Below are 72,089 nucleotides of genomic sequence, written 5' to 3' on the forward strand. Positions count from 1 at the left end.
TTTCACATCTTCCCGTCCAACTTACGTGTAAGTGCTATTATTCATGGCTATTATTTTCCTCTTTTCTGCTGATTGAACACATCAATGATTTACATTACATTGTTGTAACTAGGCGAGGGTCAATCTGGATAGTCACGGCGAGCAAAGCTTGCTTGTGCTTTTCAAGGAAGCATTGCAGCAGTATCGGTGTTACCTGAGGAAATCACACTTTGATGGCAAGTCTATAAACGAATTTCTGGTGAAGTCTCCTGTGCTAAATTTAGAAGACATTGAATGGAAAAACCTTGTTATGCACTGGTCTCGTTCCCAAGATGAGGTACTGTCTATGAAATCACATGACAATTTGAACTTCTACTTTTCCGCATGTGCCTTACGGATCTTTTTTGTAGGAAATCTGCTCGAAGAAGAATTCCGGTTTGACAAGAACGACAGGATATCGCAAATATGATGCCCGCTGCTTTGCTCTTGTTAGTACCTATTGTCCTGTATCACTATACTTGCATACATACCTGGTTCATTATGTGATAGCAGTATGCATGATAGCTTGCTTATCAATTGTTCGCTCCAAAGTATTTGATTTGTATGAATGGTTACATTAGTGTAGAATATATCCAATGCCAATGTTTTTTAGCTCTGCATTGTTCTTGTAAGTACATGCTGTCCTTTATCAGTGTACTTATAATGACAGGTAGTTGTTCATGTACCATCACTCTGCAGCTTATTTTCCTTTGCCCTCCATTTTCTACACATCAGATCTATATTTACTCTTACCATAAGGTTGGTACTGAAGAAGTTTAGCTGTGCATTGCTCTTGGTTGTACCTTTTGCCTGTATCGCTGCACTTACATTTATAGCTACTTAGTTATGTAGCATCACTCTTCATTTTATCTTAAATATTCTCCATTTTTTCGTATATTATCACATCTATATTTACTCTTAACAAAATGTAGAATAAAGGTAATGCTTTTGAAGAAGATTCTGTGGTAAACTTCTTGAATTGCCCCCCCCCCATCAGCATGGACAAGGCCTTTATAGAGCCTGTCTTCACCAATAATGTAAGTTTGTCCATCTCAAGCCTTCAAACTTTGTTGTATATATTTGGTTAGGCATGACTGCAACAGCTGTTTATTTTTGGTGTTTGCATCAAATTGCTTGTTTAAAGTTTATTATATGTAGTTCATAAACAAAAGTTCGTCCTTTCTCAATTTAAGTTTTCAGTTGTACAACCAAGTTCCTTCTTCATACCATGTAAATTAAACTATACAGAGCAAGTGATCTTCTTTTGCACTGCATGTATGCTTCTGTTCTTCATCTGTAATCCAGTGGTGTGGTGAACCTACCCACTACAGCACAATGTCATATTCTGCAATGTCTTCAGTATGAAAATGTCATATCATTCTACTATTATTTAAACCATCTCTTTATTTGCCAATCTGAAATGGTATAAATTGACAGCACACTAACCATTGATACTTATGAGTTCTTGATCTGTAATCAAGTGGTGTCGTGAAGCTGCCAACTCCTTCACAATGTCATTTCCTACCATGTCTTGACCTGAACAATACCATATTGTGTTAATGCAAATTTAAACTGTGTCACTTTATTCGTCAGTAAGAAATGTGATGAATTGTCAGCACTGATACTTTTATGTGCAAAACCTGTCATCTGTCTGCTTGTTTATCTTTCAGAGTGAGGAAGATATAAGTGTTGAACAAGCACAGTCTCATCATCTTGCTCAGCTGCTTGCGCTGCAGCTTCCCAGCAGGGCTAACCTTTCTTGAACTCTATTGAAGTGCTGTCGGTTTTGTATATTATTTTGTCAGCGTCTTTATTTGCACTGGTGGCGATCTTTGATGCCCAGTGTATGTAATCTGCTGTCTACTTGTGCTTTATTATCATAGCGGCGAACTTTGATGCCCAGTGGATGTAATATGTTGTAATTTCGTTATTGTATAGTATAGGTTTTTTCTTATTCACGATGCTGCAGTTATTTTACTGTATATATATCCTGTCTTCGCAGTAAACCGGCCAAACCGTAAAATTACGGTACATAATCGGGCCGTCATGCAATCACGATGTAGGTTGGGCCTGAAACGTGTCGATCAGCTCACGGGCCGGCAGCAGCCCGAAATGAACCCCGGCCCATGATTGTGCGAATCAAATCACAGGCTTTTAACAGGCCGAAAAATTATCTCGGTCCTTGTTTGGCCCAATAAGATATCGGCTGCGAGCAGGCCGAATGCAAACTGGGCCGTAGTTAGGCCCAACTATATGGCGGGCTTTTAACAGGCTGAAATTAATATAGGGCCAAAATGTTAAACGGGCCCTTAACATGCCAAAACTAATATCAGGCCGAATTACTAAGTGGGCCTTTAGCAAGTGGGCCCAAAAGTATAGTGACCAGTTGACGGCTCGAATCTGATATGGGCCATAATTAGACCCAAAACCTCTTAAAGGGCCAGACCTGATCTGGGCCGTAATTTGGCCCAGAACGTGGTAGGCTTTTAATGGGCCGGATCTCATATGGGCCACTATTAGGCCCGGAGCATGGCAAGCCATTAATAGCCCGTATCAAATATGGGCCGGTATTTGGCCCAAAACATGGGAGCCAATTAACGGGCCGGCCTACTAGGGTCCTCAAAATCTTGTGGGCCTACAACTGGGCGGCCCATTAATGTCAGCAAAATCTCGTGGGCCTTTAGCTGGGTCGGCCCATTATGATCCGCAAGAATTTTGTGGGCCTTTACCTGGGCCAGCCTATTATGGCACACAAAAATCTTGTGGGCCTTTACCTGGGCCGGCCCATTATGGCCCGCAAAATCTTGTGGGCCTTTAGCTAGGCCAGCCCATTATGGTCCGCAAAATCTCGTGGGCCTTTAGCTGGGCCGGCCCATTATGGTCCGCAAAATCTTGTGGGCCTTTAGTTGGGCCGGCCCATTTAAACTTGTTGGGTCGTGCCACGTGTCGACGTATCATAGGCGCCTTCTGTCCAGTGAGTGGATGACATCTGTCCCGACGATGAGCCGACACATGTTTCCTCTAGCCAATGATGATTTTACACATGGAAAATCCCCATTGGTTGGGGCTGTTAATGGGTTATCGGATCCAAAACCCGACCCGATAGCTTAACGGCGTTCCGTTACGGTGGATGCCACGTGTCGGTCACCCTTGACGAAAGCACTTATGTGACGCGCGATTTATCGTCATGGAAGTGGACACTTCCGTGATGATAATTTTCGTAATGTCATGGAACACTTCTACGACAGCACAGGTATGACTATCTTGATTCTGTCATAAATTTGTCATGGATGTACATGCATGACAAAAAAAAGCGACCTACTGTGACAAACACGTATCATCACGGAAGTGTATTTTTTTTGTAGTGCTAGCAGGGATGGTACAATGAAAAAGTATGAGCACCGACAACTGGCATGAGTGTGTGAACATGAATGTAATGTCGGTGAGAAATACGTACTCCCCCAAGCTTAGGCTTTTGGCCTAAGTTAGTCTATGCCCATGGATCAAAGTTCTAGCCGGGGTCGTATGGAGATGCAGCGGCAATTGCCTGATGAGCTGCAGCTTGGAGGCAAGCTGCCTCCGTCCTCCTCTCGTGCTCATCTGCCTCCTCCCTGGTTATAACAGATCTCCCTTTTTCCTGAAAGTCAAAGGAAGCAGGAGCAGGACGTGATAGGTGCGTCGTCTGTCAAACATTAGTCGGTACTGGAGGGACTGATTGTTCCTCTCAACAAACTGATGACGAACCATAGCATTATAATCTAAATAAGCAGGAGGCAACTCAATATCATATGCACGTATGTGTATCTAAAGAAAATCAGCTAAATGGGTTGCATAAATTCCACCAAAGAAATCTCCATTAATTCAGTTATTATGCAACCTACGTGCAACAATGGCCCCCCAAGTTATATTGTCTATCTCCTAATAAACACTCTTGAGAACACTAAGATCTGGCACACACATGTGACATGCCTCATCCTTACCATTTATGCATCTACCTATAAAGAGAGCAAAATAATGTATAGCAGGAAAATGAATGCTCCCTATGGTAGCTTGCGTGATTTCCCTAGATTCCCCCACAGTGATACTAGCAAGAAAATATTTATATTCAGATTTACGAGGTTCACTAACATTACCCCACTGTGGGAGTTTACAGGCAGTACTAAAATCTTCTAAGTCCATGGTATAAGATTTATCATAAAGATCAAACAGGACAGTTTGAGAATTGCGTGATGATGTAAATTCAAACCTTCTCACAAAGGAATCAGTGAGGTAGTAGTACTGACGGCACTTATCTGCCTCGAAGATCTCAAGATCAGCGTTACGCACATATGCATCAAATGCCTCCTTGATTCCTGCTCGAACCATGAAGTCCTCTGACGGCCATTCACAAGGCCGCACTTGAGCCTCCCTCGGTAGTTCATTGTCTGGCTCGCGTATTGCAGGCCTGGGTCCTTGTTTCCTTGAGGAACCACCTTGGTACATTTTCCTAAACATATTTCTTCCTCTGAAAAATTTCTGAAATTTTTAGTAACTTAAAATAAAAGTGAACCAAACTCAATAAGATTGATAGAAACTACTCCTACAAGTGCCTAGAGGCTAAATCATGCATTAAAACTACTTTTGACCACATAATTTTGACATGCAGGCTCAAGAACAGGGTCACCTAAGCAGCAAAAATTTGCAATAAATAAAGCACAAGAACAAAAACTAATTGGACCATTGGAGGAGTCACATACCAAAGAACAATCCCCCAAAGCAGTTTTGTGAATGGAGCTTTGAGCAAGGAGATCGAAAATGGCAACAAGATGAGCAAGAACATGGGTTTGAGCTGGCTAGTGATTTTTTGGGAGGAAGGAGTGTGTGGTGGCTAGAATAAGTGGAGGGGGCCACCAGGGGCCCACGAAGCAGGGGGCGTGCCCATGGGGGGTGGGCGTGCCCTGGACCCTCGTGGCCAGGTGCTGGCTCCCCCTGATGTGTTCTCAGTGTCGGATATTCTCAAATATTCTAGAAAAACTCATATTTAATTTTCAGGGCATTTGGAGAACTTTTATTTTCACTGTATTTTTTATTGCATGAATAATTCAGAAAAAGACAGAAAATACTATTTTTTGCTTTATTTGACATAAATAACAGAAAGCAAAAGGAGGGTACAAAGAGTCGTGCTTTCTAACTTAATCCATCTCATGCTCATCAAAAGGAATCACCAACAAGGTTGATCAGGTCTTGTTAACAAACTCATTTCGAATAACATGAAACCGGAGAAATTTCGAATAACACCAGGTTACCTCTACGGGGATATGCACATCCCCAACAATAAGAATATCATATTTCTTCTTGACAGTAGGAAGAGGAAATTCAAAACCTCCAATAGTGATTGTTGAAAATTTTCCAATAGAATTTATACTGTGGACTTGAGATTGTTTCCTCGGAAAGTGCACCGTATGCTCATTACCATTAACATGAAAAGTGACATTGCCTTTATTGCAATCAATAATAGCCCCTGCAGTATTCAAAAAGGGTCTTCCGAGAATAATGGACATACTATCGTCCTCGAGAATATCAAGAATAACAAAGTCCGTTAAAATAGTAACATTTGCAACCACAACAGGCACATCCTCACAAATACCGACAGGTATAGCAGTTGATTTATCAGACATTTGCAAAGATATTTCCGTAGGTGTCAACTTATTCAAATCAAGTCTACGATATAAAGAGAGAGGCATAACACTAACACCGGCTCCAAGATCACATAAAGCAGTTTTAATATAGTTTCTTTTAATGGAGCATGGTATAGTTGGTACTCCTGGATCTCCAAGTTTCTTTGGTATTCCACCCTTAAAAGTATAATTAGCAAGCATGGTGGAAATTTCAGCTTCCGGTATCTTTCTCTTATTAGTAACAATTTCCTTCATGTATTTAGCTAAGGGTTCATTTTAAGCATATCAGTCAAACGCATACGCAAAAAGATAGGTCTAATCATTTCAGCAAAGCACTAAAAATCCTCATCAACCTTTTTCTTGGATGGTTTAGGAGGAAAAGGCATGGGTTTCTGAACCCATGGTTCTCTTTCTTTACCGTGCTTCCTAGCAACAAAGTCTCTCTTATCATAACGTTGATTCTTTGATTGTGGGTTATCAAGATCAACAACAGGTTCAATCTCGACATCATTATCATTGCTAGGTTGAGCATCAACATGAACATCATCATTAACATTATCACTAGGTTCATGTTCATTACCAGATTGTGTTTCAGCATCAGAAATAGAAATATCATTGGGATTCTTAGGTGTGTCAACAACAGGTTCACTAGAAGCATGCAAAGTCCTATCATTTTTCTTCTTCTTCCTTTTAGAAGGACTAGGTGCATCTATATTAGTTCTCTGAGAATCTTGCTCAATTCTCTTGGGATGGCCATCAGGATACAAAGGTTCCTGAGTCATTTTACCCCCTCTAGTCATAACTCTAACAGCATTATCATTCTTCTTATTATTTAATTCATTGAGCAAATCATTCTGAGCTTTAAGCACTTGTTCTACTTGAGTGGTAACCATAGAAGCATGTTTACTAATAAGTTTAAATTCACCTTTAACTCTAGACATATAGTCACTCAAGTGTTCAAGCATATCAGCATTGTGTTTCAATTGTCTACCAACATAAGCATTGAAATTTTCTTGTTTAACCATAAAGTCATCAAACTCATCCAAGCATTGGCTAGCAAACTTAGTAAACGGGATTTCGTATTTATCGAATCTATAGAGATAATTTACCTTTACTACCTGTGTCGGGTTATCAAGACCATGTATTTCTTCAATAGGCGGTAAATTCTTAACATATTCAGCTTTAGTACCTTTTTCTTTCATAGATTTCTTTGCCTCTTGCATATCTTCAGGACGAAATAGAATACCCCTTTTCTTCGGAGTTGGCTTAGGAGTTGGTTCAGGAAGTGTCCAATTATTTTCATTAGTCAACATATTATTCAATAGCAATTCAGATTGATCAACGGTTCTTTCCTTGAAAACACAACCAGCACAACTATCCAGGTAGTCTCTGGAAGCATCAGTTAGTCCATTATAAAAGATATCAAGTATTTCATTTTTCTTGAGAGGATGATCAGGCAAAGCATTAAGTAATTGGAGAAGCCTCCCCCAAGCTTGTGGGAGACTCTCTTCTTCAATTTGCACAAAATTATATATTTCCCTTAAAGCAGCTTGTTTCTTATGAGCGGGGAAATATTTAGCAGAGAAGTAATAAATCATATCCTGGGGACTACGCACACAACTAGGATCAAGAGAATTAAACCATGTTTTAGCATCACCCTTTAATGAGAACGGAAATAACTTAAGGATATAATAATAGCGAGTTTTCTCATCATTAGTGAATAGGGTGGCTATATCATTTAATTTAGTAAGATGTGCCACAACAATTTCAGATTCATAGCCATAAAAAGGATCAGATTCAACCAAAGTAATTATCTCAGGATCGACAGAGAAATCATAATCCTTATCAGTAATAAAGATAGGTGAAGTTGCAAAAGCAGGGTCATATTTCATTCTAGCATTCAAAGACTTTTCTTTAAGCTTAGCTAATAATTTCTTAAGATTAGATCTATCATTGCAAGCAAGAAAGACTCTAGCAATTTCTTCATCCATAACATAACCCTCAGGCACACAGGCAATTCATATCTAGGGGAGAATCTTCATCATCACTTTCATCAATATTATCACTTTCAATAATTTCATTCTCTCTAGCCCTAGCAAGTTGTTCATCCAGAAATTCACCTAGTGGCACAGTAGTATCAAGCATAGAAGTAGTTTCATCATAAGTATCATGCAAAGCAGATGTGGCATCATCAATAACATGTGACATATCAGAATAAATAGCAGGAATAGGTGTCGCAAGTTTACTCGAAACAGAAGGTGAATCAAGTGCAGAGCTAGATGGCAGTTCCTCACCTCCCCTCATAGTTGAGGGAAAAATCTTGGTTCTTTGATCTTTCAAGTTCTTCATAATGATAAGCAGATATAAATCCCAAGTGACTCAAAGAATAGAGCTATGCTCCCCGGCAACGATACCAGAAAATAGTCTTGATAACCCACAAGTATAGGGGATCGCAACAGTTTTCAAGGGTAGAGTATTCAACCCAAATTTATTTATTTGACACAAGGGGAGCCAAAGAATATTCTCAAGTATTAGTAGCTGAGTTGTCAATTCAACCACACCTAGAAACTTAATATCTGCAGCAAAGTGTTTAGTAGCAAAGTAATATGATAGTAGTGGTAACGGTAGCAAAAGTAATATTTTTGGTTTTATAGTGATTGTAAAAGTAGCAACGGAAAAGTAAATAAGCGAAGAACAATAGATGAAAAGCTCGTAGGCATTGGATCAATGATGGATAATTATGCCGTATGCGATCGATCATGCAACAGTTATAACATAGGGTGACACAGAACTAGCTCCAGTTCATCAATGTAATGTAGGCATGTATTCCGAATATAGTCATACGTGCTTATGGAAAACAACTTGCATGACATCTTTTGTCCTACCCTCCCGTGGCAGCGGGGTCCTATTGTAAACTAAGGGATATTAAGGCCTCCTTTTAATAGAGTACCGGACCAAAGCATTAACACATAGTGAATACAAGAACTCCTCAAACTATGGTCATCACCGGTAATGGTCCCGATTATTGTGACTTCGGGGTTAACGGATCATAACACATAATAGGTGACTAAAGACTTGCAAGATAGGCTCAAGAACTCACATATATATTCATGAAAACATAATAGGTTCAGATCTGAAATCATGGCACTCGGGCCCTAGTGACAAACATTAAGCATAGCAAAGTCATAGCAACATCAATCTCAGAACATAGTGGATACTAGGGATCAAACCCTAACAAAACTAACTCGATTACATGATGAATCTCATCCAACCCATCACCGTCCAGCAAGACTACGATGGAATTACTCACGCACGGCGGTGAGCATCATGAAATTGCTGATGGAGCAAGGTTGATGATGACGATGGTGACGGATTCCCCTCTCCGAAGCCCCGAACGGACTCTAGATCAGCCCTCCCGAGAGAGTTTAGGGCTTGGTGGCAGCTCCGTATTGTAAAATGCGATGCATCCTTCTCTCTGATTTTTTCTCCCTGAAAGTGAATATATGGAGTCAAGGTGGACGTCTGTAGAGCATCAGGGGGCTCACGAGGCAAGGGGCGCGCCCAGGGGGTAGGTGCGCCCCCACCCTCATGGACAGGATGTGGGCCCCCTGACGTGGATTCTTCTTCTAGTATTTTTTATATATTCCAAAAATAATCTCTGTTGATTTTCAGGTCATTCCGAGAACTTGTCTCCGTCGTATCTACTTTTCCAAACACTTTTGCCCTTGTTTTGGACTCTAACTTGCATGATTTGAATGGAACTAACCCGGACTGACGCTGTTTTCAGCAGAATTCCCATGGTGTTATTTTTGTGCAGAATGAAAGTTCTTGGAATGACCTGAAACTCCACGGAGATTGTTTTTGGAAATAATAAAAAAATACTAGCAAAGAATCTAGGCCATGGGGCCCACACCCTAGCCACGACGGTGGGGGGCGCGCCTGCCCCCCTAGGCGCGCCCCCTGCCTTGTGGGCCCCCTAGAACTCCACCGACGTCCATCTTGACTCCATATATTCGTGTTCGGGGAGAAAAAAATAAGGAAGAAGGATTCATTGCATTGTACGATACGGAGCCACCGCCAAGCCCTAAACTCTCTCGGGAGGGCTGATCTGGAGTCCGTTCGGGGCTCCGGAGAGGGGAATCCGTCGCCAGCATCATCATCAACCATCCTCCATCACCAATTTCATGATGCTCACCGCCGTGCGTGAGTAATTCCATCGTAGGCTTGATGGACGGTGATGGGTTGGATGAGATTTATCATGTAATCGAGTTAGTTTTGTTAGGGTTTGATCCCTAGTATCCACTATGTTCTGAGATTGATGTTGCTATTACTTGGCTATGCTTAATGCTTGTCACTAGTGCCCGAGTGCCATGATTTCAGATCTGAACCTATTATGGTTTCATGAATATATGTGAGTTCTTGATCCTATCTTGCAAGTCTATAGTCACCTACTATGTGTTATGATCCGGCAACCCCGAAGTGACAATAATCAGGACCACTCCTGGTGATGACCGTAGTTTGAGGAGTTCATGTATTCACTATGTGCTAATGCTTTGGTTCGGTACTCTATTAAAAGGAGGCCTTCATATCCCTTAGTTTCCGCTAGGACCCCGCTGCCACGGGAGGGTAGGACAAAAGATGTCATGCAAGTTCTTTTCCATAAGCACGTATGACTATATTCGGAATACATGCCTACATTACATTGATGAATTGGAGCTAGTTCTGTGTCACCCTAGGTTATGATTGTTACATGATCGATCGCATCCGGCATAATTTTCTATCACCGATCCATTGCCTACGAGCTTTCCATATATTGTTCTTCGCTTATTTACTTTTCCGTTGCTATTGTTATCATAACTACAAAACACCAAAAATATTACTTTTGCTACCGTTACCACCACTATCATATTACTTTGCTACTAAATATTTTGCTGCAGATATTAAGTTTCCAGGTGTGGTTGAATTGACAACTCAGCTGCTAATACTTGAGAATATTCTTTGGCTCCCCTTGTGTCGAATCAATAAATTTGGGTTGAATACTCTACCCTCGAAAACTGTTGCGATCCCCTATACTTGTGGGTTATCATCTACCTTGCCATGAGTTTGTCAAGGAGGTACGATATTGATCCAGGAGTGGATCACTGGACAGCCATCAAAGTTATCCTTAGAAGACTAAGGAGATATTTCTCAGTTATGTAGGTGATAAGGAGTTCGTCGTAAAGAGTTACATTGATGCAAGCTTTTACACCGATCCGGATGACTCCGAGTCTCAATCTGGATACATATTGAAAGTTGGAGCAATTAGCTATAGTAGCTCCATGCAGAGCATTGTAGACATAGAAAAATTGCATAATACATACGGCTCTGAATGTGGCAGACCTGTTGACTAAACTTATCTCACAAGCAAAACATGATCACTCTTTGGGTGTTAATCACATAGCGATGTGAACTAGATTATTGACTCTAGTAAACCCTTTGGGTATTAGTCACATAGAGATGTGAACTAATCACATAAATATGTGAACTATTGGTGTTAAATCACATGATGATGTGAACTAGATTATTGACTCTAGTGCAAGTGGGAGACTGAAGGAAATATGCCCTAGAGGTAATAATAAAGTTGTTATTTATATTTCCTTATATCATGATAAATGTTTGTTATTCATGTGCTAGAATTGTATTAACCGAAAACTTAGTACATGTGTGAATACATAGACAAACAGAGTGTCCCTAGTATGCCTCTACTAGACTAGCTCGTTAATCAAAGATGGTTAAGTTTCCTAACCATAGACTGTTGTCATTTGATAAACGGGGTTACATCATTAGGGAATGATGTGATGGACAAGACCCATCCGTTAGGTTAGCATAATGATCATCTAGTTTTATTGCTATTGCTTTCTTCATGACTTATACATGTTCCGCTGACTATGAGATTATCCAACTCTCGAATACCGGAGGAACACCTTTTGTGCTGATACGTCTCCAACGTATCTATATTTTTTGATTGCTCCATGCTATTATATTATCAACCTTGGATGTTTTATATGCATTAATATGCTATTTTATATGATTTTTGGGACTAACCTATTAACCTAGAGCCTAGTGCTAGTTTCTGTTTTTCCTCGTTTTAGAGTATCGCAGAAAAGGAAAATCAAACGGAGTCCAATTGACCTGAAACTTCACGAAACTTATTTTTGGACCAGAAGAAGCCCACGGAGTATCAGAGATGGACCAGGAGAGTCCCGGGACTGCCCATGAGGGTGGGGGCGCGCCCACCCCCTGGGCGCGCCCCCCTGCCTCGTGGACAACCCAGAGATCCACCGACATACTTCTTACTCCTATATATACCCATATACCCTAAAAACTTCGAGGAGCAGAATAGATCGGGAGTTCCGCCGCCAGAAGCCTCCGTAGCCACCGACAACCAATCTAGACCCGTTCCGGCACCCTACCGGAAGGGGGGAATCCCTCTCCGGTGGCCATCTTCAAAATCCTGGTGCTCTCCATGACGAGGAGGGAGTAGTTCTCCCTCGAGGCTGAGGGTATGTACCAGTAGCTATGTGTTTGATCTCTCTCTCTCTCTCGTGTTCTTGAGGTGGTACGATCTTGATGTATCGCGAGCTTTGCTATTATAGTTGGATCTTATGATGTTTCTCCCCCTCCACTCTCTTGTAATGGATTGAGTTTTCCCTTTGAAGTTATCTTATCGGATTGAGTCTTTAAGGATTTGAGAACACTTGATGTATGTCTTGCCGTGCTTATCTGTGGTGTAAATGGGATATCACGTGATCCACTTGATGTATGTTTTGGTGATCAACTTGCGGGTTCCGCCCATGAACCTATGCATAGGGTTTGGCACACGTTTTCGTCTTGACTCTCCGGTAGAAACTTTGGGGCACTCTTTGAAGTACTTTGTGTTGGTTTGAATAGATGAATCTGAGATTGTGTGATGCTTATCGTATAATCATACCCACGGATACTTGAGGTGACATTGGAGTATCTAGGTGACATTAGGGTTTCGGTTGATTTGTGTCTTAAGGTGTTATTCTAGTACGAACTCTATTATAGATTGAACGGAAAGAATAGCTTCATGTTATTTTACTACGGACTCTTGAATAGATCGATCAGAAAGGATAACTTTGAGGTGGTTTCGTACCCTACCATAATCTCTTCGTTTGTTCTCCGCTATTAGTGACTTTGGAGTGACTCTTTGTTGCATGTTGAGGGATAGTTATATGATCCAATTATGTTATTATTATTGAGAGAACTTGCACTAGTGAAAGTATGAACCCTAGGCCTTGTTTCAACGCATTGCAATATAGTTTGTGCTCACTTTTATTATGAGTTACCTTGCTGTTTTTATATTTTCATATTACAAAAACCTATATCTACCATCCATATTGCACTTGTATCACCATCTCTTCGCCGAACTAGTGCACCTATACAATTTACCATTGTATTGGGTGTGTTGGGGACACAAGAGACTGTTTGTTATTTGGTTGCAGGGTTACTTGAGAGAGACCATCTTCATCCTACGCCTCCTACGGATTGATAAACCTTAGGTCATCCACTTGAGGGAAATTTGCTACTGTCCTACAAACCTCTGCACTTGGAGGCCCAACAATGTCTACAAGGAGAAGGTTGTGTAGTAGACATCATGTGCTATCAAACGTCACAACATAACTGGGTGATTATTGATGTCTACTACACAACCTTCTTCTTGTAGACTTGTTGGGCCTCCAAGTGCAGAGGTTTGACGGACAGTAGCAAATTTCCCTCAAGTGGATGACCTAAGGTTTATCAATCCGTGGAGGCATAGGATGAAGATGGTCTCTCTCAAACAACCCTGCAACCCAATAACAAAGAGTATCTTGTGTCATCAACACACCCAATACAATGGTAAACTGTATAGGTGCAATAGTTCGGCGAAGAGATGGTGATACAAGTGTAATATGGATGGTAGATATAGGTTTTTGTAATCTGAAAAATATAAAAACAGCAAGGTAGCAAGTGGTAGAAGTGAGCGTAAACGGTATTGCAATGCTTGGAAACAAGGCCTAGGGTTCATACTTTCACTAGTGCAAGTTCTCTCAACAATAATAACATAATTGGATCATATAACAATCCCTCAGCATGCAACAAAGAGTCACTCCAAAGTCACTAATAGCGGAGAACAAACGAAGAGATTATTGTAGGGTACGAAACCACCTCAAAGTTATTCTTTCCGATCAATCCATTGGGCTATTCCTATAAGTGTCATAAAGAACCCTAGAGTTCATAGTAAAATAACACCTTAAGACACAAATCAACCAAAACCCTAATGTCACCTTGTGTGACGCCCGGATAGTTAGGCTACAGTAACCCCTCATTAATGATGCCACGTCACCTCTGTCACTGTAGTTAATCTCGGGTTAGTTAAAAAAACTGAATCAAAATTCAAATTCAAAATCAAGTCAAACAATTAAAAGTTTTCGGATATTGAAACTAAAATGTTCGAAGTGAACCAAATAATGCATAGGTAATTGTGGTGGAGAAATCACACTTTTATAAAATATTTAAGTACTCTAAAATGAACAAAACAGTAGCAAAAACAAATATTTAAAAGCTTTTATAATAATAAACCATCGCAAACTATTTTACTTTGTGCGCCAAGTTAAATGTGGTTGTGGCATATTTACATATACTAAATTAGGTGCAACTTTGATATTTTAATAAAACTAAGGTATATTGAAAATTAGAGAAAACATATAAAAAGAAAACAAATAAAAAGAAAAGAAAACTAGAAAACAAAACAAAAGAGATAGTAGAACCACCCCTCTCCCCCCTGGGCCCCTGGCCCAACTGGGCCAACCCGTCCAGTCGGTCGGCCCACCCTCGCTGCCCATTGGCCTATTAGGCCACTCCAACCCGAAACCCTAGCCACTAACCCCACCACTCCCCCCGATCCCCCCACTCTCTCCTCGCGCCCCTCCTCTCGGACCCGATCTGGATCAGGGGCAGGAGACCCCCATCGTCCCGCTTCTACATCGCCGGCGCTGCTTCCTCGTCGGATCGCCCTCGTCGTCACCTCCTCCCTGCTGGAACCGCCCCGAGCCCTCCGCCGCTCGGCCCCGACACCGGCGCCCGTTCCCAGCGCCGCCCCGCCGCCGCTGTGGCTCACGGCCTCGACGCATCAGGCCTCGTCACCGTCATCTCCCCGCCTCGCTCCCGACGGCCGCGACGCTTCGAGGCCGACGACGTCACCCATCGCCACTCGCCGTCGCCTCGTCCTCGCCCCGCCGTCGTCGGACCACCCCAAGCCGTCGCGAGCCCACTGGCCCCTCCCTATAGCTACGCGGTGAGCCGCCGCGCCGGTTGCGCCTCCCCCGGCCTCTTCTTCCCTCCTCTCTACTCGCCCGCGCGCCCGCTGTCCGGCCACCGCGCCGCTGGACCTCACCCTGATGCTGGACCACACCCCGCCTGGCCCGCTCACGCTCGTGACCCCGCTGCCACGCTCGCCTCATCCTGCTCGTGCTCGCACACGTGTGCCCGACGCATGTTCTCTGTCGACTGCACCCAGCGCGCCCCAGCCTGCTCCTGGCCACTACCTGTGTCCGCACTTGCCACCTTGCTCGGACCTCGCCTTGCTTCCCCTCGCGCCGCACCACTGGCTGCTCCTCCGCCGCGCCCTGCCGATGCTACTATCGCCGGTGCCCGCTGACCGCTGCCGCGCACTAGCCAGGGCCTTGCCCTCCTCCCCTGCCTAGCGTGCGTGTGTGTGGCCTAGATGGGCCACTGCCATATGGGCCCCACGCCCCCCTGAACGAAAATAAATAAATAAATAAATAAGAGTTAAAAATAAATAATAAATTAAATTATTAATTAATTAATTAAAGGATTAATTAACTTAATTAATCTTGTTTAATTAACCTAATCAATTAACTAAACTAATCAAACATGTTTAGTTAGCCTGAGTCTATGACAGGTGGGTCCCACGGACCCACAGGCCAGGTTTGACTCTGGTCAGCTGGGTTTGACCTGCTGACATCCTGGTGATGTCATGCTGACATCACCTTTCACTGTTCTGGATAATGTTCTATTAAAATAATTAATTAAATGCTAAAAATGATTTAAATCTTTTAAAATCAATATAAAATAAACCGTAGCTCGGATGGGAAAATTTTGTACATGAAAGTTTCTCAGAACGACGAGACGAATCTGGATACGCAGCCTGTTTGTCCGCCACGCATCCCTAGCATAGCGAACATGCAACTTTTCCCTCCGGTTCATCTGTCCGAAAACGCGAAACACCGGGGATATTTTCTCGGATGTTTTCCCCCTTCATCAGTACCACCTCGTACCGCGTTAAGGCACACCTAGCTTTACGCTTTGTTATGTCATGCAACATCATGCATTTGTTTGCATTATATTTATTGTTTCTCCCCCCTCTTCTCTCGCTAGACACCGAGACCGACGCCACTGCTACCTAGTACGACTACGGTGTTGACGACCCCTCCTTCTTGCCAGAGCAACCAGGCAAGCCCCCCCTTGATCACCAGATATCGCCTACTCTTCTCTATACCCCTGCGCCATAGGATTTAGACCGGCGTGCTAACCTCTCTGTTGTGCCTAGGTAGGGCTGCGACGTGTTGATCTTCCGAGGCCGGGCATGACCCAGGAAAGTGTGTCCGGCCAAATGGGATCGAGCGTGTTGGGTTATGTGGTGCACCCCTGCAGGGAAGTTAATCTATTCGAATAGCCGTGATCTTCGGTAACAGGACGACTTGGAGTTGTACCTTGACCTTATGACAACTAGAACCGGATACTTAATAAAACACACCCTTCCAAGTGCCAGATACAACCGGTGATCGCTCTCTCACAGGGCGACGAGGGGAGGATCATCGGTTAGGATTATGCTATGCGATGATACTTGGAGGACTTCAGTCTACTCTCTTCTACATGCTGCAAGACGGAGGCTGCCAGAAGCGTAGTCTTCGAAAGGACTATCTATCCCCCTCTTATTCCGGCTTTCTGCAGTCCAGTCCACATATAATTGCCTTATTCCAGTTGATACCAATGCATACATATGTAGTGTAGCTCCTTGCTTGTGAGTACTTTGGATGAGTACTCACGGTTGCTTTCTCCTTCTTTTCCCTCTATCCCTTCTACCTGGTTGTCACAACCAGATGTTGGAGCCCAGGAGCCAGACGCCACCATCGACGACGACTCCTACTACACCGGAGATGCCTACTACTACGTGCTGCCCGTTGACGACGACCAGGAGTAGTTAGGAGGATCCCAGGCAGGAGGCATGCGCCTCTTTCGATCTGTATCCCAGTTTGTGCTAGCCATCTTATGGCAACTTGTTTAACTTATGTCTGTACTCAGATATTGTTGCTTCCGCTGACTCGTCTATGATCGAGCTCTTGTATTCGAGCCCTCGAGGCCCCTGACTTGTAATATGATGCTTGTATGACTTATTTTATTTGTAGAGTTGTGTTGTGATATCTTCTCGTGAGTCCCTGATCTTGATCGTACACATTTGCGTGTATGATTATTGTACGATTAAATCGGGGGCGTCACACCTAGATACTCCAATGTCGCCTGAAGTATCCGCGGGTATGATTATACAATATGCATCACACAATCTCAGATTCATCTATTCAACCAACACAAAGAACTTCAAAGAGTGCCCCAAAGTTTCTACCAGAGAGTCAAGACGAAAACGTGTGCCAACCCCTATGCATAAGTTCACAAGGTCACAGAACTCGCAAGTTGATCACCAAAACATACATCAAGTGGATCACGTGAATATCCCATTGTCACCACAGATAAGCACATGCAAGACATACATCAAGTGTTCTCAAATCCTTAAAGACTCAATCCGATAAGATAACTTCAAAGGGAAAACTCAATTCATCACAAGGAGATAGAGGAGGAGAAATATCATAAGATCCAACTATAATAGCAAAGCTCGCGATACATCAAGATGGTGTGAAATCAAGAACATGAGAGAGAGAGAGATCAAACACATATCTACTAGTACATACCCTCAGCCCCGAGGGTGAACTACTCCCTCCTCGTCATGGAAAGCGCCGGGATGATGAAGATGGCCACCGGTGGTGATTCCCCCCTACGGCAGGGGGAAGGAACAGGGTCCCAGTTGATTTTTGGTGTCTACAGAGGCTTGCGACAACAGAACTCCCGATCTAGGTTTCTTTTCGGGGGTTCCTGTATTTATAGGAATTTTTGGCGTCGGTCTCACGTCATGGGGGTCTCCGAGTCACCCACGAGATAGGGGGGCGAGCCCAGGGGGTAGGGCATGCCCTCCACCCTCGTGGATGGCTCGGGACTCCTCTGGCCCAACTCTTTTACTTTGGGGGCTTCTTTTGGTCCATAAAAAATCATCAAAAATTGGCACGTCAATTGCACTCCGTTTGGTATTCCTTTTCTGTAAAACTAAAAAACAAGGAAAAACAGAAACTGGCACTATGCTCTAGGTTAATAGGTTAGTCCCAAAAATCATATAAAATAGCATGTAAATGCATATAAAACATCCAAGATGGATAATATAATAGCATGTAACAATCAAAAAATATAGATACGTTGGAGACGTATCAAGCATCCCCAAGCTTAATTCATGCTCGTCCTCGAGTAGGTAAATGATAAAAACAGAATTTTTGATGTGGAATGCTACCTAACATATTTATCTATGTAATTCTCTTTATTTGGCATGAATGTTCAGATCCATAAGATTCAAAACAAAAGTTTAATATTGACATAAAAACAATAATATCTCAAGCATACTAACAAAATAATTACGTCTTCTCAAAATAACATGGCTAAAGAAAGTTTATCCCTACAAAATCATATAGTATGGCTATGCTCCATCTTCATCACACAAAATATTCAAATCAAGCACAACCCCGATGACAAGCCAAGCAATTGTTTCATACTTTTGATGTTCTCAAACCTTTTCAACTTTCACGCAATACATGAGCGTGAGCCATGGACATAGCACTATAGGTGGAATAGAAGGTGGTTGTGGAGAAGACAAAAAGGAGATAGTCTCACATCAACTAGGCGTATTAATGGGCTATGGAGATGCCCATCAATATATATCAATGTGAGTGAGTAGGGATTGCCTTGCAACGGATGTACTAGAGCTATAAGTGTATGAAAGATTAAAAAGAAACTAAGTGGGTGTGCATCCAACTTGCTCTTGCTCATGAAGACCTACGGCATTTGAGGAAGCCCATCAGTGGAATATACAAGCCAAGTTCTATAATGAAAAATTCCCACTAGTATATGAAAGTGACAACATAGGAGACTCTCTATCATGAAGATCATGGTGCTACTTTGAAGCACAAGTGTGGTAAAAGGATAGTAGCATTGCCCCTTCTCTCTTTTTCTCTCACTTTTTGTTTTTTTGTTTTTTGGGCCTTCTCTCTTTTTTTGGCCTTTCTCTTTTTTTCCTCACATGGGCCAATGCTCTAATAATGAAGATCATCACACTTTTATTTACTTACAACTCAAGAATTACAACTCGATACTTAGAACAAAATATGACTCTGTATGAATGCCTCCGGCGGAGTACCAATATTGCAATGGAAATGATGAAGCGTGTCATAATAAATGAAACGGTGGAAAGTTGCATGGCAATATATCTTGGAATGGCTATGGAAATGACATAATAGGTAGGTATGGTGGCTGTTTTGAGGAAGGTATATGTTGGGCTTATGGTACCGGCAAAAGTTGCGCGGTACTAGAGAGGCTAGCAATGGTGGAAGGATGAGAGTGTGTATAATCCATGGACTCAACATTAGTCATAAAGAACTCACATACTTATTGCAAAAGTCTATTAGCTATCGAAACAAAGTACTATGCGCATGCTCCTAGGGGGATAGATTGGTAGGAAAAGACCATCGCTCGTCCCCGACCGCCACTCATAAGGAAGACAATCAAAAAATATCTCATGCTCCAACTTCGTTACATAACGGTTCACCATGCGTGCATGCTACGGGAACAACAAACTTTAACACAAGTATCTCTCAAATTCATAATTACTCCACTAGCATGACTCTAATATCACCATCTTCATATCTCAAAACAATCATAAAGAATCAAACTTCTCATAGTATTCAATGCAGTTTATATGAAAGTTTTTGTTATATCCCTCTTGGATGCCTATCATATTAGGACTAAATTTATAACCAAAGCAAATTACCATGCTGTTTAAGACTCTAAAAATAATATAAGTGAAGCATGAGAGTTCATCTATTTCTTCAAAATAAAATCACCATCGTGCTCTAAAAAGATATAATTGAAGCACTAGAGCAAATGACAAACTACTCTGAAAGATGTAAGTGAAGATCAATGAGTAGTTGAATAATTATGTAACTATGTGAAGACTCCTTCTAATAAATAAAATTTCAGATATTAAGTACTTTATTCAAACAGCAAGCAAAACAAAACAAAATGGCATTGCAAGGATAACACATATAATGTAAAGAATCAAAAACTTAGGCTCAACCAAAACTGACCAATAGTTGTTGAAGAAGAAAGGTGGGATGCCAACCCGGGCATCCCCAAGCTTAGATGCTTGAGAATTCTTGAAATATTAATTAGCAATGCCTTGGGCATCCCCAATCTTGAGATTTTGTGCCTCCTTAATTCCTCTCATATCATAGTTTCCTGGAATCTTAAAAACTTTATGCACACAAAACTCAACAAGAACTCGTGAGATAAGTTAGTATAAATCAACACAAAACCTTATCATTCTCTACTGTAGAAAATCACTAAAATTATAATTTGACATTGCATACTAAATGCCTCTGCATATTTAATACTCCTATCATCGAATAGAATCATTAAACAAGCAAACATATGAAAACAATGCAATCATAACAGCAATCTGTCTAAACAGGATAGTCTGTAAACAATGCAAGAAGAATCATACTTCTTTAACTCCAAAAATAATGAAAAATTACCACACTGTAAAAATTACCACAAATATTCAAAACATAACAGCAAACTTTCTGTTTTCAAAACAACAACATATGGACTTGCAAAATAAGCATGGTAAAGGCTATACTTGACCTTTTTATTGAAGTAAAATATGCAAAATATTACTCTATATAACAGCAAGAAAATCCTAATAGAAGAAAATGACGCTCCAAGCAAAACGCATATCATGTGGTGGATAAAAATATAGCCCCAAGTAAAGTTAACGATGAACGAAGATGAAAGAGGGGATGCCTTTCGGGGCATCCCCAAGCTTAGGCTCTTGGTTGTCCTTGAATATTACATTGGGGTGCCTTGGTCATCCCCAAACTTAGGCTCTTGCCACTCCTTATTCCGTAGTCCATTGAATCTTTACCCAAAACTTGAAAACTTCACAACACAAAACTTAACAGAAAACTCGTAAGCTCCGTTAGTATAAGAAAGCAAACCACCACTTAGGTACTATCAAGACAAGATTCATAATTTTTCTCACATGATGCCTACTGTACCATACCATTTATAAAATTTATATTAAGCAATATAAGCCATAGAAACTAGAAAACAAGCAAACTATGCACCGAAAACAGAATCTGTCAAAAACAGAACAGTCTGTAGTAATCTGTAACTCTCGAATACTTATATAACTCCAAAAATTCTTAAAAATTAGGACAACCTGAGAAATTTATTCATTAATCTTCTGCAAAAAGAATTAGTATTTTATCGTGCTTCTGTTAAAAAAGAGAATTTTTTTTCCCGAGTGCAAAAGCTTTTGTTTTTCAGCAAGATCAAATCAGCTATCACCGTAAGCTATCCCAAAGGTCTTACTTAGCACATTATTGAAACAAAAGCTATAAAACATGATTACTAAAGTAGCTTAATCATGTGAACACAGCAAAACAGTAGGTATAAATATTGGGTTGTCTCCCAACAAGCCCTTTTCTTTAATGCCTTTCTAGCTAGGCATGATAATTTCAATGATGCTCACATAAAAGATAAGAATTGAAACATAATGGGAGCATCATGAAGCATATGACAAGAACATTTAAGTCTAACCCACTTCCCAAGCATAGGTTTTTTTTTGAGAAAACAACTTATGGGAACAAGAATCAACTAACATAGGAGAGCAAAACAAGCATAGCTTCAAGAATTTCAACACATGGAGAGGAAACTTGATATTATTGCAATTCCTACGAGCATATATTCCTCCCTCATAATAATTTTCAGTAGCATCATGAATGATTTCAACAATATAAACATCACATAAAGCATTTTTTTCATGATCTACAAGCATAGAATTTTTACTACTCTCCACATAAGCAAAATTCTTCTCATTCGGAATAGTGGGAGTATCATAAGAAACTCGAATACTATAAATTGTTTCCACATTAAAAGAGTAATGTTCAGAAAAAGGGTAATCATAATCATGACAAGTTTTGTAAATATAATCGTCACTACTTTTTATAACATAAGTATCATCACAGTAATCATCATAAGTAGCAACGTTGTTCTCATCATAATCAATTGAAACCTCTTCCAACATAGTGGAATCATTACTAAATAAAGTCATGACCTCTACAAATCCACTTTCATATTTATCACAATAAGATTCAACATCTTCCAAAAAAGTGGGATCATTACTTCCTAAAGTTGACACTCTTCCAAACCCACTTTCATCAATATAATCATCATAAATAGGAGGCATGCTATCACCATAATAAATTTGCTCATTAAAACTTGGGAGACTAAAAATATCATCTTCATTAAACATAGCATCCCCAAGCTTGGGACAAACATTAATGGCAGCAAATAAATTCTCAAACATGTCATTCTCATCAAACATAGCATCCCCAAGCTTGGGCCTTTTCATATCATAAGCATAATCACTCTCATCATTAATAGTATGGATAACACCAATAGCATAGCAATTACCATCATCACAATGAGTAATAGGAGCAACATCATTTGGGAGGGATACCTTTTTACCTTTGCTTCTCCGTCTTTTCTTTTTCTTTTTCACATTATGTGTGGGTTTAATCCTCTTTTTGGAGCTCCTTATTAATGATATTGGTTGAATAGAAGGCTCATCCTCGTTACCTTCAAGCACTCACCTCCCCGACAACGGCACTAGAAAAGAGCTTGATGTCTACTACAAAACCTTCTTCTTGTAGACGTTGTTGGGCCTCCAAGTGCAGAGGTTTTTAGGACAGTAGCAAATTTCCCTCAAGTGGATGACCTAAGGTTTATCAATCCGTGGGAGGCGTAGGATGAAGATGGTCTCTCTCAAACAACCCTGCAACCCAATAACAAAGAGTCTCTTGTGTCCCCAACACACCCAATACAATGGTAAATTGTATAGGTGCACTAGTTCGGCGAAGAGATGGTGATACAAGTGCAATATGGATGGTAGATATAGGTTTTTGTAATATGAAAATATAAAAACAGCAAGGTAGCAAGTGGTAAAAGTGAGCATAAATGGTATTGCAATGCTAGGAAACAAGGCGTAGGGTTCATACTTTCACTAGTGCAAGTTCTCTCAACAATAATAACATAATTGGATCGTATAACAATCCCTCAACATGCAACAAAGAGTCACTTCAAAGTCACTAATAGCGGAGAACAAACAAAGAGATTATTGTAGGGTACAAAACCACCTCAAACTTATTCTTTCCGATCAATCCATTGGGCTATTCCTATAAGTGTCACAAACAACACTAGAGTTCGTAATACCACTTTAAGACACAAATCAACCAAAACCCTAATGTCACCTAGATACTCCAATGTCACCTCAAGTATCCGCGGGTATGTTACGATAGTGCATCACACAATCTCAAATTCATCTATTCAACAAACACAAAGAACTTCAAAGAGTGCCCCAAAGTTTCTACCGGAGAGTCAAGACTAAAATGTGTGCCAACCACTATGCATAAGTTCACAAGGTCACAGAACTCGCAAGTTGATCACCAAAACATACATCAAGTGGATCACATGAATATCCCATTATCACCGCAGATAAGCACATGCAAGCCATACATCAAGTGTTCTCAAATCCTTAAAGACTCAATCCGATAAGATAACTTCAAAGGGAAAACTCAATTCATCACAAGGAGATAGAGGGAAAACATCATAAGATCCAACTATAATAGCAAAGCTCGCGATACATCAAGATCGTGCTAACTCAAGAACACGAGAGAGAGAGAGAGAGAGAGAGAGATCAAACACATAGCTACCGGTACATACCCTCAGCCCCGAGTGTGAAATACTCCCTCCTCGTCACGGAGAGCGTTGGGATGATGAAGATGGCCACCGGTGATGATTCCCCCCTCCGGCAGGGTGCCGGAACAGGGTCCCGATTTTTTTGGTGGCTACAGAGGCTTGCGGCGGCAGAACTCCCGATCTAGGTTTCTTTTCGGGGGTTTCTGTATTTATAGGAATTTTTGGCATCGCTCTCACGTCAGGGGGGTCTCCGAGTCACCCACGAGACAGGGGGCGAGCCCAGGGGTAGGGCGCATCCTCCACCCTCGTGGATGGCTCGGGACTCTTCTGGCCCAACTCTTTTACTTCGGGGGCTTCTTTTGGTCCATAAAAAATCATCAAAAATTGGCACGTCAATTGGACTCCATTTGGTATTCCTTTTCTGTAAAACTAAAAAACAAGGAAAAAACATAAACTCGCACTAGGCTCTAGGTTAATAGGTTAGTCCCAAAAATCATATAAAATAGCATATAAATGCATATAAAACATCCAATATGGATAATATAATAGCATGGAACAATCAAAAATTATAGATACATTGGAGACGTATCAAGCATCCCCTAGCTTAATTAATTCCTGCTCGTCTTCGAGTAGGTAAATGATAAAAACAGAATTTTTGATGTGGAATGCTACCTAATATATTTATCTTTGTAATTCTCTTTATTGTGGCATGAATGTTCAGATCCGTAAGATTAAAAAAAAGTTTAATATTGACATAAAAACAATAATATTTCAAGCATACTAAAAAATAATTATGTCTTCTCAAAATAACATGGCCAAAGAAAGTTTATCCCTACAAAATCATATAGTCTGGCTATGCTCCATCTTCATCACACAAAATATTCAAATCATGGACAACCCCGATGACAAGCCAATGAATTGTTTCAGACTTTTGATGTTCTCAAACCTTTTCAACTTTTGTGCAATACATGAGCGTGGAGATAGTCTCACATCAACTAGGCGTATCAATGGGCTATGGAGATGCCCATCAATAGATATCAATGTGAGTGAGTAGGGATTGCCTTGCAATGGATGCACTAAAGCTATAAGTGTATGAAAGCTCAAAAAGAAACTAAGTGGGTGTGCATCCAACTTGCTTGCTTATAAGACCTAGGGCATTTGAGAAAGCCCATCGTTGGAATATACAAGCCAAGTTCTATAATGAAAAATTCCCAGTAGTGTATGAAAGTGACAACATAGGAGACTCTCTATCATGAAGATTATGGTGCTACTTTGAAGCACAAGTGTGGTAAAAGGATAGTAGCATTGCCCCTTCTCTCTTTTTCTCTCATTTTTTGTTTTTTTGTTTTTTGGGCCTTCTCTCTTTTTTTGGCCTTTCTCTTTTTTTCCTCACATGGGCCAATGCTCTAATAATGAAGATCATCACACTTTTATTTACTTACAACTCAAGAATTACAACTCGATACTTAGAACAAATATGACTCTATATGAATGCCTCCGGCGGAGTACCGGGATGTGCAATGAATCAAGAGTGACATGTATGAAAGAATTATGATCGGTGGCTTTGCCACAAATATAATGTCAACTACATGATCATGCAAAGCAATATGACAATGATGAAGCATGTCATAATAAATGAAACGGTGGAAAGTTGCATGGCAATATATCTCGGAATGGCTATGGAAATGACATAATAGGTAGGTATGGTGGCTGTTTTGAGGAAGGTATATGTTGGGCTTATGGTACCGGCAAAAGTTGCGCGGTACTAGAGAGGCTAGCAATGGTGGAAGGATGAGAGTGTGTATAATCCATGGACTCAACATTAGTCATAAAGAACTCACATACTTATTGCAAAAGTCTATTAGCTATCGAAACAAAGTACTATGCGCATGCTCCTAGGGGGATAGATTGGTAGGAAAAGACCATTGCTCGTCCCCGACCGCCACTCATAAGGAAGACAATCAAAAAATATCTCATACTCCAACTTCGTTACATAATGGTTCACCATACGTGCATGCTACGGGAATAAAAAACTTTAACACAAGTATCTCTCAAATTCACAATTACTCCACTAGCATGACTCTAATATCCACCTCTTCATATCTCAAAACAATCATAAAGAGTCAAACTTCTCATAGTATTCAATGCTCTTTATATGAAAGTTTTTGTTATATCCCTCTTGGATGCCTATCATATTAGGACTAAATTTATAACCAAAGCAAATTACCATGTTGTTTAAGACTCTCAAAATAATATAAGTGAAGCATGAGAGTTCATCTATTTCTTCAAAATAAAACCACCGTCGTTCTCTAAAAAGATATAAGTTCAGCACTAGAGCAAATGACAAACTACTCTGAAAGATGTAAGTGAAGATCAATGAGTAGTTGAATAATTATGTAACTATGTGAAGACTCCTTATAAATAAAATTTCAGATATTAAGTACTTTATTCAAACAGCAAGCAAAACAAAACAAAATGGCATTGCAAGGATAACACATATAATGTAAAGAAGCAAAAACTTAGGCTCAACCAAAACTGACCGATAGTTGTTGAAGAAGAAAGGTGGGATGCCAACCGGGCCATCCCCAAGATTATGGTAGCGATCCGACCTCAAACGGTCAAATCTTGGTGCATAAGTGTTATCCCTGGATCGGTAATGCTGACACACACAGTACTTGAAGGATTTATAACAGAGTTCAATCACACACTTATTACATCGAATATCTCAAAAGAGAGTACTTATTACAATAATTTGGCTGAAGGCCATCTAATGAAGATAACAGCAAACGGCTTCGAAGGTAAATGAGTCCATCAACTCCAATGGCATAGCTGAGTGCAAGACAATGACCTAGCGCACCTTACTCCTCATCTGAAAAGTCTGCAACATAATACATTGCAGCCCGAAACAGGTCAACACGTGGAATATGCTGGCAAAATAACAGTGTAGAGCAATGAACAAGTAGCAGCTATAACTATATGCATATTTGGCTGGTGGAGGCTCTATGGTTTTTTTTGCAGAAAGCTAGTTTTTTCCTACAACAAAGGAAATATTTATTTAACTACAAGTTTGTACAAAACATTGAGAATGGTAACCCCATCTCAATGCCAAAAGTAATAATCATTAACTCAACAAATTAATTAAGTAAAGTGATGAGATCAACAAAATAATTCAAGCACCAGATACTCAAAATGTCCTTATCCGGGGACACGGCTAACCATGATTAGTTTGTACACTCTACAGATGTTTGCACATTTTCCCCACAAGACTCGACCTCCTCCGTAGGATTTCTCACACTATATGGTGTTTGAGAAACGGATGACCGAGACACAGTCTTTCAGAAGCATTAGCCCTTTCGACGGGTAAACCACACCACCTACAATCCCCTACATATGCTAGTTTACCACTAAAAGAGGTCACGCAACATACTCAACTATGCTAGAGACCATAATGGCTTGTGGATGCACACGGAAGTTTCTAGCATTAATAATTTTATGACCCCTTTGAGCCTGGGTGGTGGACCATAGGATGATCACACGGATTCCATGGGATCTCCTTAGACATCAGTGGATTACCCCAAGTGCCCACAAACAATCCACCCAGTTGTGTGTTAAAGTAGCCACCTTAAATAAACCCTTAGTTCATAGTAATGCTCACAACTGTCATGAATCACTCAAACCAAACCACGTCTATGAGCATAGCATAGCAGTATAAGCATAACGTAGAAGTAACTCCCAGGGTTTAATTGAAAAGGGCAATAGGTACTACCTCGACAACTACTTCCCAAAACCCACATGTTAAATAGTTCCTACTCATGCAATGTTTGAGGGTTTGAAACTAATACATAAAAACTGGGTAATAAAGGGGTATGATCAAAGTGTTACTTGCCTTGCTAACGATCTGAAAACCCTAGTGACTCGTAGTAGCACGCTTCGCGCTCTGGAAACTCTATCGCAAACAAATAGTATCATACATAAGCACTCAAGCAATATATGCAAGCCTAAAACTCAAGAGAAAAGATCCAAATCGAAAGTACAAGAGAAGAGCTTCGATTTGCAAAAATAATCAATAAAATCGGAGCTACGAAACTCAAAATGTGGTCAAAAGAAATTCAAATTCAAATCTACTTGTAACCAAATTTTAAATTGTCAAAATCATGTTCAAGTTGGTTAACTGGAAAGAGGGGTCCGAGACGAAGATTTTGGCGTTGGTTTCACTGGATTTGGACAAGCGAGCAAAATGTTGCGAGCATTTGAAGATCAGGGGCTAATCTGCGATAAGAATAATCGCGGATAGGTCCCTGGCCGAAAATAAAAACAAAAGAAAAAGACTATCGAACGAATGTTCGCTATCACAGACAAATGGGCTAATACGTTCGCTAACAGTGGCGTTCGAGTGAACGCTCGCTAATTAGCGAAACCTAAAAAAACTAAACCGATCTAACGAAAAAAACCGGGGCAACAGTTTTGTCGGTTTTACCGATTCAACAAAAAAATGGCGGTGGCGAGATTTGTCGAGATCCGGCGGCGGCGGGCAACGGCGGGGCAGGGCGGCGTCGCGGGCGGCGGCGGCACGAATGGCGGCGGCGGCAGAAGCGGCGACGGTGCGGGCTTGTGGCGGCGGCGGTGGTTGCGGGCGGCAGGGTGAGGTGGAGAGGAGGCGGCGGGGTCGAGGCTTTAAAGGGGCGGGGCGGCGTCGCAGCTTGGAGGAGGGGGCGGCGTGAGCGAGAGTCCGGATCGGACTCTCCTCGACGTCCGTGCGGCGCACGGCGGGAGGAAGGCGGCGGCGACGCGGGCTTCGGTCCGGCTCGGCTGGGCCTTTGGCCCAGTCGGGCGGAGAACTTTTTTTAAAACAAAATTCCGCCGAATAAAAATCCTAATAAATATAAAAAAATTCTAAAAAATGCGAAAAGCAATTTTCACCGTCTAAATAAAATATTTAGAACAAAGTGAACATTCTCTGGCCTAAAATGCAATTTTCAAAAATGCATATTTTTTCTAATTCAAATAAAACCCAAATAAAATATTTATTTGATTTTAAAAAATTTCCTCTCTTTTTTAAGAAGTCGTATTATCTACACTCTTTTAATTTAAATTTTGGAAATAATTGGAGAGAAAAATATTAAAACCAAATTGATCCCTTTTTCAAATTTGAGAAAAAAATCAAATATGAAAGTGAATGAAATCCCCAACCCTCTCCTTGGGTCCTTGAGTTATTTAGGATTTCTAGGATCACAATCAAAATGCAAATAAAATTTGGTATGCATATGATGACCTATGTATAACATCAAAATTGAAAATTGGGATGTTACACTTAGATGCTTGAGACTTCTTGAAATATTAATTAGCGATGCCTTGGGCATCCCCAAGCTTGAGCTTTTGTGTCCTTAATTCCTCTCATATCATAGTTTCCTGAAATCTTAAAAACTTCATGCACACAGAACCCAACAAGAACTCTTGAGATAAGTTAGTATAAATCAACGCAAAACCTTATCATTCTCGACTGTAGAAAATCACTAAAACTATAATTTGACATTGCATACTAAATGCCTATGCATATTTAATACTCCTATCATCAAATAGAATCATTAAACAAGCAAACATATGCAAACAATGCAATCATAACAGCAATCTGTCTAAACAGGATAGTCTATAAAGAATGCAAGAAGAATCATACTTCTTTAACTCCAAAAATTATGAAAAACTACCACACTATAGATAATTTGTTGTTACTCATTGTGTAAAAATTTCAAGATTTGATCATGTTCTGACTATTCACAATTATTCAAAACATAACAACAAACTTTCTATTTTTAAAACAGCAACATATGGACTTGCAAAATAAGCATGGTAAAGGCTATACTTGACCTTTTTATTGAAGTAAAAGATGCAAAATATTACTCTAAATAACAGCAAGAAAATCCTAATAAAATAAAATGACGCTCGAAGCAAAACACATATCATGTGGTGAATAAAAATATAGCCCCAAGTAAAGTTACCGATGAACAAAGACGAAAGAGGGGATGCCTTCCGGGGCATCCCCAAGCTTAGGCTCTTGGTTGTCCTTGAATATTACCTTGGGGTGCCTTGGGCATCCCCAAGCTTAGGCTCTTGCCACTCCTTATTCCGTAGTCCATCGAATCTTTACCCAAAACTTGAAAACTTCACAACACAAAACTTAACAGAAAACTCATAAGCTCCGTTAGTATAAGAAAGCAAATCACCACTTAGGTACTGTCAAGACAAGATTCATAATTTTTCTCACATGATTCCTACTGTACCATACCATTTCTACAATTTATGTTAAGCAATATAAGCCATGGAAACTAGAAAACAAACAAACTATGCATCGAAATCAGAATCTGTCAAAAACGGAACAGTATGTAGTAATTTGTAACTCTCGAATACTTACATAACTCCAAAAATTCTGAAAAATTAGGAAAACCTGAGCAATATTTTCGTTAATCTTATGAAAAAAGAATCAGTATTTTATCACGCTTATTTTAAAAATGAGAATTGTTTTCCTGAGTGCAAATGTTTCTGTTTTTCAGCAAGATCAAATCAACTATCACCGTAAGCTATCCTAAAGGTCTTACTTGGCACTTTATTGAAAAAAAGCTATAATACATGATTACTACAGTAGCTTAATCATGTGAACACACCAAAATAGTAGGTATAAATATTGGGTTGTCTCCCAACAAGCGCTTTTCTTTAATGCCTTTCTAGCTAGGCATGATAATTTCAATGATGCTCACATAAAAGATAAGAATTGAAACATAACGGGAGCATCGTGAAGCATATGACAAGCACATTTAAGTCTAACCCACTTCCTAAGCATAGGGGTTTTGTGAGCAAACAACTTATGGGAACAAGAATCAACTAGCATAGGAAAGCAAAACAAGCATAGCTTCAAGATTTTCAACACATAGAGAGGAAACTTGATATTATTGCAATTCCTACAAGCATATATTCCTCCCTAATAATAATTTTCAGTAGCATCATGAATGAATTCAACAATATAACCATCACATAAAGCATTCTTTTCATGATCTACAAACATAGAATTTTTACTACTCTCCACATAAGCAAAATTCTTCTCATTCGGAATAGTGGGAGTATCATAAGAAACTCGGATACTATAAATTGTTTCCACATTAAAAGAGTAATGTTCGGAAAAAGGGCAATCATAATCATGACAAGTTTTGTAAATATAATCATCACTACTTTTTATAACAGAAGTATCATCACAGTAATCATCATAAGTAGCAACTTTGTTCTCATCATAATCAATTGAAACCTCTTCCAACATAGTGGAATCATTACTAAATAAAGTCATGACCTCTCGAAATCCACTTTTATAATTATCACAATAAGATTCAACATCTTCCAAAATAGTGGTATCATTACTTCCTAAAGTTGACACTCTTCCAAACCCACTTTCATCAATATAATCATCATAAATAGGAGGCATGCTATCATCATAATAAATTTGCTCATCAAAACTTGGGAGACTAAAAGTGGCATCTTCATTAAACATAGCATCCCCAAGCTTGGGACAAACATTAATTACAGCAAGTAAATTCTCAAACATGTCATTCTCATCAAACATAGCATCCCCAAGCTTGGGCCTTTTCATATCATAAGCATAATCACTCTCATCATTAATAGTATGGATAGCACCAATAGCATAGCAATTATCATCATCACACTAAGTAATAGGACCAACATCATCTGGGAGGGATACATTTTTACCTTTGCTTCTCCGTCTTTTCCTTTTCTTCTTCACATAATGTGTGGGTTTAATCCTCTTTTTGGAGCTCCTTATTAATGAGATTGGTTGAATAGAAGGCTCCTCCTCGTTACCTTCAAGCACTCACCTCCCCGGCAACGGTGCCAGAAAATAGCTTGATGTCTACTACACAACCTTCTTCTTGTAGACGTTGTTGGGACTCCAAGTGCAGAGGTTTGTAGGGCAGTAGCAAATTTCCCTCAAGTGGATGACCTAAGGTTTATCAATCCGTGGGAGGCATAGGATGAATATGGTCTCTCTCGAACAACCCTGCAACCCAATAACAAAGAGTCTCTTGTGTCCCAAACGCACTCAATACAATGGTAAATTGTATAGGTGTACTAGTTCGGCGAAGAGATCGTGATACAAGTGCAATATGGATGGTAGATATAGGTTTTTGTAATCTGAAAATATAAAAAAGCAAGGTAGCAAGTGGTAAAAGTGAGCGTAAACGGTATTGCAATGCTAGGAACCAAGGCCTAGGGTTCATAATTTCACTAGTGCAAGTTCTCTCAACAATAATAACATAATTGGATCACATAACAATCCCTCAACATGCAACAAAGAGTCACTCCAAAGTCACTAATAGAGGAGAACAAACAAACAGATTATTGTAGGGTACGAAACCACCTCAAAGTTATTCTTTCCGATCAATCCATTGGGCTATTCCAATAAGTGTCACAAACAGCCCTAGAGTTCGTAGTAAAATAACACCTTAAGGCACAAATCAACCAAAACCCTAATGTCACCTAGATACTCCAATGTCACCACAAGTATCCGCAGGTATGATTATACGATATGCACCACACAATCTCAGATTCATCTATTCAACCAACACAAATAACTTCAAAGAGCGCCCCAAAGTTTCTACCAGAGAGTCAAGAAGAAAACGTGTGCCAACCCCTATGCATAAGTTCACAAGGTCATAGAACTCGCAAGTTAGTCACCAAAACATACATCAAGTGGATCACGTGAATATCCCATTGTCACCACAGATAAGCACATGGAAGACATACATCAAGTGTTCTGAAATTCTGAAAGACTCAATCCGATAAGATAACTTCAAAGGGAAAACTCAACTCATCACAAGGAGATAGAGGGGGAGAAACATCATAAGATCCAACTATAATAGCAAAGCTCGTGATACATCAAGATCGTGCCAAATCAAGAACATGAGAGAGAGAGAGAGAGATCAAACACATAGCTACTGGTACATACCCTCATCCCCGAGGCTGAACTACTCCCTCCTCGTCATGGAGAGCGCCGAGATGATGAAGATGGCCCGATTGGTTTTTGGTGGCTACAAAGGCTTGCGACGGCGGAACTCCCGATCTAGGTTTCTTTTCGGGGGTTTGTGTATTTATAGGTATTTTTGGCGTCGGTCTCACGTCAGGGGGGTCTCCAAGTCACCCACGAGATTGGGGGCGAGCCCGGGGGGTAGGGCGCGCCCTCCACCCTCGTAGATGGCTCGGGACTCTTCTGGCCCAACTCTTTTACTTCTGGGGCTTCTTTTGGTCCATAAAAAATCATCAAAATTGGCATGTCAATTGGACTCCATTTCGCATTCCTTTTCTATAAAACTCGAAAACAAGGAAAAAAATAGAAACTGGCACTGCGCTCTAGGTTAATAGGTTAGTCCCAAAAATCATATAAAATAACATATAAATGCACATAAAACATCCAATATGGATAATATAATAGCATGGAACAATAAAAAATTATAGATACATTGGAGACATATCAATTATAAAGATGCTCTACAGGTGTCTCCGATGGTGTTTGTTGAGTTGGCATAGATCGAGATTTGAATTTCCCACTCAGTGTATCGGAGAGGTATCTCTGGGCCCTCTTGGTAATGCACATCACTATTAGCCTTGCAAACAATGTGAATAATGAGTTAGTTGCGGGATGATGCATTACGGAACGAGTAAAGAGACTTGCCAGTAACGAGATTGAACTAGGTATGAGGATATCGACGATCGAATCTCGGGTAAGTAACATACCGATGACAATGGGAACATCGTATGTTGCTATGCGGTTTGACCGATAAAGATCTTCGTAGAATATGTAGGAACCAATATGATCATCTAGGTTCCGCTATTGGTTATTGACCGGAGATGTGTCTCGGTCATGTCTACATAGTTCTCGAACCCGTAGGGTCCGCACGCTTAACATTCGATGACGATTTGTATTATGAGTTTATGTGATTTTATGACCGAAGGTTGCTCGGAGTCCCGGATAAGATCACAGACATGACGAGGAGTCTAGAAATGGCCGAGACATAAAGATTCATATATTGGATGGTTACATTCGGAAAACGGAATGGTCCAGGTCATTTCAGATGAGTTACGGAGTACCAGGGGTTACCGAACCCCCCCCCCCCCCCGGGGAAGTTATTGGGCCTCATGGGCCTAATGGTGGAAGAGAGGAGGCAGGCCAAGAAGTGGCGCCCCCCTAGCCCAAACCAAATTGGACTAGGGCTAGGGGGCGGTCCCCCTTTCCTTCTCTTCTCCTACTCCTTCCCCCCTTCTCCTTGTGGAAGTAGGACAGGGGGCGAATCCTACTTGGAGTAGGACTCCCCCCTTGGGTGCGCCACCCTTGGCTGGCCTCCTCCTCCCTCCCCCCTTTATATACGTGGGAGGGGGGCACCCCATAGACACACAAGTTGATCTTTTAGCCGTGTGTGGTGCCCCCTCCACAGTTTCACACCTCGATCATATCATCATAGTGCTTAGGCGAAGCCCAGCGCCGGCAACTTCATCATCACCGTCACCACGCCGTCGTGCCGATGAAACTCTCCCTCGACCTCAACTGGATCAAGAGTTCGAGGGACTTCACTGAGCTGAACGTGTACAGATCGCGGAGGTAGCGTGCGTTCAGTACTTGATCGGTTGGATCGCGAAGACGTTCGACTACATCAACCGTGTTACTAAATGCTTCTGCTTTCGGTCTACGAGGGTACATAGACACACTCTTCTCTCTCGTTGCTATGCATCTCCTAGATAGATCTTGCGTGATCGTAGGTAAAATTTTGAAATACTGTGTTCCCAACACCTTGCTACTTCTTAAGCTTGCGTTGGTTTTTCCCTTGAAGAGGAAAGGGTGATGCATCAAAGTAAAGATAAGTATTTCCCTCAGTTTGAGAACCAAGGTATCAATCCAGTAGGAGACAACACACAAATCACCTAATACCTACACAAACAATCAAACAACTTGCACCCAACGCGATAAAGGGGTTGTCAATCCCTTCACAGTTACTTGCAAAAGTGAGATCTGATAGAGATAGATGAAACTAAACAAAAAGGTAAAATAAGTATTCTTGGAATTTTTGGTTTATAGATCAGAAAGTAAAAGATTGCGAAATAGTAGATTGGAAACTAATATTGTAGATCGCAAACTTGTATGATGGAAAATAGACCCGGGGCCATAGGTTTCAATAGAGGCTTCTCTCAAGATAGCAAATAATATGTGGGTGAACAAATTACTGTCGAGCAATTGATAGGAAAGCTCAAAGTTATGATGATATCTAAGGCAATGATTATGAAATATAGGCATCACGTCCGTGTCAAGTAGACCGAAACGATTATGCATCTACTACTATTACTCCACACATTGATCGAATCCTCCCGCATCTAGAGTATTAAGTTCATGAAGAACAGAGTAACACATTAAGTGAGATGACATGATGTAGAGGAATTGACTCAAGCAATATGATGAAAACCCCATCTTTTTATCCTCGATGGCAACAATGCAATACATGCCTTGATGCCCCTACTGTCACTGGGAAAGGACATCTCAAGATTGAACCCAAAGCTAAGCACTTCTCCCTTTGCAAGAAAAACCAATCTAGTTGGCCAAACTAAACCGATAGTTCGAAGAGAATTACAAAGATATCAAATCATGCATATAAGAATTCAGAGAAGATTCAAATAATATTCATAGATAAGCTGATCATAAATCCACAATTCATCGGATCTTGACAAACACACCGCAAACGAATATTACATCGGATAGATCTCCAAGAACATCGAGGAGAACATGGTATTAAGAATCAAAGAGAGAGAGAGAGAAGAAGCCATCTAGATACTAGCTATGGACCCGTAGGTCTGAGGTAAACTACTCATGCTTCATCGGAAGGGCAATAGAGTTGATGTAGAAGCCCTCCGTGATCGAATCCCCCTCTGGTATGGTGCCGGAAAAGTCCCCTAGATGGGATCTCATGGGTACAGATGGTTGCGGCGTTGGAAAAGTGTTTTCGTGGATGCCTCTGGTGGTTTGGGAATATATGTGAATATATAGGACAAAGAATTAGGTCAGGGGAGTCACGGGGGGCCGACAAGGCACGGGGCGCGCCCTCTCCCCTTATGGATGCCTCGTGGTCTTCCGACTTGATATCCAAGTCTCCTAGGTGTCTTCTGGTCCAAGAAAAATCATCGTGAAAGTTTTATTCCGCTTGGACTCCGTTTGGTATTCCTTCTCCGCGAAGCTAAAAAAACAAGGAAAAACCAGAAACTGGCACTGGGCTCTAGGTTAATAGGTTAGTCCCAAAAACAATATAAAATAGCACATTAATGCATATAAAACATCCAAAACAGATAATATAATAGCATGGAACAATCAAAAATTATAGATACATTGGAGACGTATCAAGCATCCCCAAGCTTAATTCATGTTCGTCATTGAGTAGGTAAATGATAAAAACAGAATTTTTGATGTGGAATGCTACCTAACATATTTATCCATGTAATTTTTCTTTGTTGTGGCATGAATGTTCAGATCCATAAGATTCAAAACAAAAGTTTAATATTGACAAAAAAAACAATAATACTTCAAGCATGCTAACAAGGCAATTATGTTTTCTCAAAATAACATGGCCAAAGAAAGCTTATCCCTGCAAAATCATATAGTATGGCTATGCTCCATCTTCATCACACAAAATATTCAAATCATGCAGAACCCCGATGACAAGCCAAGCAATTGTTTCATACTTTTGGTGTTCTCAAACTTTTTCAACTTTCACGCAATACATGAGCGTGAGCCATGGACATATCACTATAGGTGGAACAGAATATGGTGGTTGTGGAGAAACAAAAAGAGGATGATAGTCTCACATCAACTAGGCGTATCAACGGGCTATGGAGATGCCCATCAGTAGATATCAATGTGAGTGAGTAGGGATTGCCATGCAACAGATGCACTAGAGCTTTAAGTGTATGAAAGCTCAAAAAGAAAACTAAGTGGGTGTTTATCCAACTTGCTTCCTCATGAAGACCTAGAGAAATTTGAGGAAACCCATCTTTGGAATATACAAACCAAGTTCTATAATTAAAAATTCCCACTAGCATATGAAAGTGACAACATAGGATACTCGCTATCATGAAGATCACGGTGCTACTTTGAAGCACAAGTGTGGAAAAAGGATAGTAACGTTGCCCTTCTCTCTTTTTCTCTCATTTTTTTGCTTCTTTGGCCTTTTTTTTGTTGGCTTGTTTGGCCACTTTTATTTTTTCCTCACATGGGACAATGCTCTAATAATGAAGATCACCACACTTTTATTTACTTACAACTCAAAAATTACAACTCGATACTAGAACAAAAGATGACTCTATATGAATGCCTCCGGCGTTGTACCGGGATGTGCAATGACTCAAGGGCGACATGTATAAAAATGATGAAAGGTGGCTTTGCCACAAATATGATGTCAAGTACATGATCATGCAAAGCAATATGACAATGATGGAACGTGTCATAATAAACGGAATGGTAGAAAGTTCCATGGCAATATATCTCGGAATGGCTATGGAAATTCCATAATATGTAGGTATGGTAGCTATTTTGAGGAAGGTATATGGTACCGTCAAAAGTTGCGCGACACTAGAGAGGCTAGCAATGGTGGAAGGGTGAGAGTGTGTATAATCCATGGACTCAACATTAGTTACAAAGAACTCACATACTTATTGCAAAAATCTATAGTCATCGAAACAACGTACTACGCACATGCTCCTAGGGGGATAGATTGGTAGGAATAGACCATCTCTCCTCCCCGACCGCCACTCATAAGGAAGACAATCAAAAAATATCTCATGCTCCAACTTTGTTACATAACAGTTCACCATACGTGCATGTTAAGGGACTCACAAACCTTAACACAAGTATTTGTCACATTCACAGTTACTCACTAGCATGACTCTAATATCACCATCTCTATATCTCAAAACAATCATAAGGAATCAAACTTCTCATAGTATTCAATGCACTTTATATGAAAGTTTTTATTATATCCCTCTTGGATGCCTATCATATTAGGACTAAATTTATAGCCAAAGAAAATTACCATGCTATTTAAACACTCTCAAAATAATATAAGTGAAGGATGAGAGTTCAACAATTTCTACAAAATAAATCCACCGCCGTGCTCTAAAAACATATAAGTGAAGCACTAGAGCAAAATTACCTAGCTCAAAAGATATAAGTGAAGCACATAGAGTATTCTAATAGATCACAATTCATGCGTGTCCCTCTTAAAAGGTGTGTAAATCAAGGGTGATTGTGTCAAACTAAAAAGCAAAGACTCAAATCATACAATACGCTCCAAGCAAAACACATATCATGTGGTGAATAAAAATATAGCCTCAAGTAAAGTTACCGATAGACGAAGAAGAAAGAGAGGATGCCTTCCGGTGCATCCCCAAGCTTAGGCTCTTGGTTGTCCTTGAATATTACCTTGGGGTGACTTGGGAATCCCCAATCTTAGGCTCTTGCCACTCCTTGTTCCATAGTCCATCAAATCCTTACCCAAAACTTGAAAACTTCACAACACAAAACTCAACAGAAAATCTCATAAGCTCTGTTAGTATAAGAAAATAAATCACCACTTTTGGTACTGTTGTGAAATCATTATTTATTTATATTGGTGTAATATCTACTATATTCCAACATTATGGTTCATACCCCCCCCCCCCGATACTACCCATAGATTCATCAAAATAAGCAAACAACACAGAAAATAGAATCTGTCAAAATCATAACAGTCTGTAGTAATCTATAACTCTCTATTACTTCTGTAACTCCAAAAATTCTAAAAAATCAGGACAACCTGGGGCATTTGTTTATTTATCTTCTTCAGAAATAATCAGTATTTTATCATGCTTTTGTTAAAAATGAGAATTGTTTTCCTGAGCACAAAAGTTTCTGTTTTTCAGCAAGATCAAATCAACTTTCACCGTAAGCCATCTAAAGGTCTTACTTGGCACAAACACTAACTAAAACACAAAACCACATCTAACCAGAGGCTAGCTGAATTATTTATTGCAAAACAGAAGCACAAGGCAAAAAACAAAAATAAAATTGGGTTGCCTCCCAACAAGCGCTATTGTTTAACGCCCTTAGCTAGGCATAGAAACACAAATAGATCTAGGTATTGTCATCTTTGGTATGCAATCCATAAGTAGCTGTCATAATAGATTCATATGGCAATTTAATTTTATTTCTTGGAAAGAGTTCCATGCCCTTCCTTAATGAAAATTGAAATCTAAAGTTTCCTTCTTTCATATCAATAATTGCACCAATCGTTCTAAGGAAAGGTCTACCAAGAATAATAGGACATGTAGGATTGCAATCTATATCAAGAAAAATGAAATCTACGGACACATAATTCATATTTGCAATAATTATAACATCATTAATTTTTCCCATAGGTTTCTTAATATTGGAATCCGCAAGATGCAAATTTAAAGAACAATCATCAAATTCACGGAAACCTAACACATCACATAAAGTTTTTGGAATCATGGAAACGCTAGCACCCAAGTCACACAAAGCATGGCACTCATAATATTTAATCTTAATCTTAGTAGGTTCCCACTCATCATAAAATTTTCTAGGGATAGAAACTTCCAATTCAAGCTTTTCTTCAAAAGATTGCATCATAGCATCCACGATATGTTTAGTAAAATCTTTGTTTTGATTATAAGCATGAGGAGAATTCGACATGGTATTGCAACAAGGAAATATAATCTATTAAAGAACAATTATCGTAATTAAATTCCTTGAAATCCAAAAGAGTGGGTTCATTGCTACTTAAAGTTTTGACCTCTCTAATCCCATTTTTATCAATTTTTGCATCAAGATCTAAAAACTTTGAATCATTGGGACGCCTTTTAACTAAAGTTGACTCATCTCCAGTCCCATCTTTATGAAGATTTATATTGGAAAACAGAGATTCAATAGGAGTCACATCAATCACTTTAAGATCTTCATCATTATTTAAAGCCTCCAGTTTAGCGGCCATCTTATTTACTAAGGTAGCTTGTTTATCAGAAATTTGGCCTACTAAATTTTCAAGATGAGCAAACTGAGCTTTCAAACCACAAAATTCTTTGGACATATCATCGAGCTCTTTATTCATGTACTCCATAAAACATTTCTGATCCTTAAGCTCGTTTCTAAAGAAACCATTATGCTCAAATTTTAAATACATGAAGCTCCTAGCATTATTTTCAATTTCTTCCAACCTCCTAAAGTGAGGATCAACGTTCTTTGGTTGAGCCATAAAGGCAGGCAGACACACCAACACACGAGCACACAAAAAGCAAACGAAGAAGACGAACGGAATAGGGACGAAGAAAAGGCAATTTTAAAAAAAAAATTGTTTAGAAGTGTGGGATAGGAAAATGAGAGGCAAATGGCGAATAATGTAATGCAGGAGATGAGAGTTCATGATGGGTACTTGATATGTCTTGACTTGGCGTAGATCTCCCCGGCAACGGCGCCAGAAATTCTTCCTGCTACTTTTTGAGCTTGCGTTGGTTTTTCCCTTGAAGAGGAAAGGGTGATGCAACAAAGTAGATATAAGTATTTCCCTCAGTTTGAGAACCAATGTATCAATCTAGTAGGAGACAATGCACAAATCACCTAATACCTACACAAACAATCAAAAAACTTGCACCCAACGCGATAAAGGGGTTGTCAATCCCTTCACGGTTACTTGCAAATTAAAAGTGAGATCTAATAGAGATAGATGAAACTAAACAAAAGGTAAAATAAATATTTTTGGTATTTTTGGTTTATAGATCAAAAAGTAAAAGATTGCAAAATAGTAGATTGGAAACTAATATTGTAGATCAGAAACTTGTATGATGGAAAATAGACCCCGGGGCCATAGGTTTCACTAGAGGCTTCTCTCAAGATAGCAAATAATACGGTGGGTGAACAAATTACTGTCGAGTAATTGATAGAAAAGCGCAAAGTTATGACGATATCGAAGGCAATGATTATGAAATATAGGCATCACGTCCGTGTCAAGTAGACCGAAACGATTTTGCATCTACTACTATTACTCCACACATCGACCGACTCCTGTCTGCATCTAGAGTATTAAGTTCATGAAGAAATAGAGTAACACATTAAGTAAGATGACATGATGTAGAGGAATTGACTCAAGCAATATGATGAAAACCCCATCTTTTTATCCTCAATGGCAACAATACGATACGTCCCTTTCTACCCCTACTGTCACTGGGAAAGGACACCGCAAGATTGAACCCAAAGCTAAGCACTTCTCCCATTGCAAGAATAACCAATCTAGTTGGCAAAACTAAACCGATAGTTCGAAGAGAATTACAAAGATATCAAATCATGCATATAAGAATTCAGAGAAGATTCAAATAATATTCATAGATAAGCTTATAATAAACCCACGATTCATCGGATCTCGACAAACACACCACAAAATAATATTACATCGGATAGATCTGCAAGAACATCGAGGAGAACATGGTATTGAGAATCAAATAGAGAGAGAGAGAAGAAGCCATCTAGCTACTAGCTATGGACCCCTAGGTTTGAGGTAAACTATTCACGCTACATCGGAAGGGCAATAGAGTTTATGTGGAAACCCTCTGTGATCGAATCCCCCTTCTGCAGGGTGCCGGAAAAGGCCCCTAGATGGGATCTCATGGGTACAGAAGGTTGCGGCATTGGAAACGTGTTTTTGTGGATGCCTCTGGTGGTTTGGGAATATATGTGAATATATAGTATGAAGAATTAGGTCAGGGGAGTCACAGGGGGCACAAGGCAGGGGGCGCACCCTACACCCCTAGGCGCGCCTGAGAATCCATGTTTCTCTATAGGTTATTGACCGGAGATGTGTCCTGGTCATGTCTACATAGTTCTCGAACCCGTAGGGTCCGCATGCTTAACGTTCGATGACGATTTGTATTATGAGTTATGTGTTTTGATGACCGAAGTTTGTTCAGAGTCTCGGATGAGATCACGGACATGACGAGGAGTCTCGAAATGGCCGAGACATAAAGATTGATATATTGGAAGGTTATGTTTGGACACTGGAATGGTTTCGGAAAGGTTCAGACATTTTCCGGAGTACCGGGGCATTACCGGAACCCCCCAGAGTTAATGGGCCTTCATGGGCCCTAGTGGAGAGAGGAGGCGGCGGCCAGGTGGGGGCGTGCGCCCCCCAAGACCAAACCGAATTGGACTATGGTTGGGGGGTGGCCCCCCTTTCCTTCTTCTCCTCCTTCTCTTTCCCCTTCCCCCCTTCTGCGAAAAGGAAAGGAGGGGTGACGGTGTCCTGGACTAGGGGGTACTCACCACGTCATCTCCCAATCAGTTGGATTGGGCCGAGGACCCCCATGGCCGTATGCTCATGGGCCAGTTCGGACAGCCGATGTATACACGAGGAAGATTCCACAAGACTTGGTGATCAAGGCAAGGACTCCTCTCCACCGGTGTATTCGACTAGGACTCTTGTTATCCTAGGCCTCTGGTACATTATATAAGCCGAGGCCAGGCTAGTGGGTAGATTATTATGACATTACTCATCATACCTGTAGGGTTTAGACCACAACATACGATCTCGAGGTAGATCAACTCTTGTAACCCCTATACTCATCAAAGTTAATCAAGCAGGAAGTAGGGTATTACCTCCATCAAGAGGGCCCGAACCTGGGTAAACATCGTGTCCCATCTCTCCTGTTACCGTCGATCCTTAGACACACAGTTCGGGACCCCCTACCCGGGATCTGCCGGTTTTGACACTGACAATGGTGCTTTCATCGAGAATTCCGCTGTGTGATCGGCAAAGAATCAATGGCTCATCCGCAGATCAACTGCGACACCGGCATCTTCGTCGCCGACTCGACTGGTCACCTTGGCTCGACCGAGGACCGTGCTTCATCTCCGATCATCATGTTCGTATGGGGGCCTTCATCAATATCAACTCCTATATCTATCAAGATCATGGAGGAATCATCCATGGAGCTCGGGGGCTCAACGTCAACATTGCCCTCGGGCGACCGTGCTGTTTTTCCGAACAGCGAATTTTTATCTGCTCCCACCACCTCCTCGAGCACCTCTTTGACTATTCCTTTGGTGGAATTGTGCGGAATGGAGTCTACAACAACCATGCAAAATTTCGTCAAGTTCTGATAGAGGAATCTCCGGCAATCTACGATATACCGGAGCTTTGTCAAATCTGGACGAGTTGAGGGCATGGTCTCCAGCACCTAGCTCAGACGTCCTTTAAAAGATCCAACCGTTGATCGGCTGTGGAATTCCTATATCTACCACCCCTCAAAATTTCAGCTCGATCCGACCGTCCAAACTCCGGGAACCTTCCAATTAGTGCATCACTTTTCGGATCTGTTTTCTACGCAAATACGGATCCGACCAGAATTCATGTTTCTTTATGTACGTGATATTGGACAACCTTTTTAAAGGAATTTTCTTCTATGGTATTGTGCGTTGTTTTTAACACGTGCCCATGAAATTTTAAGCCTTCTTTAAGGCACTCTTCACCATCACGCTGGTGTCACACCAGTCCGGTAACATTGCTCCATGTCTTCGACCTGCACTAGACAGGTCGTCGCTTCATCGAGCCGAGCCTAACCTCATCGGGTCATCAGCTCGGCAAGCCGAACAAGAGTTCGGCATCACGAAGGATAAAATCATCACCAACACCATCGCCCCATGGATTGCACGGGTCAGGAGCGCCGACATTGCCGCTCGGTCACTTCATCAAGCCGGCATTGACCGCGTCACAAGTTATGACCAGCGTCGGCATGACCGCACTGTTGCTTTTTCAAGATGATGTCCATCACACCGAACTGCTTCAACACCTCGGCTGGCATGGTAGCTGCAACGTCTCCTTACTGACCCGCTCCGTCATCTCGGCTAGACCGGGGACTTTGCTATTTCTTCATCAACATACTCCGGTGACTTCGGCGTCACCAGCCGACCAGCTTCGTCACGTTAGCTGGACCGGGGGCTTTGCTTTGGCGAGCCCACCTTTGCCAGCATCGCCATGCCGCCGCTTTATCGCCCATCAGGCTATGGGTGTGCGAATCGAGTCCCAATTTTGGGAGTAACCTTTCTTCAGATTGCTACAACAGATAAACCAGGTGCTATTAATCCTAGTATTTTTTCTTGCTTGGGTTTATTTTTTCCAAGGAATTATTACTCTGGTTTGGTTCATCATCTGTACACAGGTCTATCAAACGGTGGCCACATTAACAACGGTCGCGTGGTGGTTCGGTTAGCTTCCGTATATAGTTCGGCGAATGCCGCATCCAGAACTTAGACCAGCCTGTGAAGTCAGGCTTTGCCACACCTTTACCGCGTCATGCTGATGCCCTGCATCGACATTGACTTCGGCGACAGGCCACATCTCTTTCAATAAATTATTTTTGCGAAAAGCAATTATCCTTTTTGGACCGCACTATTTTATGTGTGTAGGTAATCGACTTCGACTGCATCATGCGGTCACTTTGGCAAGCCGACGTCGTTGTCCCAATCGGCTCGCGTGATCACCTTGTTGGTCGAATCGCCATATCGACATGTTCGGTTGCCTCGGGAACTTCGACATCGCTGAGAGAGCTCTACCTCATCGAGTGTTCGACACACGGGCCATATTTTTTTTATTACTCACTTTGCGTAAATTATTAATTATGCAATAATTTATTATTATTATTATTCCTATTATCTCCGGCTTGCACTATTTTCTGTGCACAGGTAAAGGATCTGGGTCGGGCAGCGTTGTCACCTCGGCATACCGACGTACCACATCACCTCGGCTGGACCGAGGGCTTCGTCATTACTTCATTAAGCCACACTGGGGACTTCGGCGTCACACTGCCGGCCTGCATTAGCCGTGCTATGTCACCACTTCGGAGTGCCGAGCTCTTCGCTCCACCACCTCGGGACCAGCTTGGGGGCTGGGACCTTGTCCCGCCGTAAGATCGGGCCATGCATCGACACCGAGCACATTAACCAGCTAAGTCGCTTCCATGCTTAAATACCTTCAGTTTTAAATTTCATTCGGTTCGACCAAGCATTATGATTTTTTGACAAAAAGTCATTTGCGAAAAACTTTCTTTGTCAAAACCTTGTTTGTTGCAAGCAAATTCAAATACCCCGTTTACTTGGGGGCTTCCTTTATGAAGCCTTTCCTCTTGCATATGATTATACTTGTACGGCTTCGTTCCTTGTTCGTGTATTACGCCACAATATGCACCATGTTGACTTAAGTGTTTCGCAAGCTGGATTGCCTGGCTCCTGTGCTTACCCTTACGTTCCCGATTGTTCGGCTAGGCGGTAAAGGAAGCACCTCTGCGATTGTTACTACCGGGTCATCCAAGTTAGTACCTCAGACTGGGTGAAGCCGAAACTAGCGCTCTTATTGTTTTCAATAATGGTCGGCACACAACGGAACTCATGAGTACAAAAAATCTATTGCACAAGTCTTATAGTAACAATGAGCAACCGAAGAAAGGTATCGGTGGAGGTACTATTTTCTTCGAAGATGCTTCTTACACTTCGTCAGTAATATAGCATAAGTTCTCTGAGCGCTCTTTGTCTGTTACAGCCTTATGGCATGATTGCCTGGTCATCGGAAACACCGTCGATGCTTTCGATAGGTGGAGTCTTGACCGAAGAGGGAGAAGCCGACGGTCGTTTAAGACACGTTTAAAGTTCGGGTGGACACAAATATGATATAAGTACATCAGTACATACAATCATTATACATAAAATTCTTTTACCCAAGTCACTTGGGGGCTCTTAAAATTTATATGAGTTGTTTTATAGTAAATGTGTTTTCTTCTTGGTCGTTGCAAAGTCTTTTTCTACCGCTCCTTTTTTGACTCGAGTGTATGGTCAATAGCCGGATAACATGTCTTCTCTCTAAAAAGACGCTCGAACTTAGTTTGCTAAACTGGCCTCGAAGAAGGACTCCGCCTTTGGGATAAGGAGCTTGAAGCCGTAGGCTGGCCCGCTTGAAGTGTTGAGATCGGATGTGTCATGTTAAAGCACGACAGAAACACAATTTTTTCTTTTTTCCAATTTTCGGATTGGCACCGAACATTTGATCTTGTTCGGGCGTCAAGTTTTTACTGACATTTTTGGGTTTTCCAAGATTAGGGCACTTTTAAACTATTTGTGTGTTTCCAGCATAAGTATCGCAGTGCAATGCCGGACACCTTTAGAGATTCGGCAAAAACATTCTCGGATATTGCTATATATGCATCGGTTTCAAATTGTGTCTTCGGTCAAATAGTCGGGTTGCCCAGCTCTTGCGCTTCCCTCCTACGTTCCGCTTTGTTCGTCTAGGTGTGCAAAGGGAGAACCACTGTGATTATGCTTCCAGCTCACATGGTTAAGCACCTCAGTGGAGAAAGCCGAAAACTAACTGTCACAATAAGCGTAAACTGGTCAGCGATCCGATGACTGTGTTAAATGACGAGCCATTCATAACATTGGCCGAAGTGTTTACGGCTTGACCTCGGATGTCTCCGAACACTAACCGGGGGCTCATAGCTAGCTTCCCCAGTTTAAAGGTTCTATGACTAAGTGAAAGTTATAAAGCCCACATATCTGATTGCCTCGTTTCCGCTAACACAACCACCTTCGGGCACCGAGACGTCGGCTAAGGGTTGTCTTGTTATTGCGGAGACACCCTGCGTAGTATCTACAAAGGGGTAGAAGCCGACGATGGGCCACTTTCAACTGATAAACGGTCGCAATGAAGTCAGAACAAACATAGCATCGTCATTTGTATTTAATATACAAGGGCTGCCTTCCGTAATCATCGTTATAAAGCCATAAATATGCATCAATTTGACTTAAGATTTTTGCCAAGCTGGGTTGCCTGGCTCCTGTGCTTACACCTACGTTCCCGATTGTTCGACTAGGCAGTAAAGGGAGCACCTCTGTGATTGTTACTACCGGGACATCCGAGTTAGTACCTCAGACTAGTTGAAGTCGAAAGCTAGCAATCTTAAAGATCACATTGGTCGGCAACGACGGAAGTAAAAAATTTGGTTCATTAATACCACAGAGTTCGGGAACTTTCCCCGAACTAAATCCTCAATATTTTCCTCCCACATTGATCGGAGGTGAGGTTTCATGATCATGATAAGCATGACGACCCAAAGAAAGGAACCGATAGCGGGACTATTTTCCTTGGAAGATGTTTCTTACATTAAATAATATAACATATCTCTCCGCGTAACTTTGTTTATAAAACTGTATGGCCGGTCTGCCTTGTCTTACATAAATCTTTGCCCTTATAATGGCTTTATAAAGTAGGACAAACACTTCCCGGCTTCTGGCTGAGGAGGTTGAAGCCGATGGTCGGCCAACAAAGTTTTGTACAATGCGTATCCGAGCATTAATGATGTAAAGTACTTGGATACATAGAATCATTACACATAATTTGTGGTTTTACTCTGGATATCGATCCTTAATTCGGCCACCCGTGCCCACATTAAGGCTCGGGGGCTACTGGGCTTCGAGCTTATCATTCACTAATATTTAAAAGGGCGTATTGATCCCCTGATCTGGTGTTGCCACCCGACCAGTGTCTCGTGGGATACTGCATTGACAATCCAATGCATAAAATTTAAAGTGCAATATAGCTTTCGAGGAGATTATGATCCTCAGGTTGGTCGGCCGCACCCAACCTGAGTCTCGAGGAATTTGCACACCGCTTTTTGTGTCCAGAAGTATTCTGCCGAGCTAGGAGTTGATCCTCAGGTCGATTTTGTGAATCAACCTGAGTCTCAGGGGCTACTGGGATCAGCGGTCTTATGTCATCCTTCAGGTGCATCTCGAGTTTTAGACCGATACACACCTTGAGGGCTACTGGCTATATATCTCGGCAGAGAATAAATTGCACCAATCAAAAATATTGACAAAAAATCGGCCCGCGGTCGGGGTGGTGCACCACCTCGGAAGCAGTCTGGCATAAAGCTCGGGCGCTAGTGGCAGGCTCCATAGAGGGCATTTCCGGCATTAAGCTCGGCTAAACTCCTTCAACTTTTTTGAACCAAGGTGATTTATGACACCTCAGATATAGTCCGGCGTTGGAGCTCGGATATAGTCCAGCGTTGGAGCTCAGATACATTCTCGCGTTGGACCTCGGAAGTAGTCCGGCATTGGTGCTTGGCTGCAAAAGATAACTCGAATGTAGTCTGGCGTGGGAGCTAGGACGCAAGAGGACGCTGCCGCCCGGGAACAACTTCAAACCCGACGTGTGGCATAAAAATAACAAGGCATTGATAAATGCCGAGAACTTAAAGGGGCTCCTAGGATACCCGAAGTATAAAATCTTCGGATTTACTTCGGCAATCCTCAAGATCGAAGATGGGAAGATTTGTTGAACCAGTTTTCAAGACCGACGACCGAAGATGAAGAATAGTTCGGAAGAATCGAGGAGCGTCCCCAACTTGAAGACCGGTTCAGGGGGCTACTGACGGTGTCCTGGACTAGGGGGTACTCACCACGTCATCTCCCAATCAGTTGGATTGGGGCGAGGACCCCCATGGTCATATGCGCATGGGCCAGTTCGGACAGCCGATGTATACACGAGGAAGATTCCACAAGACTTGGTGATCAATACAAGGACTCCTCTCCACCGGCGTATTCGACTAGGACTCTTGTTATCCTAGGCCTCTGGTACATTATAGAAGATGAGGCCAGGCTAGTGGGTAGATTATTATGGCATTACTCATCATACCTGTAGGGTTTAGACCACAACATATGATCTCGAGGTAGATCAACTCTTGTAACCCATATACTCATCAAAGTCAATCAAGCAGGAAGTAGGGTATTACCTCCATCAAGAGGGCCCTAACCTGGGTAAACATCGTGTCTCCTGTGTCCTGTTACCATCGATCCTTAGACGCACAGTTCTGGACCCCCTACCCGAGATCTGCCGGTTTTGACACCGACAAGGGGGCCGAATCCTACTTGGACCGGGGGTCCAAGTAGGACTCCCCCTTGGAGCGCCACTCCTTGGGCCGGCCACCTCTCCTCCCCCCTTTATATACGTGGGAGGGGGCACCCCAAAGGCACACCAAGTCTTCTCTTAGCCGTGTGCGGTGCCCCCCTCCATAGTTACACACCTCGATCATATCGTTGTATTGCTTAGGCGAAGCCCTACGCCGGTAACTTCATCATCACTGTCAACACGCCATTGTGCTGACGAACCTCTCCCTCCTCCTCAGCTGTATCAAGAGCTTGAGGGACGTCATCGAGCTGAACGTGTGCTGAACACGGAGGTGCCGTATGTTCGATGCTTGGATCAGTTGAATCGCGAAGACATTTGACTACATCAACCGCGTTACTAAACGCTTCCGCTTTCGGTCTACGAGGGTACGTAGGCACGCTCTCCTCTCTCGTTGCTATGCATATCCTATATAGATCTTGCATGATCGTAGGTAAATTTTTTGAAATACTGTGTTCCCCAACACATAGGCGGTTCCCAAACAGAAATTAAAGTTTATTCCTTTTTCCACCATACTTTCACTTTCCATGGCTAACCGTAGCAGCACTTTCCTAATACCTTTGCCTTACTCTCACACTACAGGAATCAGGCACTTTGTCATCAGCCATGGCTAACGGCAAGGTCTTTACCATCCGCCAGCAGACGGCAACAGGTCCGGCTGAATAAGCTACAATAAAGGGTTCTTTGCCGTCTGCTGGCAGACGGCATAGATGAAATGGTCTTTGTCGCCTTCCAGTAGACGGCAAAGAGCCTGGACGGCACACGTGGCAGGTTAGGTCCGTTAGGGGGTTAAAGGCGTGCTTTGCCGTCTGTGAGCAGACGGCAAAGACCTTTGGATCTTTGTCGTCTACTAGCGGATGGCAAAGTGCCCATATAGGCCACCCCAGGTAGCTGCCACATGGCATGCTATGCCGTCTGTTGGTAGATGGCAAAGATGAAAAGGTCTTTGCCGTCTGCCAGTGGACGGCAAAGCAACCATATAGGCCAGCCCAGTGCCCCCAGGTTGCACAGGTAGCTGCCACGTGGCAACTTTGTCGTCTGGGCAGACGGCAAAGTACCTATATAGCCCCTGTTTTTTCTTAAATTCATTCAATTTGACAGAATTTTAGATATATATACACACACATTTGAAAATATTTTCAACAAGCATACCAACAATAAGTTTGCACTGAACATATCCAACATACAAGTTTCCAACAACATATCCATACATACATATCCAAAAGAAGTTTCTCATATCCAGCATATCAGCATATCCAAAAGGAAGCACAAGGAGAAGAGTACACTCCATCAATGCAAGCTTCCTCATCTAAAGCAAATCTACAAATTAGGAAAGATGAAAGTTAGAAGAAGAAGAAGACTAGCTAGAAGAAAAAGAAGAAGAAGAAGAATTTATCTTCTATTTCTTTTTCTCCTCTCCTCTTCTTTATCTTCGTATTCTTCTAACTAAGGAAGAAGACTAGCTAGAAGAAAAAGAAGAAAAAGAATTTATCTTCTCTTTCTTTTTCTCCTCTCCTCTTCTTTATCTTCTTCTTCTAACTAAGGAAGAAGACTAGCTAGAAGAAGAAGAAGATTTCTTCTTCTTCTTCTTCTTCTAACTAAGGTAGGAAAATGCCATTTTTTAGCTAAGCTAGGTAAAAATGCTAAGTGTGTAGGTCATTTTAGAGCTAAGCTAGGTAAACAGGTCATTTTTGAGCTAACCTAGGTAAAATGAATCATATTGGAGCTAACCTAGGTAAACTTGGTCATTTTGGAGCTAACCTAGCTAATTATGCCATTTTTTAATTAAATAAGCATATTATGCCATTTTGACATAAGTAAGCTAATTATACGTCTTTATTGAGCTAACCCAGGTAACTAAGCATATTAGAGCTAATTTAGTATTTTAGAGCTAACTTAGGTCATTTTGGAGCTAACTTAGGTGATCATTTTGTTGGGGAACGCAGTAATTTCAAAAAAATTCCTATGCACATGCAAGATCATGGTGATGCACAACAACAAGAGGGGAGAGTATCATCTACGTACCCTCGTAGACCGTAAGTGGAAGTGTTATGATAGCGCGGTTGATGTAGTTGTACGTCTTCACAATCGACCGATCCTTAGTACCGAATGTACGACACCTCCACGTTCAGCACACATTTAGCTCGGTGACGTCCCATGAACTCACGATCCAGTAGAGCTTCGGGGAAGAGTTTCGTCAGCACGACGGCGTGATGACGGTGTTGATGAAGTTACTGATGCAGGGCTTCGCCTAAGCACTGCTACGATATGACCGAGGTGGATTATGGTGGAGGGGGTCACCACACATAGCTAAGAGAGATCAATGACCAACTTGTGTCACCATGGGGTGCCCCCCTCCCCGTATATAAAGGAGTGGAGGAGGGGAAGGAAAGGGAAAAGAGAAGAGAAGGAAGGAGGGGGCGCCGCCCCTCCCCCTAGTCCAATTCAGACTAAGCCTTGGGGGCGTGCAGCCTCCCCTCTCTCTTTCCCCTAAAGCCCAATAAGGCCCATATACTCCCCGGCGAATTCCCGTAACTCTCCGGTACTCCGAAAAATACCTGAATCACTCGGAACCTTTCTAATGTCCGAATATAGTCGTCCAATATATCGGTCTTTACGTCTCGACCATTTCGAGACTCCTCGTCATGTCCCCGATCTCATCAGGGACTCTGAACTACCTTCGGTACATCAAAACACATAAACTCATATTACCGACCGTCACAGAACTTTAAGCGTGCGGACCCTACGGGTTCGAGAACTATGTAGAAATGACCGAGACTAGGGATGGCAATGGGTCGGGTTTGGGTCGGGTGGAGCTGGTCCAAATCTAACCCATGACCCATCTTCCTACCCTTTTCCCATCCACCAAATTATCCATGGGCACAACTTGTGCCCATGCCCAAACCCGCTGGATACCCACATACCCATGGAGCTCCAAGGGCATAGAAAAGTCAGCATGAAGCCTTCCCAAAGATCAAATTAACTCATCATCATTCACTCACAAATGACAACATAAACTACATGCATAAGTAGGAAACAAGCAATACAATGAGTCCTTAAGTGTGACATACCAGAGGTTGATTCTGCAGCATATAGCTCATCGCACAAGTTGCATGTTTCCTGCCATTTCCCATTGAATCGCTCTTTCTACTGTCACTGGCATATGGCCCCACATGTGATACGGGTATCCATTGGATATCCATGGGCCACAAACTATAACCATTCCCAACCCGGCTGTTCATGGGTATCCATATCCACGGACCCATGGGCAGAAATGTGCTCCATACCCTTGCCCAACCGGGTCGGGTATCCATGGGTATCCAGATCCACGGATAAAATTGCCATCCCTAACCGAGACACGTCTCCGGTCAATAACCAATAGCGTAACCTGGATGCTCATATTGGTTCCTACATATTCTACGAAGATCTTTATCGGCCAAACCGCATAACAACATACGTTGTTCCCTTTGTCGTCGGTATGTTACTTTCCCGAGATTCGATCGTCGGTATCTCAATACCTAGTTCAATCTCGTTACCGGCATGTCTCTTTACTCGTTCTGTAATGCATCATTCCGCAACTAACTCATTAGTCACATTTCTTGCAAGGCTTATAGTGATGTGCATTATCGAGAGGGCCCAGAGATACCTCTCCGACAATCGGAGTGGTAAATCCTAATCTCGATCTATGCCAACTCAACAAGTACCATCGGAGACACCTGTAGAGCACCTTTATAATCACCCAGTTACGTTGTGATGTTTGGTAGCACACAAAGTGTTCCTCCGGTAATCGGGAGTTGCATAATCTCATAGTCATAGGAACATGTGTAAGTCATGAAGAAAGCAATAGCAATAAACTAAAACGATCAAGTGCCAAGCTAACGGAATGGGTAAAGTCAATCGCATTATTCTCTAATGATGTGACCCTATTAAACAAATGACAACTCATGTCTATGGCTAGGAAACTTAACCATCTTTGATTCAACGAGCTAGTCAAGTAGAGGCATACTAGTGACACTCTGTTTGTCTATGTATTCACACATGTACTAAGTTTTCGGTTAATACAATTCTAGAATGAATAATAAACATTTATCATGATATAAGGAAATAAATAATAACTTTATTATTTGCTCTAGGGCATATTTCCTTCACATTTTGGAGCTAATTAGGCTTATTATGTCATTTTCGAGGAAGATAAGCTAACTATATGACATATATGATGTTACCAAGATTGTTATGCCATTTCAAACCTAAGTAATCTAATTATGCCATGTTTTACATATGTAAGCTAAGTGTATGTCATTATTGAGCAAAACTAGGTAACTAAGCATATTAGAGATAACTTAGCATATTAGAGCTAACTTAGGTCATTTTGGAGGAAACAAAGCTAAGTATAGATCATTTTGGAGCTAAGTAAGCTAATTATGTCATTTTGGAGGAATATTAGCTAAATCTAGGTCATTAGGGTAAGCATTTTGGAGTAAATAAAGCTAAGTCTAGGTCTTTATGCATTTGGTATGCAAAACACTAGAGAAAACTTACCGTCATCATGGAGGTGAGGACCGGTCGGGTTTGTGCCAGACGGGGAAGGACCGGTCGGGGTCGGGGTTGCGCCAGTGTGAGACAGAGAAGGATCGGTCGATGCTTGTCGGGAGGCATGCTACACCAAAGATCATTTGCAATGTCTCGTTAGCATGATGCGACTGAAATGTGAATGCTAGTAACTAATGACCATTCAAATGAAACTCACCATGTCCGCTATAGCAATCTGGGGCATCAGCGGAGGGGTCTGATCGTTTTTCACGCACACGAACTGCACATTTTGTTTTCACGACTCAGTCATATTAGTTAGTAATGAAACGAACATTACATGCATGATTTGGCTAATATGCAAGAGAAACTTACCATGAGGAGCTCGTATAGGGCCCGGTGAGACGCGTCGTTCCAGTTCCTCTCCGCCTCCAACAGACTAACCGTCCTCTCCTCCAACTCCCTCTGCACCGCCTGCCTATTTGCCTCCACCAGAAGCTCTTGGGCCCTAGCCTCGATAGCGAGCTTCATTGGCCGTGGTCGAGGCGGTATCTCAGGAAGAGACCTCGCCTGGTGCTTCTTGATCTCCGAGAGACTTCTAGGACAACATATCAGTCCATACCCAATGGCTACCGAGCCATGTTTCCTCCCCTCACCAGATAGCATCATGCTCTGGATCAAAAGGACTCTGGCTCGGGTTGAAGTTATCCCCTTTCATCGCCTTTCCAAAGTCTTTGTACCTCACGAGCTTGTTGTGGGAGGAGATGTTGGTGAAGCTCTCTAGATGATCGAGGTCATCCTCAGAGAATGCCTTGGCCTTCTTGAACGGGGCATTATGGGCCATGGCATGGAGGTTGTACAATGGTGGCACATCCTTGTTGTTGTCTTTCGACAGTCCATCCTATCCGCACACCATCTCGGGGACACCTAAGTTAGGCAAAGAGAAATTCCAGTGCTACGCCTATGAATGAAATCAAGGAAACTAAGTACAAGGCCTTAAGAATAGGTAATTACCTTCATGTACTTTTCCTTACTCCGATACTTGGCGCGGCACTTCTTCTTGGCCCTCCTAATGTTAGTCAAGGCATAGTCGTCTTGAACAGTCTGCACCCTAGCCTCGTGTCATAAGTTCTGAAGTAGGCGCTTGCACTCGGCTTCGAGAACCCTAGCCGCCTCCTCCTCGTATTCCTCAATACACCTGTAGAAGGTCTGCAATTGAACAAGACAACACTGATTAGTACAATAACTAGGTGATGTTGATTTTTAATTCTGTAGAGGAGAAATTACCCAAAACCGCCACCTCACAATGTCGGCCACCATCTCACACAAGACACCGTCGACCCTCTCCTCCGGCGGGGTCAGGGTAGCCACGTACAACTCCCAGCTCAGTGCTAGCTGTGGAACCTGACCCTCACCGGGCAAAGTGACCCACCCCAGGAAGTAGTGCCGGTAAAGCACACCAAGGACATGGTTGGGCCTGCGTGCACCAGAGGCGTATTTCCAACCCCTGCAGTATGACAAGGCCAACACATTAGATATTAATTTGAAGAAACATGAAGGACAAAGGTTAAAAAAGAGTAAATGCACTTACTTCTCCCCGTTAGGCTCAATCAACCACCTCTGATCGCGGGTCGCCGGCATGGCCGGGAGCTTCGTACCACCATGCTGGTAGACCTTCTTGACTTGCTCAACCAGCTCGCCCTCGCTAAAACTATCGTCAGACCAGGCCTCCTTGCCATCAGCATGTCCACTAGTCTCCGGAGTCACGTGGGACGAAGACTCTGGGACCAGACTCTCGTGGGACGAAGACTCTGGGGCTCGAGTCTCGTGGGACAAAGGCTCGGCGACCCGAGGCTCGTGGACCAGAGTCCGAGATGGGTCCAAGTCTGACAGGTCCACCTGAGACGGAGCACTCCGGTGGTCCGGAGAATCAGCTGAGGGTGGCGGCGAGGAAGGCGCGGCAGCCCACCTACCTCTCCCACCGCCACGTCCACCTCTAGTTGCACCCCTCTTCGTCTTCCCTCGACCTCTCCCGACACAAGAAGAAGCTCCCGTCGGTGTCTGCATGCTATCTACCGGTGCTCTCCTAAGGTGTTGGGGTGGAATAACAACACCCCTCCCAGCACAAACCGAGGAAGGAGGCTCGGAGCGCTCTGGACCCGCGCCCACCATTTGTCAACACCTGCAATGACAAAGAGTAAACGAAATTAGTACAACATGAACATAATAAAACATTGAAGTGTGTATCATCATCATGAACATAATAAAAAGTTGAATACCTAGTAACATGAACTAATTAATAATATATATGTACATAATAATAATACATGTGTCGGGGGTCGGGGTGTCGGTGGTGTCGTGTCGGGGTACTGTGTCGGGGTAGGGGTGTTGTGTCAGGGTCGCGGTGTCGGGGTGTCAAGGCGGGGTCGTGGTGTCGTGTTGGGGTGTCGAGGTGGGGTCGAGGTGTCGTGTTAGGGTGTCGAGGGCAGGGTCGGGGTGTCGTGTCATGGTGTCGAGGCAGAGTCGGGGTGTCGTGTCATGGTGTCGAGGCAGGGTCAGGTGTTGAGGCGGGGTCGGGGTGTCGAGGCGGTGTCGGGGTGTCGAGGCGGGGTCGGGGTGTCGTGTCGGGGGTCAGGGTGTTGACGCGGTCTTGGGGTGTCGGTAGTGTCGGGGTGTCGTGTCGGGGGTCGGGGTGTTGGTGTTGTCGGGGACCGGCGATCTCTTCTTCTCGTCCTCCTCCTCCTCTTCTTCTTCTTCTTCTTCTTCCTCTTCTTCTTTTCTTCTCCTCCCCCTTTTCTTCTTTCTCCTCCTCCTCCTACTCCTCTTATTATTCTCTTCTTCTTCTCCTCCCATTTTTCTTCTTCTTCTCCCCCTCCTCTTCTTCTTATTCTTCTTCTTTTCTTCTCCTAATAATTTTTTTCAAGAACTAACCTAGAAACTAACCTAGTCTAAAGATAACTAACCTAACTAACCTAGAAAATCAAACTAACACACCACAAAAGAGTTACATCATATGGATCTCCAAGAGACCATTGTATTGAGAATCAAACGAGAGAGAGGAAGCCATCTAGCTACTAACTACGGACCGGAAGGTCTACAAAGAACTACTCACGCATCATCGAAGAGGCACCAATGGAAGTGGTGAACCCCTCCGTGATGGTGTCTAGATTGGATCTGGTGGTTCTGGACTCTGCGGCGGCTAGAATTGATTTTCGTCGACTCCCCTAGGGTTTCTAGAATATTGTGGTATTTATAGAGTAAAGAGGAGGTCCGGGGGGCACCCAAGGTGGGCACAACCCACCAGGGCGCACCTGGGCCTCCAGGCACGCCCTGGTGGGTTGTGCTCCCCTTGGAGCAGCCCGCGGGTGCTTCTTCGGCCCATTGGTTGTCTTCTCGTCCAAAAAAATCCAGAAAAAGTTTCGCTGCGTTTGGACTCCATTTGATATTGATTACATGTGATGTAAAAAACATGCAAAAAACAGCAACTTGCACTTGGCACTGTGTCAATAGGTTAGTACCAAAAAGTGACTATGAAATGATTATAAAACGTCCAAGATTGATAATATAACAGCATGGAACAATCAAAAATTATAGATACGTTGAAGACGTATCAGCGCCCTCCCCCCTTGTGTCCGCCTCATGGCTCTTCCGACTTGATCTCCAAGTCTCGTGGGTGTCTTTTGGTCCAAGAAAAATCATCGTGAAGGTTTTATTCCGCTTGGACTCCGTTTGGTATTCCTTCTCTGCGAAGCTAAAAAACAAGGAAAAAACAGAAACTGGCACTTGGCTCTAGGTTAATAGGTTAGTCCCAAAAATAATATAAAATAACATATTAATGCATATAAAACATCCAAAACAGATAATATAATAGCATGGAACAATCAAATATTATAGATACGTTGGAGACATATCACTCCTCAACCCACTGCACCTGCTGAAAATATTTATTATGAGATTCCTTTGGATATGATAGAGAAACTGCTAGCTAATATTTATGCAGGAGATGGAATACTGCATCATGATATGCACCTAATCTATGTGGATGAAGTGTGTGGATTATTTAATCTTGTAGGTTTACCCGGAGATGAAGGTAATAAGAAGGTTTCCCTTTATCTTTGAAGGGAAAGGCATTGCTGTGGTATAGGATATGTGATGATATTGGAACGTGGGATTGGAATCGATTGAAATTAGAATTTCATCAAAAGTTTTATCCTATCACTACTGCAGGATGCTGCTAACGCGACACTACGACCAGACACCCTTCGAGAAACTGTGTGCGATGCAATAATCGCAAAAGGTGGTGTATGAAAACCGTCAAAAAGGTGAAAATGTTTGCGATGGAGGGTGCATCAAACACGGTCCAGATTTTAGTTGCGTGTGCGATGAAGGGCATACGGTTCAGTTCAATCAACTATTTGCGATGAGGAGGAACAAAAGAAACGGCCAGCCAGATGAAGGCGTGTGCGATACACAACATACGGTTCACTCGAATGAACTGTTTGTGATTAGGCAACACAAAAGAAACAGGCAGCCAGATGAAGGTGTGTGCGATATATATACAGCATACGGTTCACTCAGATGAACTATTTGTGATTAGGCAACACAAAAGAAACAGTCAGCCAGATCAAGGTGTGTGCGATATACAGCATGCGGTTCACTCGGATGAACTATTTGCGTTGACATGAGAGAACATAAACGGTTCAACTTAACAAGACGTGTGTGTTGTGTGATGGGATTGCATGCGGTTCACTCGGCCGTTGTCATCAGTGTGTGACCTCTGTGGCAACCGTTCGCTCCCCGGGCGCCTCTTCGTGTACCGTGGCAACCGTCCACTGACTCTTCGCCTTTCCCTCTCGATTTGGAACTGCTGTCGCACGCTAGCTCTTCATCCCTCCTCTATTTGCCTTCACCCTTCCTTCTGCCATTGTTTGATCATCTTCTCCATGGAGGGAATAAGCCGGAAATGACCCCGTTATTCTTGCCCCGATCTAAATGATGACGCGGTGGAGGAACTCATTGATCGGTGCGACGTCATCACCTCAGCTAGCATGGCAGGTTCGTTCAAGATCATTCTCGACTCAACTAATAACATCATTACAAGGAACCCAAGGGTTCAGGAGCGGTTTGATCTCCCCTATCTTCTTCGCTGTGACCCTGGTGGCTAGCGCGGGGACGAGGGAAGCCTCGCCTTGTGTAAGTTGATGCTGCTTGATAATGATACGTATGATGTTAAGATGCCATCGCTTGAGGGCAAGGCTTGGGGAGGCGCAAATGGAGATTGGGTTGTTTATATTGGGTACAACTGCGACTGGGAACTTGTGAATGTGTACACTCGTCATCGGGTTCCACTTAGAAAAATCTCAGACGACTTCCCAGAGGTTGAGTACACCGGTATTCTACGTGAGTTCAAATACGATCATGCTGACTGTCATCTACGGAAGATAGCAATTTGTCGAGTTCCCAACCGCTCTTGGGCTTATAGGAATGCTTATGTTGTCGCTATCTTCGACAAGCTTGTTGCCGTACTTCATGGTTCGACTCGATGGATATTGCTCAAAAATAAGTTTCTATACACGAATGAGTACTGTGGTGCAATTCAATACGAGGGTCTTGTGTTTGCTGCCACCACTCGTGGAACTGTTTTTGCATGGAATCCTCATGATTTCGGTACATTTGTCTTCCACCGTAATTATAATTGTTTCATCCACATGCATGCGGGTTAGCTAGTTTCCCTTTACTAATTAACCTTCTTGTGTTTCCAAGGTCCTGTGAACATTCCACCACATATACTTGAAATTTTATTCACGAGCATGAGGACGAGCAGGACCCATATACTCAGTGGCGCCTGGCAACTTATTCCGATGGGTCACCTCTTCTTGTCTGTATACGGGGCACTGCTGATGTTACTAAGGAAGCAGGTGTTGTCTCGTATGGTCGCACTCTTCGGACCTATTCCAACATCCATTGCAGGGTATTCGGGATGGATACTAGTGTACTAGCACCAACACCTTCTCCCTGGTTCAGTATTGAAAGTCTTGGAGGAAACTCGCTCTTCCTTGGACAAAACTATCCAATGATGGTGGAAGGCGATCTAGCTGTTGTTGACACAACATTACTACCATTTATGAGAAGCAACTGTATCCATACCTCGGACATTACTATGCTTCCCTACCATCGCAATATGGGTATTGAAATAGGCCTCTTCAGCCTGGATGATCAGTCCTGCGTTGGTCTCAAGATTGATAGTAGCTGTCCCTTCCCAGAGAATCACTTTTGGTTCAAAGCAAGTGTTTCCAACGCCAACGAGTGGATGAGCTGAAGTTCATTTCATCGCTTTGTTATTTGTTGTGTGAGAAAAACTTTACTAGAATGTTTTGTTGGAAATGATCTATAATCCAACGTGTACCCTCGTTGTCGTTGTGGGTTGATGACTTGGTGTATGTAATCAATGGTACATTTGCATATGCATCCATGAACTCACGCCTGCTAGTAGTGTCCATATGAATAGTGCTAGTGATTTTAGTTGCAAAAATTAGATAGTGCTAGTGATTTGTAGCTGCATATTTTGACAAATCGCAGTGTTACAAGGTTGACAAATGGCAATGCTACTAGATAAACAAATGTCAATCTTTCCAGTTTGAGAAATGGAAACATACCCAAAATGACAGATATGCAAATCTTACCCAATTGTTTGTACGTGGTTGCACACGGGTCATGCAAAACAACCGTTTGCGTTGAAGGGATGCAGAAATCCTGCTCGGCACATTTTCCCTTAGCTTCCTGGGGAAGCTGTCGGTTTGCATACGGGTGTTCTAACTAAAACTTTTGCGATGGGTGTTTTATATTTAAAAACCGTTGACGTTTTTTAAAAAAGAAAATCATTTGATAAGTCTGTACATTAAGAGATAAAAACGCAAGTTCGTTCAAACCATATCTTTCATTTAGTCACACTGCGAATTTATATTCATATGATCAAGAATTCGAGATACAGTATTAAACCCCCAAAAAACTATTTCCGGCGGCGACGGAGGCGGTGTGCCGCGCCGTCGTTGTCGTCCTCCGGGACGTCGTTGTTGAAGTCTTCAAGGCAGCAAAAAATGTTCTGCACTTGTAAATCAAACATCATGTCGTTGCGCGATCGATGAGCGGGGCGCGGGAGGACGGCAACTGGCGCCGCTGAGAGGTACTGGTCGACGGCAGTGTCCCATGCCGCTGAGGGGGGGGGACGGGCACGGGCGCAGCGGGTGCAGCCAAACGCATGGGGACCGGCGCCGCGGTGGGTGGAGGGATACGCACGGGCGCGGCAGGTGCAGCCAAACGCACGGGGACCGGCGCCACGGTGGGTAGATGGGCACGCACGGGCACGGGCGCTGGCGCTGGCATGTACACGAGCTCGCGTGGGTCCGCAGAGACCTCGCTGATGCCCGCGGTTTCCAGCTCTGTGATAGTGCTCGGCGACCAGCCCGTCAATGCTACAGGGATGGTCGCTGGCGCGGGCGCGGGGAAGGGAGCTGGGATGGGAGCAGGGGAAGCAACCGCCGCGGTCAGCTCGTTCTGGGCCATGTCTATGAGGCCCCATTCCTCCTTATTTTCTATCTCCTCCGGCTGGGAGTCGACTTCACCAAACTTGAAGACTAGTGGCAGATGATCATTCTGCGCCATGGCAGTGGAGGTCTGCGGGGGGGGGGGGGGGGGAATGGGAGGCGAACAGTAAGGCTGCCTGTATTAAACAGCGGCTCGGGCGCCATTAATGGAGAGGAAGGCGGGCGACCATGGAAGTCAAAGGGCTCGCTTCCCAGTGAGCCTAGGCAGCGTACAGCTCGCATGCTTCTCAGTGAGCCTATGCATTGGAGGATAGCTTGCACGCCTCTCGGTCAGCCTGCGCACCGGACAGCGCTCGCACGCCTCCTGTTCAGTCAAGGTCAAGAAGTTGTCCACACGGCACCTCCTACAGCCATTAAAACCAAGACACGTGGTGTCACGTGAATGGTTAACAGAACGCACATGGTTTGAATTATACAAACATTTGAGATATTAAAGTGGCAGCTATTTTTTCAAAATGCCTTTGTTGGCTGTCATTATTCGAGTGCGCCTTCTATCAAAATGGACACGAAAAATACCACATCATGTCGGGTGCCATTCCATGATAGCATGCCAAGTTTACTAAATTTCAGACGAGTTTTGGATTTACTAGAATTTAAAAACCGGGCATCTCAATCTTTTGTCGGCAATCAACGGTGCCCTGGTGTTTGAAATTCATTCCCACTTCTTGCATGGGACCTAGCATGCACCCAAGGACACAGATTTGATTTTTCAACCAATTTATATGCACTGGAGCATGTGCATGTAGTTCAAATTTGAATTATGCACATAAGTGCATTGAAAACTCAGTTAATGCATAAACATGTCCAAAAGAACCCCCAAAAAATCACAAAAATTGACACAACACTCCTGTTGTTCTATGTTGACACGAGAAATTTTTTGGAAGCAATAAGAGGCAGTGGATATTGTTTCATCCCCAAAGGTGGGACGTTCCCTACCGAAACCATGATGCTTGTTGTGAGAAGCTCTGGTTTGTGAGAAGCATATACCCAAACCTGCCCCAAACGGGACAAAAAATTTACCACGACATGTTGATGCCGCTCCATGAAAGCATGCCAAGTTTCATGAATTTCAGACAAGTTTGGGATTTGCTAGAATTTAAAATCAGGCATCTCAATGTTTTGCCGGCAATCAACGGTGCCCTGATGTTTGAAATTCATTCCCATTTCTTGCATGGGACATAAGCATGCACCCAAGGACATAGATTTGATTTTTCAACCAATTTATATGCACTGGAGCATGTGCATGTAGTTCAAATTTGAATTGTGCACATAAATGCATTGAAAACTCAGTTAATGCATAAAAATGTCCAAACGAACCCCGAAAAATCCCAAAAATTAACACAACACTCCTGTTGTTCTAAGTTGACATGAGAAATTTTTTGAAAGCAATAAGAGGCAATGGATATCGTTTCGTCCCCAAAGGTGGGACGTTCCCTACCGAAACCATCACGCTTGTTGTGAGAAGCTCTGGTTTGTGAGAAGCATATACCCGAACCTATCCCAAATGGGACAAAAAATTTAACACGACATGTTGATGTCGCTCAATGATAGCGTGCCAAATTTCATGAATTTCAGACGAGTTTTGGATTTACTAGAATTTAAAAACCAGGCATCTCAACATTTTGCCGGCAATCAACAGTGCCCTGGTGTTTGAATTTCGTTCCCATCTCTCGTATGAGACCTAGAAATTCACCCAAGGATACAGATTAGATTTTTCAACCAACCTTAGTGCATTGGAACATGTGCATGTAGTTCAAATTTGAATTATGCACATAAATGCATTGAAAAATCAGTTAATGCATACAAATATCCAAACGAACCCTGAAAAATCCCAAAAATTGACACAACACTCCTGTTGTTCTATGTTGACACAAGAAATTTTTTGAAAGCAATAAGAGGCAATGGATATCGTTTCGTCCCCAAAGCTGGGACGTTCCCTACCGAAACCATCATGCTTGTTGTGAGAAGCTCTAGTTTGTGAGAAGCATATACCCGAACCTGCCCCAAATGGGACAATTTTTTTACACGGCATGTTGATGCCGCTCCATGATAGCATGCCGAGTTTCATGAATTTCATACGAGTTTTGGATTTACTAGAATTTAAAAACCAGGCATCTCGACATTTTACCAGCAATCAACAGTGCCCTGGTGTTTGAATTTCATTCCCATCTCTTGCATGGGACCTAGAAATTCACCCAAGGACACACATGTGATTTTTCAACCAACCTTAGTGCATTGGAGCATGTGCTTGTAGTTCAAATTTGAATTATGCACATAAAATGCCTAGAAAACCCAGTTAATGCATAAAAAGGCCAAACGAACCCCGAAAAATTCGAAGATTGAACACAACACTCCTGTTGTTCTATGTTGACACTAGAAATTTTTTGAAAGCAATAAGAGGCAACGGATATCGACCCGTCCCCAAAGGTGGTACGTTCCCTATCGAAACCATCATGCTTGTCGTGAGAAGCTCTGGTTTGTGAGAAGCTTATACCCGAACCTTCCGCAAATGGGACAAAATTTTCACCATGGCATGTTGATGCCGCTCCATGATAGCATGCCAAGTTTCATGAATTTCATACGAGTTTTTGATTTACTAGAATTTAAAAACCATGCATCTCAACGTTTTTCCGGCAATCAGCAATGCCCTGGTGTTTGAATTTCATTCCCATCTGTTGCATGGGACCTAGAAATTCACCCAAGGACACAAATGTGATTTTTCAACCAACTTTGGTGCATTGGAGCATGTGCTTGTAGCTCAAATTTGAATTATGCACATAAAATGCCTAGAAAACCTAGTTAATGTATAAAAAAGGCCAAACAAACCCCGAAAAATCCCAAGATTGAACACACATGTTGTTCTATGTTGACACTAGAAATTTTTTGAAAGCAATAAGAGGCAACGGATATCATCCCGTCACCAAAGGTGGTATGTTCCCTGTCGAAACCGTCATGCTTGTTGTGAGAAGCTCTGGTTTGTGAGAAGCTTATACCCGAACCTGCCCCAAATGGGACAAAATTTTCACCACGGCATGTTGTTGCCGCTCCATGATAGCATGCCAAGTTTCGTGAATTTCAGACGATTTTTGGATTTACTAGAATTTAAAAACCAGGCATCTCAACGTTTTGCCGGCAATCAACAGTGCCATGGTGTTTGAATTTCATTCCCATCTCTTGCATGGGACCTAGAAATTCACCCAAGGACACACATGTGATTTTTCAACCAACTTTGGTGCATTGGAGCATGTGCTTGTAGTTTAAATTTGAATTATGCACATAAAATGCCTAGAAAACCCAGTTAATGTATAGAAAAGGCCAAACGAACCCCGAAAAATTCATTCCCATTTGTTCCATGCGACCTAAGCATGCACCGAAGGACACAGATTTGATTTTTCAACCAATTTGTATGCACCTGAGCATGTGCATGTAGTTTAATTTTGAATTGTGCACCTGAAATGGCTAGAAAGCCAGTTTAATGTATGAAATGTGCAAATGAACCCTGAATAATTCCAATTCTTTTACGACACACATACAGTTGCATGTTCACTGCAGATAAAAGGACTAGCAATTCAAACACTGTCCATTGCCACTGTGACCCCATTTTGTAATTCAAATCAAGTAGATCCCACACAGTTTATTCTCACCAACCATGTGAGATATAGTACAAAATATCTTGGAGCGCCGTTGGTGTATAGTACGCCTATGGCTTACGCGAGAAGGTGCGTCGGCTACAGTCCACAGCCGGCGTGTCAAGCACACTAGCTCGCTCCCCCAAAACTCCCACCTCTGCATCCCTCGCAATCTTGAAAATATCTGCCGCCTGGAAGGTTTTAATGTTTGATAGCACACGATTAGTATGTGCGGACCGTGTGTGATGTCTGTTACTCCCGCTCTGCTTTAGTCCCTTAATTCAAATTTTCAGTAGCCGCGGCATTTTACTCCCGCCTCTGCATCCCTCGCAATCTCAAAAATATCTGCTCGCCCTTGATCCAAATTTTCAGTAGCCCCGCCTTGTTACTCCCGCCTAGTAAAATTTCCAGTTGCCGTAGTATTTCCTCAAACACAACCTCCGCTCACACAGACACACACAACCCTCGAAACCAATGGTAGGTCGCCGCCATCGTCGGCGCCTCCATCCTCAACCTATGCATGTGTGTCGGGGAGATCGAGTAGCCAATGGCCAAAAAGAGGTTTATCGCGGCCTTTTCGCCCGATGCCAGTGAGGTGGCCACCGAGGTGTCCCCATCATCCTCCGCGGGCCCGATTCACCGTCGTCGGTCCCCCGATCCGCCCACCGTCGCACACCTACACCGGTTCGCGGACTTCCCCATCCTCCCCCCGGACCCGGCAGTCGATGAAGTCCTACTTCGGGGTCCGGCAGTGGCGGTGGGGGACGTGGGTCGTCGAGATTACAGATCGAGAGACCCACACCCGCCGGGGGCTCGGTAGCTTCCACATAGCCGAGCTCACGGCCATGGAGTACGACCGCTGGCAGGTCTGCTACCATGGCAAGACGACTAGGCTCAATTTTCCCTTCGGCACACGTCCGGTCCACCTCGTTCCGCCGGAGCCAGGGTGGTGGGCTCTGCTATGGCGTGGGAGGACCGCGAGGTGTGGGAGCGTCTCGAGGCTGAGGCCGCCGATGAGGCCTACATGCAAGAGCTCCGCCGGCATCACCCGGAGCTCGTGTAGGCAGAGCGGGCGATCTTTGCCGGTGTGGAGGGTGACGAGGTTATGACGCTCTCCTCCGATGACAAGGTCGAAGGCGGCGAGGACGACGGCGCAGAGGGCGACGAGGTTATCGCGCTCTCCTCAGATGACAAGGTCGAAGGCAGCGGCAACGGCGGCCCGGAGGGCGTCGAGGTGGGCGCTGAGGACGAGGAGATCGACATGGACGAGTGGAGGAGTGCCCACCCCAATGACCCCGACGACGGTACTGGCCCGGACCAGGCTCGCGGCACACTGTACATGACGAGGAAGGATTGGCTTGACCTCTACTTCGACCGAAAGTAGTTTAGTTTAGCTTAGTTTAAATTTATGTTTTATGTCCGGTTATGCAAAACTATTTGTGTTTATGTTTGAATGCATGTTTATGTTTGAATGCATGCTACTTTCGGTTGAACCTGCTTTGGACTTGATCAAATTGAAGTTTACAACCTTAAGTTTAGGGGATCAACTAGAAATGGCCAAAATTGCTGGAGTATATATATATATCCACTAAGGGGTTTAGTCCTTCAACTTTTTAAGGATCGCCTAGAGATGTCCTTATGACTTGTTTATTTCAGTTCTTCACAATGTGATGCTCTATATGTGCAACTATTTGCTGTGTAGTTCAATTTCATCAATAACAGTTTCAATAATACCACTATGAATTACGATATTCGGTTGCTGCTAAGGATATTGCAGTTAACATGCCTTTTCATTTTTCAATTGATGTTTAGCAACATGCATTGTACTGAATGACTAAATATGCAATCCCAAGCTACATAGCAACAAGGAAGAGTGTTACCTTAATGTTCTGATGATGTCTAGATATACATGTAATAAAATCTTATATAATGGGATGGATGGAGTGTTGTACTACATCATTTTTCAATTGTTGTTTAGCTTCTAATATTAACTTGGTGCTTTTAGGTACATATATCATTGCCGAAGATCCACACTTTGACCCTTTCTACGTATGGGGCAATGAGATATTCATGAACCAACATCAAGTGAGGAAACTGATAAAGATTGTTACTAAAATGGGTCAAAAGATGTCAATCGAACTATTTGTTTACACTTTATGCAAGACAACAGTGAACTGCATGGTGGTAAGTAAGAACCATGTAGCCTTCTTTTTATTGCCCGTAATGAGTTGTGTTAGATGAGAATATCTGAATCTTTTTTCTTTTGCAGTGGATCCTGAAGCAGTTTACTCAAGATTACCTCTCATACTACATGATTGGCGGCCGGCCATCACAAGGGGTTGGACTAGAGTCATGCATGCCTTCTACATCCAGAAGAGCACGATAGGGCCATTCCGCTTCACCTTGTTCAACAACTAGAATGTTTGTCGCCTCTTTCTTTACCATCTGTAATAGTACAAGTATAGAACCCTGGTACATCATTCTTTATTTGGTGCTTCTGTAATTCTTAAACATATGTACCTGTGAATCGAATAATGCATTGGTTGTTTGAACCTGATGGATATGAATAAAGTTATAGCCTACTTTCAAGTTTAAATTAGGTACAATTTTAAATAGAAACAATTAAATTAGGGAGAAATTACATTGTGCGGGTCATTACGGCACACACGGTTGGTAAAACACAAACATTTGCGATATACACCATAATTCGAGACGGTTCACAAAGAGGAAACGTGTGCAAGCATGCACACAGTTGTCGTTTGCAAAGCATGTGTGATGTCAGACACTATCACATACGGTGCGGGAAAACTAAAATGTGTGTGATTGTCTACCTATCATACATGGTTTATAATCATGAACGGTTTGTGATGTGCCAAGCATCGTAAATCTCCCGTGCCTAGAATCTACCTAGAAAACTGTCGTGCCTAGAATCTGCCTGGTTTTTGGTAGAACCACAAAACTTTGACTGCGATGGCAATGCGAGCACAAACAAGTGGCAAGGATGAAGCGTTTGGGATATTCGAGATATCGGAAACGGTTATACAAGGACAACTGTATGCATCAAGGCTCCCTATCCCCGACGGTTTCTGGGTTGTGTGGGAAGGACCCCCCTATCGCCCACACTCACTTGGAGACGGTTCCATATGTTCGCGGAAAGGGGTTAAAAACCGTTTGTTTAGGACCGACACGCACCGGTGTATGCATCTGGTTCATCGTGATCGGAATTATATATACAATTTTTGGCCCCGTGAAGGAGAAAGCATCACTCAAGCTTGGGGGAGGCTTAAGTACATGGTGTACACATGCCCCAATCACGAGCTTCCAAAAGAAATTATCTTACATAATTTTTATGCTCGGCTTTCTCATGATGATCAAACCATGCTCGATTCTTCTTCAACTGGTTCCTTTACGAAGGAAACTATTGAATTCAGATGGTATCTCCTGGAAAGAATTAAACGCAACTCTGAAGATTGGGAACTCGACAAAGGTAAAGAGTCAGGTATAATACTTGAGTTTGATTGTCTTAAATCTTTTATGGATGCCGATGCTTTTCATAAGTTTAGCACTAAATATGGACTTGACTCTAAGATAGTGGCCTCCTTTTGTGAGTCATTTGCTACTCATGTTGATCTCTGCTACTTCTTGATCTTGCATTGGTTTTTCCCTTGAAGAGGAAAGGGTGATGCAGCACAGTAGAGATAAGTATGTCCCTCAGTTAAGAACCAAGGTATCAATCCAGTAGGAGAAGAACGCGCAAATCGCCAATACCTCCACAAATAATCAAACACTTGCACCCAACGTGATAAAGGGGTTGTCAATCCCTTCACGGTCACTTGCAAAGGTGAGATCTGATAGATAGATAAATAAAACTAACCAAAAGATAAACTATTTTTGGTTTTTTTGGTTTATAGATCTGAAAATAAAAGATTGCAAAATAGTAGATCGGAAACTAATATGATGGAAAATAGACCCAGGAAGGCAAATAATACAGTGAGTGAACAAATTACTGTCGTGCAATATGACGATATCCAAGGCAATGATTATGTAATATAGGCATTATGTCCGTGTCAAGTAGACCGACTCCTGCCTGCATCTACTACTATTACTGCACACATCGACCGACTCCTGCCTGCATCTAGAGCATTAAGTTCATAAAGAAGAAGTATAGCTTTAAGTAAGATGACATGATGTAGAGGAATAAACTCAAGCAATATGATGTAAACCCCATCTTTTTATCCTCGATGGCAACAATACAATATGTGCCTCGCTACCCCTACTTTGTCACTGGGTGAGGACACCGCAAGATTGAACCCAAATCTAAGCACTTCTCCCATTGCAAGAAAAACCAATCTAGTTGGCCAAACCAAACCGATAGTTCAAAGAGAATTACAAATATATCAAACCATGCACATAAGAATTCAGAGAAGATTCAAATAATGTTCATAGATAATCTGATCATAAATCCACAATTCATCGGATCTCGACAAACACACCGCAAAATAAGATTACATCGGATAGATCTCCAAGAACATCGAGGAGAACATGGTATTGAGAATCAAAGAGAGAAGAAGCCATCTAGCTACTAGATATGGACCCGTAGGTCTGAGGTAAACTACTCGCGCTTCATCAGAAGGGCAATGGAGTTGATGTACGAATCCCCCTCTGGCAGGATGTAGGAAAGGCCCCAAGATGCAATCTCACGGGAACAGAAGGTTGCGGTGGTGGAAATGTTTTTTCGTGGATGCTTATGGTGTTTCTGGAATATATGTGAATATATATAGGGCCAAGGGCTAGGTCAGTGAAGGAAATATGCCCTAGAGGCAATAATAAAGTTGTTATTTATATTTCCTTATATCATGATAAAATGTTTATTATTCATGCTAGAATTGTCTTAACCGAAAACTTGATACATGTGTAGACAAAAAAAAGTGTCCCTAGTATGCCTCTATTTCACTAGCTCGATAATCAAAGATTGTTAAGTTTCCTAACCATAGACATGTGTTGTCATTTGATGAATGGGATCACATCATTAGGAGAATGATGTGATGGACAAGACCTATCTGTTAGCTTAGCATTATGATCGTTCAGTTTTATTGCTATTGCTTTCTTCATGTCGAATGCATATTCCTTCGACTATGAGATTATGAAACTCGCAGATACCAGAGCAATGCCTTGTGTGCTATCAAACGTCACAACGTAACTGGGTGATTATAAAGATGCTCTACATGTATCTTCGAAGGTGTTTGTTGGGTTGGCATAGATCGAGATTAGGATTTGTCACTCCTAGTATCGGAGAGGTATCTCTGGGCCCTCTCGGTAATGCACATCATAAGAAGCCTTGCAAGTAAAGTGACTAATGAGTTAGTTGCGGGATGCTGCATTATGGAACGAGTAAAGAGACTTGCTGGTAACGAGATTGAACCAGGTATGAGCATACTGACGATCGAATCTCGGGCAAGTAACATACCAATGACAAACGGAATAACGTATGTTGTCATTGCGGTTTGACCGATAAAGATCTTCGTAGAATAAGTAGGAACCAATATGAGCATCCAAGTTTCGCTGTTGGTTATTGACCGGAGATATGTCTCGGTCATGTATACATAGTTCTTGAACCTGTAGGGTCCGCACGCTTAACGTTCTATTATGATTTGTATTATGAGTTATGTGTTTTGGTGACCGGATATTGTTTAGAGTCCCAGATGAGATCACGAACATGACGAGGAGTCTCGAAATGGTCGAGAGGTAAAGATTGATATATTGGACGATAACATTCGAACACCGGAGCGGTTCCAGATCGTTCCAGGTGTTTATCAGAGTACCAGGAGGTTACCGGAACCCCCCGGGGAAAGTAATGGGCCACTATGAGCCATAGGGGATAGAGGAGGCAGCCCACAAGGGGTGGTCGCGCCCCCTCCCCCATGGGAGTACGAATTGGACTAGGGGAGGGGGCGGCGCCCCCTTTCCTTCTCCTCCTCCCTCTCCTTCCCCATTTCCCCCCTCCATGAGAAGGAATAAGAGGGGGGCGAATCCTACTAAGACTTGGAGTCCTAGTAGGACTCCCCCCACTTGGCGCACCCCCTAGCGCCTGATACGTCTCCAACGTATCTATAATTTTTTATTGTTCCATGCTGTTTTATTATTAATCTTTGATGATTTATAATCATTTTATATCATTTTTGGTACTAACCTATTGGCATAGTGCCAAGTGCCAATTGTTATTTTTTCCATGTTTTTTACATCACAGAAAATCAATATCAAACGGAGTCCAAATGCCACGAAACATTACGGAGATTTTTTATGGACTAGAAGGAAGATGTTGGGCCCTAGTTGCACCTGGGAGGAGTCCCGAGGAGGGGACAACCCACCAGGACACGCCAGGAGGCCCAGGCGCGCCCAGGTGGGTTGTGCTCACCTCGGGTGCCCCCCGGACCGCCTCTTTGCTCTATAAATACCCCAAAAATCCCAGAACCCTAGGGGAGTCGACGAAATATTCATCCAGCCGCCGCAGAGTCTAGAACCACCAGATCCAATCTAGACACCATCATGGAGGGGTTCACCACTTCCATTGGTACCTCTCCAATGATGCGTGAGTAGTCCTTTGTAGACCTTCGGGTCCATAGTTAGTAGCTAGATGGCTTCATCTCTCTCTCTCTCTTGATTCTCAATACAATGGTCTCTTGGAGATCCATATGATGTAACTCTTTTGCGGTGTGTTTGTTGGGATCGATGAACTTTGAGTTTATGATCAGATCTATCTTTTTATATCCATGGAAGTATTTGAGTTTATTTGATCTCTTTTATGCATGATCTCTTATATCCTCGTATTTCTTCTCCGATATTTGGGTTTTGTCTGGCCAACTTGATCTATTTATCTTGCAATGGGAAAAGGTGCTCAGTAGTGGGTTCGATCTTACGGTGCTTGATCCCAGTGACAGAATGGGAACCGACACGTATGTATCATTGCTACTAATGATAAAAAGATGGGATCTATATCTACCCCCATAGATAAACGGATCTCATCTACATCATGTCATCGTTCTTATTGCATTACTCTATTTTTCCATGAACTTAATACACTAGATGCATGCTGGATAGCGGTCGATGTGTGGAGTAATAGTAGTAGATGCAGGCAAGAGTAGGTCTACTAATCTTGGACGTGAGGCCTATGTAATTGTCGGGTGGTGGGTGCGACATATGCCAACGGGTGGATTATCTTTGTGGGAGCCAGTAAGACATCGCCGGTGCCTGGAAGCGGGATGAGGCGAAGACATGCGCGCCGGTGGATCTTACCTAGCTTCGAGGCTCTCCGAGGAGATAACACCCCTACTGCTGCTCTGCGGGGTCTCCGCATGCTCACTCGATGAATCAAGT

This window comes from Triticum urartu, chromosome 1, assembly GCF_003073215.2.
Source record: "Triticum urartu cultivar G1812 chromosome 1, Tu2.1, whole genome shotgun sequence".
NCBI classification, from domain to species: Eukaryota; Viridiplantae; Streptophyta; class Magnoliopsida; order Poales; family Poaceae; genus Triticum; species Triticum urartu.